This window comes from Gavia stellata, chromosome 13, assembly GCF_030936135.1.
Source record: "Gavia stellata isolate bGavSte3 chromosome 13, bGavSte3.hap2, whole genome shotgun sequence".
In the NCBI taxonomy this organism is placed as follows: domain Eukaryota; kingdom Metazoa; phylum Chordata; class Aves; order Gaviiformes; family Gaviidae; genus Gavia; species Gavia stellata.
The window spans coordinates 12,395,613-12,457,044 of NC_082606.1; the positions used below are offsets into that span (position 1 = coordinate 12,395,613).

General features: G+C 40.6%; 3 protein-coding genes across 3 annotated transcripts; 2 read left to right on the top strand and 1 right to left on the bottom strand.

The window, feature by feature from the left end:
* Positions 1–18,245: 18,245 nt before the first annotated feature.
* Positions 18,246–26,936, top strand: SLC24A5 (solute carrier family 24 member 5). Its single transcript, XM_059824196.1, has 9 exons — positions 18,246–18,354; positions 18,704–18,883; positions 20,282–20,365; positions 20,457–20,560; positions 20,882–20,982; positions 21,799–22,082; positions 22,802–23,008; positions 25,955–26,056; positions 26,609–26,936. Exons 1-9 carry the CDS (start codon positions 18,246–18,248, stop codon positions 26,929–26,931), a joined length of 1,494 nt encoding a protein of 497 aa, XP_059680179.1. The 3' UTR covers positions 26,932–26,936.
* A 703-nt stretch (positions 26,937–27,639) lies between these two features.
* Positions 27,640–45,535, bottom strand: MYEF2 (myelin expression factor 2). The gene is made up of 17 exons (XM_059824195.1): positions 45,315–45,535; positions 40,482–40,711; positions 39,216–39,268; positions 37,943–37,950; positions 37,753–37,846; positions 36,705–36,896; positions 35,879–36,032; positions 35,408–35,457; positions 35,258–35,321; positions 35,003–35,104; positions 34,760–34,810; positions 34,617–34,685; positions 34,233–34,331; positions 31,211–31,282; positions 29,796–30,004; positions 29,634–29,685; positions 27,640–27,813 (listed from the first exon to the last, which is right to left on the bottom strand). The coding sequence occupies exons 1-17, from the start codon at positions 45,533–45,535 to the stop codon at positions 27,650–27,652; spliced, it is 1,884 nt and encodes a 627-aa protein (XP_059680178.1). The 3' UTR covers positions 27,640–27,649.
* A 13,662-nt stretch (positions 45,536–59,197) lies between these two features.
* On the top strand, positions 59,198–59,446 carry CTXN2 (cortexin 2). Its single transcript, XM_009808509.1, has one exon. The coding sequence runs from the start codon at positions 59,198–59,200 to the stop codon at positions 59,444–59,446; it is 249 nt and encodes an 82-aa protein (XP_009806811.1).
* Positions 59,447–61,432: the final 1,986 nt, after the last annotated feature.

Below are 61,432 nucleotides of genomic sequence, written 5' to 3' on the forward strand. Positions count from 1 at the left end.
TTGACAGTTGACCGAATGCTCTAGTAGTTTTTAGCCAAATTATTGCAAGGTTTCCATTTTCATCTTAAACCCTGCAGACAGATACGTAATCATATTATGCTAATAAATAACCAGTGCTTTCAAGGTCAACAGAGGAAAAGGATCAAAAAATTGTACAAATGAGAAGTATAAAGAAAAGTCTTAAGCAGACACAAGTTCTGATTTATTTCACATTGATGTCCAACACTGTTGGTCGAATAAATGCCATTTTGCTTTCATTTCTGCCATTCATTTTGATATCCTGAAGTATTGTCACCAGTAGGAGGAGAACGTTAGTTGTGACGGAACATTTGCTTTCTGAGAGCTCTTAAATTCCCCAAATGTCCTCACTGCGTATTTGGGTATGCAATGGTAGAGATATACCTGGAGCAAACAGAAACCTCAGAAAAACATCATCTGTTTTACATCCACAACCTTACTCTCTATTCAAACAAGCTAGTTACCTGAGATTAAAATATTTAAGAGTATCTGGCTGTGATTGTTTCTCTTTCAAACAGAGTACTATGGTAGTAAGTATTATTTACACACCTAGATAAATTGCTAGATCCACAATGACCTAGAAACTTAAGTATTTTATTAACAGAGTAGATTATGTCCCTTCAGAAATTGATACAACATCAGAGCATGGTTCTTTCTGCTGCAAACGCACAGGACCTATCACTTCAGTTACAGGTGTATGTTCTCATAATGTCAGAGTCTGATATATGCATGTAGTATAAGATTCCATGCAACAGAGGATAGCAGTATTCCCACACTGGTCAGCTTATAAATCATATTGTTGCCCAAACTCAAGAAAATATGCTTTGCTATCTCTATTAATCCAATGTGGTTAAAAAGGCTGATTTTTTTACTACTTAGGGGAAAAAATGGAATAACTACAAATGTTCATAAGCACAGCTGCTGATTAATAACCACTCTGCTTGCACCTGAGATTTGTCTGCAGTTGGATACAGCTCCCAAACATCTGGATGTCTATTGGCAGCTTTGAGATTAGGAACAAAAGGTTGCCAGGATTTGGTTTATAAAATTTTCTCTCATGAAATATTTTAATTATATAGCATATCAATTTCACTGCAGGAGAAGAAAACCAAAGGTACCTGAATGTACGAATCTGATCATCTTTTTTATTCACCATGTAGATTTTATCTCTATAAAAATATACATGTATAAGTGTGTGTATCTATATAGGTGTCTCTATCATCAACATTGGTATGGAACTGAGAACTTAATTTTTTCCTTAAAACTGTTAATAATAATTAAATATTATTTGCACACTGCACTTGTATGCACTCCAGTAGGGAACGCAGAATGAGGCAGCACGTGACAGCAGCAAGGTCTAGAGAGACAGTGTTATTCCACTAATAAATCCACCTGGACTTCAACAGATGCCATCTCCTGTCAAAGCTATTAGAAAATACTTGATCATTTGCTCCTGTTTTGTTTGCCATGTACAGCATAATCAAGAAAATGACTTCTCAAGTAACACTTATCTTTAGACATCACAATTTTTTACCCCTACACAGAACATTGACACTGTCCTCGTTCTAAAGGCCACGGATATGGGAGGGAATTGCTAAACTCATCCAGCCAGGCATTAGCAGAGCCAGCTAACTGTGCTCCTGGGTCCCATCCAGCAACGGTGCATTTGTTTATCATGCTGATCTTTGGGCTTTGCATGGTCAGTCTCCAGATAGCTGTGATGTATCTATCCACCTGCACACATGTACAGACTCACACAGCACATACCTGTGTAACAGCTGTATAACAAAACACACAAGGAAACAGTGGGGTGAGCTGCCAAAAGGTAAGGAGAAAACACATCTGCTCATGAATAAACAAGGTAATGTGCCTGGAGCAAACACCAAACAGCTACTACACAGTGCCGCTTCAGAGACCTGCTTCCCACCATTCATCTGCCAAGTGAAGGCTGCTAATAGCACAAACCCTAAAAGTCACAGTGGATGTAGAAGAGTCACAAAGAATAGTATGAATTATTTTTTGCCCTCCTCCAAGTCATCACAAATCTACAATACAGAAAACTCTTCCCATCTTATGAAAGTCAAAGTACACTAATTACAGTTACAGAAACATTCACCATACTCCGTTGCTTTACCTGTTGTGTCTACTCCCACCACTGGATTTTAAAGACATGCTTGGCATGGCTGCTCAACAAGATCTGGCTGATGATCTCATTCTGCATGAGTACCAGCTGAACAGAAATTTCAGCCACAGCACTCAGCCAAGCATGAGTCGTCCCCATCACACTGAGAGCTTGCTGCATTGAAAAAGACAAGACTGCAATAACCTTGGGCCTTTAAGACAACAAATACTAATCACCAGCTGACACCAGCAAGACCTGCTTTCTAGCAAAGTGATTTCATTTTTGTACATGTCATCTCATGAATTATCACATTTTTAATTGTTTCGTACATTGCAATGATGGTGCCCAGGACCCTTATCTTGAACATGTAAATCACTGGTCTTGCTATGCAGTAACATCATGAGGAGACTTTGCTAAGCATGGCTAAACACTACCCACAGTACACCTGTCAGACAGAAAAATAATTTCAATTTTTTATATGAAGCAAGAACAAATTTATTGAGAAAAAAGGAAACTGTAGAACTTTATTGCTTCCATAATCATTTTCCATTATCTGATCCTTTCCTTTTTGACTGCACACACAACTGCCTATAAACATCAACGGGAAGTACATGATAATGACCTGGGGAGAGGGGGAAACAACCTTTGTTAATTTCCCAACAGCTTTTACAATATCCCTTTTTTCCCTTAGTTTTGGATAATCTATGTGGACATAAGTTATCTGAAAATAGCTGTAGCCTTTAAACTCTCAAAATATAAGCTGGTATGTATTTCCTTCTAGCAAAGGATACTACCTCATTTAACTAGTTTTTAGACCAAATACACTGATGCCAGCAAATATTACAAAGAGGGCAGATGATGCAGGCAGTGACATTAATGGGCAATAGGGAATTGTACAGCATAAGGAAAGCATATGTGCTCTATGAGCAACAGTTTGCACCTAACCACAAACACCTGGATAAGAGATTCTCTCAACCCTGGGAAAAAAGATGATTAAAAAAAAAAAAAAACCCAAACAAAAAAAAACCAGCAAAGAACAGGTCAGCTGTCCTACATATGTACTAGACTCAGCTTGATCTATCACAAGACATCAGAGGAAGCTGGCATCAAAAATGTGTAAAAACATAGTCAGAAATGGAAAAGGGTGTTTGGCCTGTGTTGCACAGATGCACAAGGTGTCATGCACTAGTTGTGCAAGATAAAAACATGCACAGGACACTCTGAAAGAGTATGCAGCTCACAGATGATACAGTAAGGGCATCCACAACACTGGGAAAATTATTCCCCAGTAGGTACCATTTCAGATTGATAACACAGCCAGCTATAAACCTCTCTCAGAATGAGATCTATCTTGTACTTCTTAATACTAATACATATAGAAATTACAGTGTTTTCTATCCCTATGACTGATATGGGTTTCACGTGGGTCCAACGGTCTACAAGACATGACAAAGTGGGAAATATCTGTATCACTTTACGAATATTTTGCATAGCTCTGCTTGACTGTTTGAGACAGATAGCTTGCTGTAGGTAAGATCAAAGACGAGTGTAGGAGGAACCTGACAGGAAAGAAAAACTATGACTTAGATAAGGAGCATCCCAACAAACATTCAAACTACAACAGACAGGCTATTAGCTGTGAAGAAACAACCTGCCTGCAGCCAGCAGCTACATGGCTGCTTTTCCAAAGCTAGAGGAAGAGATACAAGATAAACAAACAAACAAACATAACAAAATATCTGTCCATTAAAGGAAGCGACAAGCAAGGCCAACACACTGACACTTTCAGAGCATGCAGCAGTCAGCAACCAATCCAACCTGCAAGGGCTGGAGTCAGCTGGCACGCAAACACCACAAAGAAAGGTTGTGGTTTAACCCCAGCCGGCAACTAAGCACCACACAGCCACTCGCTCACTCCCCCCAGGTGGGGTGGAGGAGAGAATTGGAAGGGTAAAAGTGAGAAAACTCGTGGGTTGAGATAAAGACAATTTAATAGGTAAAGCAAAAGCCATGCACACAAGCAAAGCAAAACAAGGAATTCATTCACTACTTCCCATCGGCAGGCAAGTGTTCAGCCATCTCCAAGAAAGCAGGGGTCCATGGCATGTAATGATTACTTGGGAAGACAAAGCGCCATCACTCCGAATGTTCCCCCCTTCCTTCTTCTTCCAGCTTTATATGCTGAGCATGACGTCATATGGTATGGAATATCCCTTTGGTCAGTTGGGGTCAGCTGTCCCGGCTGTGTCCCCTCCCAACTCCTTGTGCACCCCCAGCCTGCTCGCTGCTGGGGCGGTGTGAGAAGCAGAAAAGGCCTTGACACTGTGTAAGCACTGCTCAGCAGTAACTACAACATCCCTGTATTACCAACACTGTTTCCAGCACAAATCCAAAACATAGCCCCATACTAGCTACCATGAAGAAAATTAACTCTATCCCAGCCAAAACCAGCACAAAAGTCAAAGATGCAGTAAATGCAGAGAGGCCCTTCCTTTGGTTACTTTTTACTATTGGGTGAAGAAATAAATTAATAGTTTAGGCTTTGCATGGATAAATCACTTTGCTTACTCTACTGGGAACAACTGCTCTAGCAACAGATGGCAATGCACCTAGGCAGATGAGAAAGGTAGTCTTTGATACAATGCAAGAGCATATTAGCACTACAGACAGCATCATAACAGAACTTCAGCAATCAGGCTTGAGACCCAGAGGCAGTCCAGCGATGCAGAGCAGATCTCAGCCACAGCCAGCTAATGTGAAATACTGCCCTTATACACACCAAGGCTAGACTGTGCAAGGCAGTCCAACCCATAGCATGTCTCATGAGCCAGTCAGGAACCAAACCACTGTTGTAGGCACCCAGTTGAGTCCTTGTAACTCTCTCCATATGAGCTCTCACAGAAAGGAGAGAGCAACATTAATCTCATTTCTTACCCATTTCCAAGGAGGTGCAAGAAGCATACAGGTAGTAACTGCTCTCTTCCCTCCCTGCTTGCCTTCTGCAATGAAAAAGACTTTATGCCATGACCACTTCATGCCTGCCTTGGCACAGAAGCAACATGATGACTGTTATTTGACCAACAGGATCAGTCAAACGCATCCTAGAAACATCTATAGCCCTTGTCAATGCAGTGCAGATTGATGCTGCCCAGGACAATCAAATGTTTAGCCAATTTTGTTTGCATGCAAGCTTGCATAATACAAATTTTATAAAACAAAGTGTTCTTTTTCCCAAAAATATATATGTATATGAATTTCTATTGGAATGTGCTTCCTTGTCATGTACCTCCCTTACCATGCTCTTTGCTGCTGGGCCCAGGGCCAGAATGGTTCTGCTTTCCAGATTCCAATCTTGTTTTTCTCTGGATGAATATCGGAGTGAGCAGATTGACAAAGGACAACGCAGTGAAACCCTGTCTAGGAGGAATGAAGGACAAAGCATTGCATGGCAGCAAGTTTTCTGCTCTGCCAGCAGTAGTAGAAACACTATGACATGTTCTGCATAGATAATGATTGCAGTTTATATTCACATACTCCCATTTGCAAACACTGTCCTGGTAATATGATGAACAACACATGCGGTTCCTCTCAATGAACTATGCTTTGAAAGTTGTCTTCTCTGAACAGCTGGAGGAATGCTGGTCTCCCAGTCCTCAGGCAGGCCATAAAACATAAGACTTACTGACAGGGTAAAAAAAGCTCTGTTGTGGTACTACGCAACAGAGACAGCTTCTTACAAGCCATTGCCAGCCCCATGTTGCAGGGAGATTTTTATGCTATCAACTTACTAATGCAATAAAAGGCAGAGGAGAGCTTTAGTTACAAGTATCAAAATACAAAATTCTACCACAGATAGTGCTGGGAAGATAAAGTCTCTTCTCACAGACTAGAAGTGACAACTTTGCATTAGAAAGTGGCAGCAGATATTCAAAAGCTCCAGGAAAACCTGTAGTAAAGGCACCAAAAATCAAAGTGCAGCTGCTCTTTTTACTGTTTAAATCATTATATATTAGCAACAAATCTTGTTGTTGGCCAACACTCAGAAATGGCATATGGCCAATAAAAGGTTCAGTGGAGTTTTCCATCTGTCACTGAAATCAGCTATGGCTCCAGCTCATACATAGTAAGTTTAGTGTCATAATTATTTGTGTACTAGACATCAACCATTCAGTCTAACATAATCATTTGACTACGCAATTTGCTAAATATACTGCCCAAGCAAAGCACTACATAACCACATAACTGAAATGCATGAGATGCATTTATAGTATATAACACCAGCACTAAGAGGTAAGCATGTGAAGAGAGGGTGCTGTCTTGCCACAATAGATTATGCAAATAGAAACGCACTAAAGTATCCTCTTGATCTGTAACAAAGACAGTAAGAGGCAACCGTGCTCTTATTAAAATCAAAGTCAAATGCATGCAAGATAGCAAGTCAGTGAGTGGTCACTATATCTTTTTTTGTACCCCTGCTTGTTCATTACAAATACTAAGCATACAGATTTACTTTGCTGTCCTCACTGTCCTGCCGGCACAAGAAGGCTGACAGACTAAGCTTTAAACTATTTTGTTTCACTATAGATTCAGGAAATTCCTTAGTAAGGGCATTGCCTGAGATTTTTTAAAATTCTTTCTACAGCATTTTCCATTAGTTTTTAGCAGCTATGGAAACAATAATGATACTTTTTTTCTCCCTCCCCCCACAGCACTCTGGTGCTATGAATCCTGCACTGATAGGTCTTTAGGGCTGTATTTAGATCTGGATTTTCCAGACACCGGGATTTATATTTCAATCAGCCAAGAGTCACAGTCTGCTTGGCCCTAGATTTGGGTGCAGGCACAAGCATATTTCTATTTTCTAGTTCAGTCAGAAAAATGTGTAACATTCCCAAATGCAGAACTTTAACAAAGGGGGGGGGGGGGGGGGGTGAAGTGTTCTAAACTGTGCTGGAAGTCAAAAGCAAGAACATTTTTGTTTGTGCAAGTTTGCAACAGTACTCTTTCTCTTCCCTAAGCCTCACTGCTCTGTATCTGCTCCAAGGGAACTGTCAAAGTAGTTTAGAGCTACTGTATCCAACCTGTGGCTGGCTTTTAACTTTTAGAACCTGGGAAGCTGGGAGCACAGTAAAGAGGGATGCAGGAATTCACTAAAACTTTTTATAATATTTAATAATCCCTTTGTGGCTTGGTCAGAGCTGGCACAACTTCACAGCAATAAGCTGATTTGCACAGAAATGGGCTCATGGCTCCGACGGATGATAGCAGTTCACAAGAACAATTTTTTACTGCGAACAAAGTCCTATCCATAGTGCTGTTTTGCTCATCAGAACAGGGAGGAGACTAAAAACAGATTGTCTTAAAAAAACCCAACAAAATAACCCCCTCAAATAATGACAATAACTTAAGTGCTCAACTCAGGTGCCTAAACATTAGTTATCTTGATTAGCAGTGGATCCTTAGAGTACCCAAGACACTCACGTAAGGCTAGCAGACATAGCAGGACCTATTTCAGGGCAGCAGATGGAAAGCAGGTAGGATACCCTCGAGTATCCAAACGTCAAACACCCACAGTTATAGAACTGGACTGGAGTCTGTAACAAATTCAAATTCTTGGACAGCAGATACCCCATTAAGCAGATCCAGTATTCAATATCTCAAGGACAATTAAATTGAACATTTTTCAAGCCTGTTTAAATTTGCATAATTTTCTTTATTGCTTCTGTAAAATTGAATGAAACATTTAAATCAGAAAGCATATGAAAAAAGCATTTCCAAGCAGAGCTTTTAAAAGCCTTGAGTCTTATATTGCCGATTGTTTGTCCTAGCTTGAAGGTTAGGGATTGTGCAAGGTAACTTACCAAGAGCAGCAACTCATTAGACAGGCAGGAGATTAAACAAGAAAAAAGTTCAAGTCCTTCAGGAGGAAACAGCTTTAAACAGATCCCAGAAAGGAACCAAAGAATATATTCATGCTGTAAGGACAGTGTCCGTCACCTTGAATTAGAGGGGTCTTCAAAACTAGGAACTGTTAAACTGAGTAGAAGAATCAGAGCGGGCACACTCAGTGGTCACTCCAAGAGAAAAGGGAGGGGGGGGGGGGGGGGGGAGACATACATAAATACACCACTCCCCCACAGAATCAAAATAACCGTAGTAGGGAATTAAAAAAAAAAAAAGAAAAAAGTAGCAGTTTCTACTACCTAGAAAATGACCAGTTCTGGGACAGCTGAATATTGCCAAGTACTCTTCTACACTTCATTCATTAGCAGAATTCAGATCAGTGTCCCTAAATTCCAAGGCAGCACAGATGTACACATTCAACTCTTCTCTAGGAGACACTGCTTCCTCCTTCATGTTGACCAGAGGATTGTATTTGATCTCTCAAAGTTTTCACAGGAAAACGCAAGAACCCACCTAAAGACACTCCTTGATTCCAAGTGATTTTGCCTTGGCTTGAGTGGGCGTAAACACCAGAAAAATCACAATGAGAGGCTCCACACAGTCTTAGCCCTGCCCAAGCTCTTCAAACAGTAACAAATAAAAATGTATTTCCAGCTAATGGAAATTATGTAGTTGGGGAAAGCGTGGAGATAGTTCACAAAGCTGAAGCTGTCACCACTGCTTTTCCTCAAACAGATGGGAAAATATGGTGAAAAAAACCTGTCCATTTAGCTACAAATTTCTCAGTGTGGCAGACGAAATTCAGCAGCAACAGACTTGAGAATGGAAAATACTAGCTTAACATTTATAAATGACCTCTGAACCAGCTATTCTTATTCAAGTTGAGAGTGCAGAGGGTCAGGAGTGGACGTAACAGATTAGACCCAAAGCATCTGAAAGCAAATCCACTGGATTCACCAGCGGTCATCAACAGAGTATCTATTCCATTTCTAGCTGACCAGCTTCCTTATTTCCCCACCATTTTTTTAATCCCTGCTGGTGGCTTCCAGCCTGTTATGCTGAATCAGCTATTCATTCAGGCAAGCTCTAGCTCAGAAATCTTTGGCAATGGATGGGAATGTCTAAAAATGATCCAGGAAAAGGTAAGCCAGGAATTGTTTGTAAAAAATGTTTATCAGTAAACCAGTCAGTACTGAAACAGCTTTCTCAGAAAACAGGAACAGGGCAGCAGCCGCAGACCTGGCTGCCATTTCCATCCTCTACTTACAAGGAGTATGGTCCATGGAAGAAGTTGTGTAAACTTGCATATACTGTGCGCACTGTCTCTGTGGTTGCCAATTATGTTTATTTGTGACAAGTGATCAAAATGAAATGATGCTTCTAGTGTCCAGGGAACAGATGCATAAGCTATAAGCTTTTAAAAATGGATGAGAAAATCCTAAATCATAGAGAGTTCATGATATGTGAGAATATGAGAAACAAGTTTTAGTGACATAAGGATATAATAGTTGTTCTATCCTGAGGGGAAAAAGTTTCAGCTCTATCACATCAGTTCCTCTCTCAGCACAACATGCTTCTTATGAAAGATACAGTTTTATCTATATATTCTGTGCTAGCAATTAAGACATCAATATGTTCATTTTTTAAGGTCTGATAAAAACTTAAAAGTTGCCTTAGAATATTAAAAACGTTGTGTTCCAGCATATACAGCAATGACAGAATTACTATTAAATGTGTGAGGTTTTAAATATTCTCCATTTCACGGTAGAGCTTTTTAAAGTTAGCATTGTGAAGGAATAACCAGTAGTAACTCACCAGCAGTTTATGCGAGCTTGGGAGAAGCTAAGTCCTCTGACAATACACAAACTGCATTTCTGGTGATGAGATATCTCATGAGGAAGCAATGGGAGACTGCACCAAAGCTCTCTAAAGAGACACATTCTTAGAGTTTGCAGGAATTTTATGCTTCAGTTGTCTGCACTGCTCAGTTTGAGCAGTAATAGTTCTGTCATCTCCTCAACAGAAGCACAGAATTGATTTTGTTCCTTCATCCTCACGTAAAGCTTACAGTGTTTCCAGAGGAAAGGCAGGTGTCTGCACACATGTATAACTTGCATATTAGTCTGGATATAATTTACATGAACTCTACCCAAAGTATAAACTGGGAGAATCAATTTGTCAAGACGTTCCAGCTGAATTTCAGCCAGTTTTTATAAACTGTAGGTTCACAGAGCTATCTATCTAGACTATATTTTTGGCATGCAGCCGCTCAGCTGTGTTTTACCAGAAGTTTCTGCTCTTCAATTTGTTGCCCCCCTGCCCCGCCCTTCATTGAAGAAGCCGCAACAGGCTTATGCTTCACTGTCCAGCCAGGCTGCCAGAAAGGCCCCCGCTCCAGCTCCTGAGAAAACTGTTCTCCACTCCCCTCTTTTCCCCTCCTCAGCAAAAGCACAGCCAAAAAGCAACCAAGCTATTTTTTTCCCTGCTGGCCTCACCCCAAAAGGCTGCACAGGGATGAGAGGAGGAAAAGAGAACTTCCAGGAGCATATCACAACATGCACCAAGTAACAAAAGGTTAGCATCACAGATACTGCACCAAAACCTGAAGGTACTTTAAAATGCAAGGAGTCTGCTCTAGACTGATGCACACTAACATAACCCAACATACACAAGTAGTATTTTGCAACACACTGTCTTTTAGCAATCAATTTCTGAAACAGAGAAACATCCTCAAATCAACAACACCTATTACATTGTAAATAACACTAGTACACGCTGATGTTATCTGGTGAAACAACTTGGCAGCCTATAAGATAGAATTAAATGTGTCTCTTCTCTAGTATATCAATAATAATTATTTTTCTAATGCTTGTACAGTTATCGGAATACATGAAAAGAAGCAAATGCATTGGAGAAAACATGATTTGATGTTGTTTATATACAGACACTTATGTACTGAGAGTTTGTTTTATCTCCTGAGATATCACTGAGGTTAGAGAACTTGCAGGCAATAACCATAAGAATAATATTATAATCATAAGAATAATAATTTCTGTCTTATTTATGTAGAATGTAAATTCCTAAGTACTTGCAAACTCAAGGTCAGCTGAAAGTTGCCAGAGCAGCTAGACTGTGTCATTAGCAACACAATGAAAAACAACAGCAAAACTTTAACAAACCCAGCAGACTCACTGAAACCACAGAGGCTGTGACACACAGCCTTCAGCACACATCTTGATCTCCAAAATGGTTCAGGAGAAGTACACCAAAAGGATGGCAGGCAGCGGATGAAGCCAAGCCTCAAGACAGCCAGAGTGAGAGCTAAAGTAAGAAAGTCATAGAAAATACAGACTTGAAAGAGTGGGGGAAAAAAGCGTATACTCCAGCGTAAGTACAAGCACAAGTGTTTGTTGAAGTGTCTGTGTCAACAGGAAGAGGAAAGAAAACAAGTGGAAGCAAAAGTCACTGAGAGGGACCAGAACTCCTTGGTGCACAAAACTGGCAGGAAAAGACAAACTTAGAAATTGCAGGCAAGGAAGCAGTTTTCTGCTCTTTGGTTCTCCTTTGTCCACAGAAACAAGACCTTGCATAGTTGAGAGGGGAAAAAAACCAAACCAAAACAAAAAACTTTTATCAAAGAAATATGTGACTCACTCATTGCCAGTATCTACTCTCCCATATGTTTTTTGGTGTATTTACCTGCCCCACTGACATAACAGTGTATTAGAAATAGAAGAGGTGGATGTGTATTTGGTCTATACACAAACTGCTGGAGGGATGGAACAAAGCAACCTCGAGTGACCGTGGTGCAACATTACTATTATCCACAGGACTCCCCTCACAAATGTTAACATTTTGCTTCATTCTTTGGCTATCCTGCGTGCAAACACCTGACTTACGTGATTGAAGCATGCTGGCTCTATTTGCAGAGCATCCACAATTTTCTATCCTTTTTAGACTACATGCAGCCTTCTGAGTTTCACAGCCTTAAGATGTTCTAAAGGCACCAAGTATATTGAGATACAAAATAAGAACTATACAAAGAAGCTTCTCTACAGCATTATTACTGGCTAGCAACAGCCCTGCTCTCCTGGTAAATATAGGTGTATTTATATATAGGCAGTATGTATAGGTGTATCTAGCCTTTGTGGCAAGATTTTCTGATGTGATCAGACTAGATAGTCAACCACCATCAGACATTCAGTTTTGTGATACCACAAGCCCTGACATTTACGATACATTCCAATTGTCTTAATGAGGACTTTTAATCAAAGGAAAGCAGTTAACATGGAGGAGCATTCAAATACTACTGGAGAAGTTCTTACTGACTTAAATCTTTAAAACATTTTATCTGGGACTTGTTTCATTTTCAGTTTGAGAGATTCCGCCGATGTCCTGAACAGATGATCAAACCACCCAGTGAGCAAGCTAAGACCATGAGAACTAGTGTAGAGCTTCACCAAAGAGGCAGCAGATGAAGTGAAAGAGGTCTTTGGGCCCGAAGATGGGAGGCGCAATTTTGTACGATTGAATTACTGGGAAAATAGAAATCTCCAGGCACCAAAATGAACAGATTCAATCTTCTCCAACTAAATATAGTACACTCTCCTTTCAGCAGGCATTCACAGAATCACAGAATGATAGGGGTTGGAAGGGACCTCTGGAGATCATCTAGTCCAACCCCCCTGCCAGAGCAGGGCCACCTAGAGCAGATTGCACAGGAATGCGTCCAGGCGAGTTTTGAATATCTCCAGAGAAGGAGACTCCACAACCTCTCTGGGCAGCTTGTTCCAGTGCTCTGCCACCCTCAAAGTAAAGAGGTTCCTCCTCATGGTTAGATGGAACTTCCTATGGCCAAGTTTGTGCCCGTTACCTCTCGTCCTGTCACTGGGCACCACTGAAAAAAGACTGGCCCCATCCTCCTGGCACCCACCCCTGAAGTATTTAGAAGCACTAGCAAGATCCCCCTTCAGTCTTCTCTTCTCCAGACTAAAAAGACCCAAGTCCCTCAGCCTTTCCTCACAAGAAAGATGTTCCAGTCCCCTAATCTTCTTCGTAGCCCTTTGCCGTACCCTCTCCAGCAGCTCCCTGTCCTTCTTGAACCGGGGAGCCCAGAACTGGACACAGTCCTCCAGATGCGGCCTCACCAGGGCAGAGTAGAGGGGGAGGATAACCTCCCTTGCCCTGCTAGCCACACTCTTCTGGATGCACCCCAGGATGCCATTGGCCTTCTTGGCCACAAGGGCACATTGCTGGCTCGTGGCCATCCTGTTGTCCCCCAGGGCTCCCAGGTCCCTTTCCACAGAGCTGCTCTCCAGCAGCTCAGCCCCTCACCTGTACTGAGAACAGTGAGAACAAGCAAGCAAAAAATCCTGCCAAGGAGTTTCTAATTTTCTGACATTGCAGGTAGCCCTAAGTCAAGCTATGCCTTTGTCAGGCTACAATCCACACTATCACAGGGAGTGACTTTACTCCAGAGCTTGCATGAAAAATATTCCACAACTGCAATCCCCACAGAAGACAGCAGCCTCAAACAACTCCCCACTCTCACCTACCTCCCCTTGAGTATGTAACCTGAATGCTTCCATGGTCTGCCTGCCAAAAATAACCTCATCGCTCACTCTTAGCGACTGAAATATAGCTGGAGGCAGCCAGACAGCACAACTGAAAAGCTGGAAGCTTCCTGCATTTAACTCACAGATGCATTAACACTGAAGTCTAATTATGGGCCACCTAAAAACATACACTGTTCACAACTTCACAGCTTAGGGTCAGTAAAAACCATTCACCATACGTGCAAGGTCAGAACATGGAGCCCAAGAGTCCTAGGATAAATTTGACTCACACAGGCTTGTGCTGGCTACCACAAGCCATTCCTTCACAGCTCAGCAGCTTTCCTGGTTGTCACCAGGGATTGCAGTTGAGTTGCACCTTCCAGTGATCGTCAGAGGTATTCACAGCAAGAGAATTTGGCTCTTGTGTACTTCAGGGAACTAAGGGTCAGAAATCAAATCCTTCCCTTTGACATTGTTCTAAAGCCACGAATCAACCTATCACCCTTTCCTCAATTCATGAGATTAGCTTGAAAATAGTATTGTTGTGTTTATTTGCCTCCAGCGTTAGATGTTCAGATTTCCATTTTCAAGCTTTCTCTACAACTATGTATCTGAAAGAAAGAGAAAGCAAGCTAGGATTCTCGTGTGGCTAATGTACATCAAGCTGATGCTTTAAGAAAAACAGCAGCCATCATGAGAGTTGGCAACTCTCAAATCGCTGGTTATGGAGGAAAGAATATTAAACAGCTATCATCAATCTATCTAGATCCAGGAAGTGAGCCATGAAATGCTGACAAAGGGGAATATCTGGTCTGACAATGACGGTATATTTATCTTTTAAATGAAGAATAATGGAGTTACACTGAAGAGTCTCATTTTAACTTTGCAACAGTAAAGTATCTATCTCATCACCTTAGGGTGCTATCTGAGCACCTCAGAGTAAGAGAATTTATTCTACCAGCTCTTTTAGAGACCACCATTTTACACAGATAGTTACTCCAGCCTCCAAAGAAGCCACACGAGCAGCACAAACAGAAGAAAGGGAGTGTGGAAACTGACCTTCTGAACAGGGGTAACACAGCCTCCCGTTGCAGCAGTAGGCCAGGTACTCAGTTCCCTTTTCACCCTCACCTTCTTTTCTGCTAAACAGGGATAACATCAGATTATCACAAGAATGTTGGGGTTTGGATTTTGGGGTTTTTTGAGAATGAAAACTTCTTCACTTATTTTGTTTCCCAGCACATTAGGCCTTGTGAGTGGGCGCATTGATGGTGTATACATGCACAGACCATCCCATGAAAAAAGCACAGTTGTGCACAGACTCACATACTGGGACAGGAGCCATAACAGTAGGGTACAGCTAACACCAAGCTGCACTCCTATCAGCCCTGGGGATGTCCGAGCGCACTTATCCAAACCCAGACTGGGCTAATTTTCTACAGACCACTACCAAAAAAAAAAACCAACCCACACCCCCAAACAAACAAATAAACAAATCCCAAAAAACAAAACCACAAGGAAAGGATGACACAAAAACTGAACTGTGATTGAAACAGTAGGTCGCAGCTTGAGTTAGACGAGAAAGTGCAAGTGCATTTATAATTAAGGAAGCCAGGGAAACTCAGCATTCCTGTACAGGTACACCTATACCTGTACACCTATACACCTATACCTAAGCTAGCTGCAGATCCCTTGCTAAGATCCCTACCTTCTTTTTCTTCCCCAGCAAGACTGAAGCCCAGCCTGCAGAAAAATTTTTTGTTGTTGTTGTTTTAAGCTAGTCATGGATTCATCATGCCATCCCCATATCTTTTCTGTCTGAGGACCGGATCCTACCCACAAGGACTCACACTCCCCTTAAGTTCTGATAAACTCACCTGCTTTTTTCCTCACTATCCATGTCCTGTCTGCTGACATTATGAAGAAAATACAAGAGAAAACCCTCGAACAACACTAAGCAAATTCACTGCTTATAGAAAAACTCCTTCTTGGACTTGTACAGAAATACTGAAGTCTTATCCCACTCACAAGAAAATGAGTACCTGCTGTGTGAAGACGCAACAGCTGGTCCCAATGCACGTTTTCTCCCACCCACCCCCTAAACAGCACCCAGCTGGTATCAGACCTCTAGACAGCCCAACCTCCTTTTGCTTTAAGGGGCAGCAAAACAGCTCCCTGTCCTCAATTGAATGGGGCATTCAGATGTACAGTAGTCAGTTCACACCAGAATATGGTCACTGGGAAAGGAGCTACAGCTGCTGTAGTTTGATGCTATCTCAACCTTTAAGTGGTTTGTGCTTAGGCAGCCATAGGAGCCTTCCAGCACATCCCCGAGGGTGGCAGAGCATTAGAGTTAGCAACCTGACTAGCAAACAGCCACCCTTCTCTCTCCTTCAGAAGCGCTGAAAAATTTATTTATTTATTTATTATTTTTACTACTAAGGAGAGTGAGGCTTTATTTTAACATCAGCCAAAAAATGCAGCAGCACACATTAAATCTGCACTATTAGTTGACCCACCTCAGCTTTGCAGAATGCTCTCTTAAGACTGGAACAGCCCAGACCAGGCAGTCAGCCACGCTGAGGCCAAAACACACTCTGGCTGTCAGTACTTTTGCACTGGGTTAAGCATGCAGATACGTAGCACGTGGTTCCTCGTGCTGGGAGACTATGGGGTTTTTTTCTGTTTGTTGCTCTCTCCAGGGGTGTGCTTGGCAAGGAGGGCATGAGAACAGCAACCTCACTCACAACTTCTCAGCAAACTAAGCGGGCTTCAGTCTTCAGTAAAATCAAAGCTCTGGGTTTGCTTTAGCTATGCATGGAGAGGGGATGCCTATGGAAAGGAATTAAGAGCTTGAGCACAGAGCAAAACCAGACCATAGTGAAACCTCCAAATCCTGAAATCATACGACTGCGCTTTCCTAACTACACAGCAAGCGTGTTGCTGTATCGGAGAACTCATTCCCATCAGAAGAGGAGGCTTGTAAGTAATTTAAAGCAATAAAAAAAGAGCATGCCATCAAAACATATTTAAATTGAAATGAAGCAGCTGATATTAGAGAACTCTGGTGAGGTTTTAAGAGTAGGCAAATGATAAGCTGTAAGGAAGAGAGGCAGTGGCAAGGAAGCCGCTTACCTTGATAACAAAACCCTTTCGGTTGAAGGAAAGAGCCACGAGTAATTTAGACAGGAAAATTCATACTGTTTTACTGTGATGGAAAGTGGGATTCAGAAGAAAATCCTTAAATCTTTCAAGACCAGATAGATTTATTTTCTCCAGTAAAGCAGAGGAAGCAGCAGCTGCCATAACTCTGCTGCAGTCTGCTTTTCAGAGAGCATGGAGAATTCATTTCTGAAAGTTGTCACCCCTAAAAATCTTGACCATTAAAATCATTTTTGCTCCAGTAAAAAGCATTCTGGGCTGCAGAGGGGTCAGAAATAGGCAACAGCATTTGCTGCATAATTCATTGTTCCAGAATTTTTTTCTCTGAGAGACAGTGTTCATATTCTAATGGTGGTTGTACGATCCTGTTTGATTCAATCCAGGAGAAAGATATCCACTTTTTCACCTTATCTCATCTCCTGCATCCTAGAGAGGAGGCTGATCACACATTAGCCAAACACCACAGATGCCGGGAACAAGAAGAGTTGAGAGGGATTAGACGCAACGAAGCGAAACACTATTTCCCAGTTTGCACTTCTATCTCACAAATGTAAGCATAGTAAGAAACGATTAGTAATAACACAGGCACCTCAAAATGTCATTTGGCATAACAGGTTTAAAATGTTTATGGAGACATGTCTGTAAGTGATTCGATGGAAACACAACTCTCTGTCTCTCTGAGAAACCAGTGACTGGGGAGGAGCAGGGGGAACGACTCTACAAAACCATCTTGCTAAAAGACTGTATTTTACTATTTAATCCTCGGTTATACACATGACTTCACTGTGGAAAGGTCACCAGACAAAGAAGTTCAGTGAACTGGGTCTGAGGGGCGGGACTGTGGGGAAGGTCTCAGCCTTGCTCTCCTTCACCTGAACAGCACCAACACCTCCCGCCCCAGCGGAGGACGAGCCCGGTGCTCGCACAGCCCAGCACGGGAATTTTGGTACCTCAGTGCCAATAACCAGAAACTGTCACAGCAGAAAACAGATACAGGCGAGTAAGCTTAAATTCACCTTCTACCCCTCCAAACACTCGCACAGCATCTAGGTAACGCGGTCGGCAGCTTGCACCAAAAGCGCGCTCGCGATAGCCAAAACCTTGCGCTCTCCCCACAAAGACGAAGCAGGAGACGGCGACAGCCGGAGCGCGGCAGCCTGCCCGGCTCCTCGGGCACGGCCCGGCCACGGGAGGTGCTGCCCGCAGCCCCCAGAGCCTGCGGTGAAAACTCCCCTCCCAGGCCCCTCGCGCTGCCCGCGGAGCTCAGCTCGGCGGCGGGGCTGGCGGGACGCCCGGGGCGGGGGGCGGAGAGCTGACCCCGCCGGATCCCCCTGAGGGGGAGCAGCAGGTCCCCCGCGGGAGGCCGGCCGGCGCCTACGGGGGGGCGGGGGGGTGGGGGTGGGCACGGGCGCGGCCCTCACGTGACCCTCCGGCCGCAGCGCCCGCTGCCTCCCGCCCGCGCTCAGAGCCGCGCCGGGACCGAGATGCGGGCGGGCGCGCGGCGGCGGGCGGCGATGCTGCTGCTGCTGTCGCTGTCGGCCTGGCAGCCGCCGCCGCGGGGAGCGCGGGCCCAGCGCCTCGCCGCAGACGCAGGTAGGGACCCGTCCGGCCGGGCGGCGGGTCGGGGGGGCCGCGGCGGGGCCGCTCGCGCGCTGCACTGCGCTGCCGTCCCGCGGGCGGCTCTGCCCCGGCTCCTGCGGTCGGTCAGCGGCTCCGCGAGCCCTCTTACCCCCCTCCCCAGGTGTGCAACCGTTGGAGGGCATTGCTGCAGCTTTATCGGTGTTGCTGCAGCTGTCCTTGTTCTACGTGAAAACCGGATCGATTGGAACGACAGAAATCCCCTGAAGCCATCCTCCATTTATAGTTCTAATCCACAGAACTCCTACAGCCTGAAGAATGGAGAGGGATGAGGATGTGTAACACCTTTCTACTCAATTTTCAGAAAACAGGACGGGTTGCGTCCTTTCTTCTTCATCGGAGTTTCCTGAAGGATTTTTTACACCGCAGGAGAGAAAGGATGGGGGAATCGTTATCTATTTCATAATTATACTTTACATGTTTTTGGCCGTGTCCATTGTGTGTGACAATTACTTCCTACCTTCTCTAGAGATCATCAGTGAATGTAAGTGAACATCCTGATCTTTTTCCTGGAAAACCAAGCAGCTTGGTGTAGAACAGACTCTCTTAAAAAGTTTCAAAGTCAGAGTGCTCTGGAGACAAAACTAAACAAAGTTCAGAGTCTCTGTGCATAAGTAGACTTATCAATACAATAATTAATTTGATACAATGTATCAATATTATATTGAAAAAACATACTCTGCGCAGGTATTTGTTTAAGATTTGCTTTGCTTGTGCCTGGAGGAAAATCTTAAAAACTTCCTCAGTATGAACGAAACTGACGCTGTAACTCTGGGGTAAGCAGCAGTATGACCAGGTTACTAGTAAAAGGAAAAAAAAAGGGGGCAGGGGACAACACACCAAACCGAGAAACCAAAACTCTCCCTATATTAAAACATGGCAGTTAAGTACCTTGCTCAAATTTCTGTATTTCTCTCGAAGCAGTGAACAAGTATCAGGATGAGCTACCGTTTACATACTAAAGGTATGACACGGGAGCAAAAGGTATACCACGGTTACAGTCGTTCTCTGAAATCTAATCGACCTGTAATAATTCCCCTGGCTTCAGCAGACCACTGAATTAAAGAGATGGTCTTGGCTGAGAGTTCAGCTTTTCATTGCCAAGAATTTAAAAAAATCCCGAGGGAAACTCATCCCTGAACACTGGAAAACATTCTCCAGACCAGAACACTTACAGAAAATGTAAGCTTAAACATCGCTGTAGAGCTGATATTTTTTTTATTGATGATAAATAAGCATTTATCAGACTTTTTCCATAGTTAGCCATACGTCCCTCTTCTTAGAGTGCAGAACTTGATTCACGAGTGAGTTACATTCCAGAAATAGTCAACTTACCAGAACAAAAATCTCATTTCATTCAAGCAAGACACAGGCTCTTACACTGTCCATACGAAGTGAAAATTTGATCTTAAGATTGCAGCACTGATTTGAATTTAACTAGCATTTCTGGTATGTGAAGACACAGTAGCATGGATTTCCCTGGAAGATAGATAGACTTGACATGGATCATGTAGCAGTATCACACTAGAGTCCAAGGAATTTCCCCACAATTATTACCCCTATGAAAGAGAATTAAAGCCCGCATATGCATGCCCATTTTACATTTTAAGGTCACGCTCAAATCTCTTGTATTATGAGTACTTCTTTTCTGGTATTTAAACTCATTTCTGTAATAAAGTTAGAAATACATTAGCCCAATAAATGAGGCTGTTTTCAATGTATTATTTTATCAATTTCAAATAAATGCATTAACTGTATGAAAGTAAGCAAAGTTCATTCTATTAAAGTGTAGTAGCTTCTAACGTTATATACTAATGCAAGTAATGGGTACAGACTACTGAAGTATTTATTTTCTTAAGCAATTCTTTTGCTCTATCCTCAGGCCTTGGCCTCTCTCAGGATGTTGCTGGAGCAACTTTTATGGCTGCTGGAAGCTCTGCTCCAGAGCTTGTCACCGCTTTTCTAGGTAAGAGACACATGTTTTGACCCCTTAGAATCTAGAATTCTTTTTCTTGCATGCCAAACTGAAACGTACCAGAGAGTAATTTTCCTTATAGGAGTCTTCGTGACAAAGGGAGATATCGGTGTCAGCACCATCCTTGGATCAGCAATTTATAATCTTCTTGGTATTTCTGCAGCTTGTGGGCTGTTTTCCAGCGTGGTATGTATCAACTTTGATAGTTCTGCTCCTAGGAGCCAAATGGTTATCCTTTCTGATTTGCCAACAAAAGCCAAGAGAGACTTACTATGACAACTGTCAAGTTTATTATTTAGTAGCAAAACCAGCATGTAATCAGTTTTAAGATAACTTGCTATGAAAGTTTTTAAAAACACTAACTTATTATATATCATACTTAAGTCATTCCTAAGAATCTTAAATTTTTACATAATATAGAAACAACATATTGATGCAGCATTTACAGCACTTAGTGAAAGTATTACAGACAAGTTTAAGAAAAGTAAATGAATCTGTGATCTGCAGGTTTCGAGGCTATCCTGTTGGCCGCTGTTTAGAGACTGTCTGGCATATACAATTAGTGTAGCGGCGGTCCTTGCGATGATATCTGACAACAGAATTTACTGGTAAGAGCACAAGTAGCATTGAATTCATGTTGACTGGAGATTAGTGAGACAGTGTTTTGACAAACAAACAAAAAACCCAAAATAACCCAAAACTTCAAGTAGCCTGAACTGCCATTCACTAACAGAAATAAACATCCTGCTGGCTTTAAAAAAATATAGAAAGTCACAATGCTTGTAAAGATTATTACCTAAATATCCAAACCCTGCATATTTATAAAGTTTGATCTGCATAGGTTTGTCTGTACAGACTTCACAATTTCGATCATAACTGTTTTGGCATAACAATTAGTCTTCATAGTTTACTTCTTTTAAGCCTTTCCTTCGATAGCATCATTGTTACAAAAAACATTTGTCTGCCAGAGGCAGATCATGAGCTTCTGATGTTTTAACTCTCTTCCGTCAACACTGAAACTCCTGTTGCCTCAACAAGTCAGTCAGGTCCAGCACTAAATCTCTGAAGTTTCTAACTCTATACAGCACATACTATCCCTCTCTTTAACCATCAGATGAAGACTCAATTTTGCAAACAATCAGTAAGATGTTCAATCAGTAAGATCCCCTGGAAAACATGCAGCTATACAATACACAAACAAGATTCTGCAGGGGAGGAGAACTAATCAAACTTCTAGAAGACATGGAGACACTCATGAACTTCCACGACGCTGGCCATACAACTCCAAATGGATGCTTTTCTGTGTTTTCCTTTTGCTGCTTATGCAATTTCTCTCTCTCTCTCCTTACACCATTCATTTTAACGAGTTAAAGAGTTGGGGTTTTTTAGATTACATGTTATGTAAAATCTGTTTTTCATTCTAGGTATGAAAGTGCATCCTTATTACTGATATATGGGTGTTATATTCTGGTACTATGTTTTGACATTAAAATCAACCAGTACCTCATGAAAAAGTTCAGTCCCTGCTGTACGTGTTTTACAAAAGCTATGGAAGAGAATGCTGAGCAGCAGCCACTGGTTGGATGGAGAGAAGAGAGTGGACCCCTAATTCGTCAACAGTCAAGAACAGATAGCGGAATTTTTCAGGACGAGCTGGACTACTCTCAACTTTCAACAAGCTTGCATGGGCTTGATGAAATCTCTGAAGGTATAAGTATTATTACAGTTCTCTCTAGCACTCTGCATGCCTGCCTGCATCAGTTTTAATAAAGAGTAGATTCTGAGATACTATTAAGATTTTGTTCACAAAAAGAACTCCAGCATAGCATTTAACTAAATCATTATTCTTCCCTGGAATATAACATCAAGCAAGATCAGAGTGGTGGTATTTATAAGTTAGTTCCTAGGACAGTTGCTCATTTGTGTCATATTAGAACAGCAGACTTACACCAGTCTTTGCTGTGCAGATTTGAAACTTCCCAGCAACACTGCTTGTAAAATGCAGTTATCAGCCGAAAGACACACTGGTACTGTACTAATAGATACTGTTTTCTTATGACAATGGCAGGTTCATAGCCCAAAACATGCACTATATCAGAAGGAAAGGAATAGCTACAATGTGGCCACAGATCATCAGTTTCCTCTTCACTTAGTCAAAAAACAGCAGTGGGTACTTAACTCTTGGTAAACATTTTGTGTAAACATTTATAGAAAAGTTCATTTTTCATCCACCTTAGTTCTCTCCTAGTGACACGGTAATAGAGAACATTTGATTTCAGAGTTTTGTCCAGTATGATGTAGGTACTGGGTAAGACTACAGCTAGAACTTGAGGAACTATTTTTTATCTTTATTCAATATTCTCACAAGTATTCAAGTATGGATTCAAACTTAATGCTACAATTTAAAAGTTACTTTTACTTCAACAGATCATCCAAGTGTCTTCACCATGCCTGAAGCAGATATGAAGAGAATTTTGTGGGCGTTATCCCTTCCTATTATTACGCTACTCTATTTGACTATACCAGATTGCAGAAGACAGTTTTGGAGGAACTGGTTCATGGTGACATTTTTAATTTCAGCAGCATGGATTTCTGCAATAACTTACATTCTTGTATGGATGATAACAATAGCAGGTAAGTACCTACAGTCCTGCTGCTATACAGAATCAACCAATCGAGAATCACTGAAAAAACGGTCTTCTCCCTGTGAAGAGTTTTCCTTTCCACAATGAACAGTCAGTTTAGCAACGCTTACTTTGCTGTAAAAAAAAAAAAAAACCAAAACAAACAAAAAACAACAAACAAAACCAACAAAAATTTGTTTGATTTCTTAGTTTGCCACCATCTTCCATCTAATGAAAACTAGTTCAGCTGCTTCAGACTGCCTACCATCACGTGAATGAGAATTTGTTTACATAGCTACAAAAAACAGCCTATATTTAAAGAGATAGTTTCATTAAACTGCTTCATGAAGTGAAACAATTAGATACACAGCAATAAACTTGTCAAGCTGAAGTCTGACAAACATGGAATCCACTAAGACTGGAATCAGAAATTCAGGGTTCTGTAAAAGATCCATTATTTCTATACCTATATTTTTCTTGAACACTATAGTAAGAGATTTGGCATTAACTGCCAAAAAAAACCTCCCAAATTTTTGTACTATTTTATTCCAACTATAGCATCATATAGAATTAAACATTGTTGGGGTGGGTGTGTGTATGTACACCTCTTACAAATCTGCATCATAAATGCAATTCTTTTACTGCTTCACTTTAAGTGAGAAGGGGTGTGAACGTGTGTGTGAAAACATCCCCTTAAAAATATCTTAAGGTATTAAAGGTCTCCTTATTTCACTGTTTCTCCAGTCAGCTTGAAAAAAATCCAGCTTTTAAGAACAAGCAGAAAACAAATCTCTAAAGAATAAAGAAATGTTACAAAGCTTGCCATTTCCACATTATAGCTCACTAATCCTACCCAAGTATTCTGCTAGTTCAGCATCCTAAACTTGTTTTCAACTTAAGTTCAATGAATAACTCCTTGTTCAGTGCAGAAACAGACTTACACATTTGGTAAACCTTTGAGAAATTACTAGTAGATCTCTGGATATAACACCCACCAGGTTCACTCCTTGGTCAAATAATTTTCCACTTGTATCTAAATAGCAAGGGTTTTCTGTCTGAGTGCTAGAAGCCTTTCAAACAGGATTCAAATGAAAGTTATTGCTGTTCTAACTAGACAAAGCACTAATTCATATGAAAGCAAGTACACTGGAGATTCAAATAGTGTATTAGTGTTAGTCCACTTTGAAGAGTCACCACAAACAGTATTGGGGTCTTTGGCCCACTACTTCTAGGTCAAATATGTTCTGTTTACACATTAAAGCACTAAAAATTACACACACATTAGATTCAAGTCCAGGTTCTTTCATGAGGGGTGGATCAAAGATTCTATCACTGCATAAACAGCCTATCAGAATATCACAAAGGTATTATAGCTGGGGACTAAATTTTGATGGTCAAGAACAAATCTAACTTAGTCAACCTTTTTGTTGCTAACAAAGAAAATTTGACCAATTACAGCAAGATATTCCTACTGACACACAAAATTAACTAAAGGCTAGAAAAATAAACCCATTCTCTCTTTATGGTCAGTTGCCAAAAAAAAAAAAAAACCCAACACATTAAATAGAAGATATCTCTTACCTAATAAAAAGGAAAATTAGATTCACCTGAGTTTAAATTCTATCTTATAACCTTCAAAAAGCTAGAAACTACTGTTGGGTACATAAGGCTGGTTTATTCATATTTCACCTTGGTTTGCTTGGCATGAACCATTACTTTCCAGCCTGGATGGTTTATAAAAGCTGTTGGTCCCTCATCCTACAAATCTCTTGCATTAGGAGTGATGGAAGAATAAATACCAGCACAAATTCTGCAACAGGATCACGTCAGTCCCTCTCAACCAACAAATAAGTTTCAAACATAAATTTACTGGGCTGATCTAGACTAAGCTGGTATGTACTAGGCAAGCGTTGCTGACCTAGCTTATGGAGTACTGCCTCTTATATTAGGAAAACTGTTCTTGTTAGTGTCCAAATATTGGAAGTAAGAATTCAGGTTTCAACCAAAAGAAAATGAAGATACTTTTTAGCGAACAAAAATGTTTAAGAAAAACTACTTACTTAATAGTTTGAATAGAGGTATCAAGTACTTCCGCATATTGATGCTTGTGAATGGTACAACTACTAAAACAGTTTTGAAGATCTGAATCCCCATATTTTAAGTGAGAAATTAATACGCTTACAGGACATGTGGGGCTAAAAAAAAAAAAGTGGGGAAAAATAAGCTGCTGTTTTAATAACAATTTAAAATTTTTCTTAATTTAAACCAGTATTTACCTAAAGAAACTCACACTTCTAAAGGATTACTTGCACTTACAAGTCATGTAAAAATTCTGCATTTTGATTTTTCCAAATCCAACAAAAGAACTAACTGGAGTGAAATGGCAAAGCCATGTACTTGAGACAGTATTGTAGTAATGATCTTAATGACCCTCCTCCCCAAGAAAATTCATGTGCTTTTTTTCCTCCCCCTTTAAAGAGTGGGTGATTGTAAGAGTTATTGCTTCATGAGACTTTTGAGCACTAATGATGAGATGCCCAAAAACATCCAAGACTATTATATTTTCCAGAAATTGAGGAAAAAAGAAAGGAGTAAATTGTTAGATATTTAAACTTCTGCTGCATCTGAAAGAAAAAATTCATAATTGGTATTGTCTTGACCACTGGAGACATTCCACTGAGGTTTTTGAGAAACCTGTTAAGATGGTTACTATACTACAATTCCTTTTTTATTTGACCGAAGAACAAGGACAGGATATTTCTTTGTTATTGTTCTTAGTTTTAACTCTTCATGGTTCAATCATTTCATATTTAAGTCAAGTTAGCTGACAAATTCCTTCTGAAATTACTGTACGATTACTACTCCTTTCTCCAGCAAACAAAGTCTAAAGCAGTTTCTTTGGATGAAACAAACTAAAAACATACTTGCATTTTCTACCATTATTTATCAACTGCAGGTGAAACACTGGGAATTCCAGAGTCAGTAATGGGTCTCACGTTACTAGCAGCAGGAACAAGTGTACCAGATACAGTCGCAAGTGTGCTGGTGGCTCGAAAAGGTAAAGATTTTAGTATTCAGGCCCATTCCAACGAATGTGTTTAAGAGGTACTATGAAAAAAAGAATTCTAGTCAACATTTCCAGAAATTCAAGGAGTAACTTCAAAATTTTTGCTCCAGATTCTAGAGCTTAAGTTTACTAATAATAAATACTTACCTGAAGAAGCTGCGGCTCAGACATTTAAAAACCTCTCAGAGTATCTCAGAGAAGTATTCTAGATTGGTTTGATTTGTTGTTGATCAAGTGTTACAGTTTTACTGCAAAACACAACTGTAGGTCTTGGTATTTTAAACATGACCGGATTTTATAATAGCCTGTCTAGCTTATTTTAAGTGCAACTGTGCAGATGCTGGTGATTTAGGGAGACTTTTTTTTTATGCTTGTGTTACCCAAAACCATGTTCTGTAGAATCATGACTATAGTTCTTTCAATGAAAAGTCTGAAAAGGGTCCTCTGTGAGAAATTGAGGGCTGACAGTCTGTTCCTCCAAAACAGTTTGGCAATTTCATACAATACAATTAAGTGGACTTATTTGTATTTCTTCTTTTACAGGAAATGGAGATATGGCTATGTCTAACATTGTAGGATCCAACGTATTTGATATGCTCTGTTTGGGAATACCCTGGTTTATAAAAACTGCCTTCATAAATACATCAGGACCCATAGAAGTGAACAGCAGTGGTTTGACATACACAGCCATTTCTCTTATTTGTTCTGTTGTTTTTATTTTTCTGGCAGTTCACCTGAATGGCTGGAAAATAGATAAAAAATTGGGAGCAATTTGTCTTGTACTGTACTTAGTATTTACTATATTATCAATTTTATATGAACTTGGCATCATAGGGAACAATCCTACAAGGGTCTGTGGTAACTAGTTTTAATCAGTGATTATACTGATGAAAAAAATAAAAGCAGGAGAGAAAGATCAGTTTCTTCATTTAGTCAAAATAAAAAAAAAAATTTCAAAATTCCCATTGGGCTCTAAATCTTATTTACAGAACTAAGTCATGTCATTAAAGTAATATTAAGTAGAACGAAAACATCACAGCCTAATTGGAGCCCTTTCTTTTAGAGTCAAGAATTACAGTATGACTACAACACACATAGAAAACCAAAATTCTGAAAAAAAGACATCTAGTTTTTACATTACAATGTTGATACACGCTGGGGGAGGGATAAAAATCAGAAAACACTAAACAAATCCCACTATACAATCTTGAGATTAACAGAGAAAATGGCTTATTTTATTAAAAACAGTATAACCATTCATTTAAACTGAATGACTAGAGACACTTGGCCTAATTTTCCAAAGGCGCTGAGCATCCAAAGCTTCCACGGTCTACAGGGACCTGCAGGTGCTCAGTGCCTCTAAAAAAAAACAACAAAAATCAGGCAAATTGTCTTTAAAAACTAAACATAGTAAGATTCAGTTAACAAGTATCACAGTATATTAAACACTATACTGTTAAAGGCTGGTGGGATTTAAAAGTTCGTTTTTACAGCTTTTGTAAGCATACAATGTTACTAAAAATGACTTACTAGGATAGAGAAGCTAAACAGACATAGGAATGTTCCTGAACACACAGTTTTAAATTATGCATTGCGATCCAAGCGTACATCAATTTCTCTGCCACTGATTTTTATGCCGTTCATTATCCTACAGGCCTTTTCAGCAGATTCTGGTGAGTCAAATCTGACTGTTCCACAGCCCTTTGATTTTCCATTCTCCATTTTTATTTCTGCAAACATTACATGACCTGAATAAATAAGTTAAACAGCAGTTATTTCAAGTCTTCGGTGCACTAACAACTTAAAGACTCATCAGAAGTGATAAAAAAGCATTTTTAAATATAATCTTGGGGGACATATGAAATTAGCACTTTCAGACTGATGGTATATTCACTCAGAGAAGGTGACACAGGTCAAAACAGCAGTGGAGAATCCAAATTAAGATCCACTGTTTCAGATCTTTCCTTCACACTAGCGTAAGATGAAGTATGCCTCTATTTGACCTCAAGTTTGAAACAAAGTGCCCTGTAAGGCTAAGGGAAAGTTGCGTTTCGTTTATTGACACTGCCAGAAATGTGACTACTGACAGGCGTTAACTGAATTATAGTTCAATCCAGTCTACCATGTTCCTCACAGCAACATATCAAGCAATCACAACAGTCAAGCAATTTTGTAAAGAAGCTGCAGAGCAAAATTAGACCTTTAAAACAGTAAAGTTACCAGGTTAGGAGTGGTGGAAAAGCAGCATGCAGTGTTTTCTTGAGGTTGGACACTCAACTCATGAGGCAACATTTTTATGTAGATGTCTTGGTACCCCAGAGAATGTTCAGTGCCTGGAGCTAATCAGGTTTTGCTTATGGTATGTTGTAGCACACCACTCCCGAGCCCCCAAATGCCACTAGGAACAAGAAACTTTTCCCTAAAATACATAGCTTTTTATTTTTAAATATCATACAATAGAAGACTGGCCTTTCACTGAAAGAAATTGAACATATGGAGACACGGTCTTTATATTTCCTTACGGTACCGGAGTGAATACAATCTGTTACTTATATTTGTGCTTATAATTCTTAAAAACAATTCAACATAATTACTACATCTGTTACTTGCCAAGGAGATAATGAAAAAAAAAAATTCTGAACTATTTGAAAGTTGCCCCAGCAGTTAAGACTTAAAAAAAGAGAGAACCTGTTTTGCTATCTCCTCCAATTACAAAAAAAAATTGAACACCTGAAAATTTTTCATAGTTCAACTGCAAGTTCTAATTTATATCAAATCTGCAAATAGCTGTATGAAGACTGTCTTAGGTATCAGCAGTATGTTTTAAATTATTTGTCTTTTCCATCTCTCCAAAATAAGCCATCTGTAATTCAGTTAAAGCTTTCCATTCTGAAAGTGCATTTTCAAAACAAAACAATCATATATTTCTACACCCAAGCTTCATTTTTCATTCACTTCTGTGAAAAGACAACTCTTCTGAATTAGATAAAAAGAATTATTCAATATTTGTAGCAATCCTTTATCTTACATAAAAAGGGTCTTTATTTCTTAACATAAAAAGGAAGCATTACAGCCTGCAAACATGCTAATCAGGATCATCTATTTGCATAAAAAACAATCTGCCACTTTGGCAAAATTACTAACTCTGATTTGATGAAGCACCATTTCTGGAAGTAATGCATAACCTGGATAGGCCCAGGCTCCTGCATGCATTTGTCTCAAAATAAATGCGACATTATATACTCTGTGTTGGCCAGAGGATACATAATACCTGCGTCAAAAAAGAAAAAGCTCAAAGAGTAATTTTATTAATGGAATGAGTTAAAGTTTATAGCAGATGAGCACTCAGAACCAATATAGCCCATACTGTACCTTGGTCTCCCGTGTTATGTCGTGCCTAAAAATTATTTATGTAACTCAGGAAAAGTGGGGGAAGTAAGAAAGATTAGGCTAGCCAGACTCTTCTTCAGGATAAGGCAACAACCTTGTCTTCCTGTCCTTATCTAACGAACACCATAGAAAACATGAAGTTGATGGAGCTGAGCAGGGATAAGATTCGTATACATACCACATTGACTGAATTTCTCCTTTAGCTTCTGCCAGGTCAAATCAAAAGGAAGCTAGAATAAAAAAGCATTATTAGTAACAAAACATTACAAAGAGAAAAAGAGCATGTAACCAAACATGCACACAAAATAAGCTCATGGTTTCTATGTATTCAAATGCTTACATTTCTCACAAATATCTGGTTGCCTTTAGAGCCTAATCTCTCTCTCATGCCACTTCCCATTGGGCCAGGCACAAATCCTCGATCAATATCGATGTTCCTGTCCAGGCCTCCACCCATAGCTGGTCCCATTCGATCAAAACCAGAACTCATCCGATCCATCCCCATTCCCATTCCTCCAGCCATACTGTTCATACCACCCATTCCACCACCTACACAGAGAAAGAAAAGGAGGATAAAATAAAAATCTCGTTTTAGTAATAAATGCACAAGTATTTTCTTAAAAAAAAAAAAATTCTTTTGTGTCAGGGAAAAATAACTTTAGTAAAACTGCTGTAATACAAAACATAACTTCATATCTACACAGTGATTTATCTAGTAGCATGGCAAATATTTTAAGTCCAAGTATTAGAAGATACAAAGTGTCAGTTCTAAAATAAAAGTAAAAAACAAACAGCACCAAGCTATTAGTCACACCATCTGATGTAGTAAAGAATTAAGATTTAAAGGCTGTTCTGTTTAATTAATAAAGATCTGATACCCTGTACCAAACAGAGATCAAGTAAATAACTGTGACAATGTTAAGATACAGATAATTTGACCATATACACTATTGTTTATTTTGCTTCCTGCATTTACATTCAGCTTTATTTAATGCAGCCAAACTTAATGACACAATCTTCTAGAGAAACCATATTTTGCAGAGAACAGACGTTACTGCAAGTACTGTGAAGAGCATGGACTTTCCTATGATACATGCAATGAACTGTATTAATGTATATTATATAAAGAATTAAGATCAATGGCATTCAAATATCCTATTATAATCTTTTTGGATTTAGAACTAAAAATTAAGTTAAAGCTAAACGATCAAGAGCATTCATGAGGGACCTTCTCTTTAAGCCTTATGCCTCTCAAGCTTGCCACTAGCAAGATTTTAGTTTCTCATCTGCTCTGGCCTGAGGAACTCAGACATTTGCTGTAATACAAACTCAGTATTGGAGCTTTGCACAAAATTAAACTGAGCGATAATCTGAAATTCAAGGCTGATTTTTTATTTCAATGATGAGAAATTACTGAAGTTCAGCTTCACGAAGTTCACACAAATACCTCTGCCTATTTGTCTTTTTTCTGGAACACAAGTTTACTTGAATCATTTCTCCCTCCAAACCAGAAGTTAAAACGATTTCAAAACTAAGATTAAGGGAAAGACTGTGTTAGCAAGTTTTCCTCTGAACTTTTATCTCAACAAAACAGCTTTAAAAACTATTAGACTTGCAGTCACGTGCAACAGAATTCCACTTCTTGCAACACTGGCAATACACTATACTACAACAAAATCCTCTGATACAATTACATGTACACCATAGCATTACATTGCCTATGCGTTTACATTCTATTGAAACAAGTTAACCTACTCATTCCAGATCTTACTGGGCCCATGCTAGGCGCTCCCATTCCTCCTGCAAAAACACCAATCATTGCACCACCTAAACAGAAAAAAAATAATGAAGTGACATACACTGAAACCACCAGTTAGTGACAACAACAAAGCACATGCTGATCTCAATGTCACCTGGCAATTCTTTTCTACAGAACACTTTAACCTGTGTCTTTATTATTCAAACTAAATAGAAAACATCTAATAAGTAACGTTAGTTCCTCTTTCTCTATTATGGGATTTAAGCCACTCTTATTTCATTCTAGCTTTTCTCCCCTCTGACAGTCTGCCAGCAGCACAAACATCTTAAAACTAAATGTACCATTTCCCACATTGGGAAGAACAGCCTCAAAACTGAAGGGTTCATCTTATTTGAACTTCATAGTACAGAAATGCCCTAGTTTCTCCCATTTTTAAGAAACCTATGCAAAAGCTCAGAGCAGCTCTCCCAATGTCTTTCTTTACTGCATATAAAGGGCGAATTGATGGAATTTGGTGGGAAAAAGAAAGGGAATTGATACTTAATAAAAGCTATTTGGCAGAACCATGGAATCTCCAGAATGCTATCAGAGACTGATTCTAGAGTGAGGTAAAAATAATTCTTTTCATTGAAGTGCTAATATTCAGGAAGGTAATCCCAAGGGAGCTTCTAGAATTGTAGAAACTCAAAAGAACTACATTCCTGTCACTGCAGAACACAGTGAAACTATCAGCTGCATTTTTCTTGCTTGATTTTCATACCTAAAAGAAACAGCTCAGTTTCTACTCATGGCAAAATAGATCAGTAACTCTCATCTTCAGGCTAGACACCATTGTTTCAATATCTAAAAAAGGTCACTACTGAGTCTTCCATTAGATTGGTTTTCTCCACACAGTTCAAAACAACAATTGTTCCCTGCCAGTCTGTTGTGGGAAATATTTGTCTCCTCTCAAACAACATGCTGTCATAGCCATACCAAGACCTCAAAAAATACAGACTAGCCTCTTTAAAAAAACACTACCAATTTTCAACACCAGCAGGATTACTCCCAGTACTTCAGCCAACAGTTTGCATACAAGGAAGATCTTAATACTTATTCATTAGGCCAGAAAAGGTCTTGCAATGAAACACCAAGTAAAATTTTGAGATTGCTGTCAACATGACTTTTTTTGCCCTTAAAAAGAATTGTGAAGAAAAGAAAATCCCCACTTCTCCAGAGCTAGAAAACCTTAGTTGTTTGAGAGTGCATCCCAGTTACACCCACTCTCTTTTAAAAGGAAAAAAAAAAAGTCTCCCCAACAGTCTAAGATGTATTTAAAAAGAAAAAAATAAAAAAGCAAAAAACAAAAAAAATGCCCCCACACAACCTGAAAGCTCAAATGATCCTAATAAGCCATATTTCAGCTGTTTCTGACCTTAGAAATATCCTTTACTTGTACTTTTTCCCCCACTGGCTTTTCACCAACAAAAAATTATATGCTTGGAGATGCTCTATGACACAACCTTTGATTTTTTGGATACTTAAAAAATTTTGGCAATTTAAATGGCAACTCCAACAATTCTGCTGCAAATCAAACATCCTCATTTTCATTAATTGATGCCATAGACCAATCGAAGACTGTCCTAAGTTGTCCTCCTTGAAACTGGCAGGGTACTAAAGCCAAATGCACTCACAGCATTTCCTTTTAAGATACCATTAACCTAAATATTGTAACAGGAGTACACTAGGGTCTTCCCTGACTAAACACGGTATCTATTAATCACTATATTTGTAAATCCCTACAATTTCCTTCCATTACTTAAGGGTAAGTTGTGAAACTCTTGTCTTGTTTCTCAGAACAGTATTTAAATGGGCAGATTGCAGAGAGGTTGTAGTTGATGCTTGCTGGATTTACTGAATTAATGACTCCCACATCAGTTTCTCAGTGGCCATGTTCACGCATTTCAAAACCAATGTGTGTTACCAGAAGACTCGGAAGTCTATTACTTGCATCAACATTTATAACTGAAGTGGCTTTGGATTTTCACTCAGGAAACAGATGTTTATCCTATGTTGCAAGTAGACAGAATTAAAGCATACACTTGATTTCTAAGACATTAATTCCAAGACATTAAGACTAACTCAACTGACAAGCTTATTACATTCTTATCACTTCTACACAACTACCAGTGCTCAGAGAAGCACACGAGAGTAACCTTTTGTTATGACTTGCCCAAATTAAAAAAAAAAAAAGGGGGGGGAGAAAAGAAAAAAAAACAAAACCAAAAAACACACCTCAGCTTTTAGACCACATGAACCTTACACTCTTAGCAGCTCTTCTCTTTCACAGTGGAGAATTAAGGGAGGGGGAAAGTGAGAAAAACAGGGAGGAGGAGGAAGAAAACCTGTCTCCTGTAGTGCATTCATCCAGGTATCAGTATAGGAACAAAGCTTAAGAAGGTTCTACTGTTAAGCACTTCCAGGCCTCTTAAGATAGAAAAGTATCTCATTTGAGGGAACCCAAAAGTAACAAAATGAACTCTGTCAACAAAGTATCATCTATAAACAAAACAAAGCTGTCTCAGTTACAAAAGAGGCCAATAAATCCCATTCTGAGCTGCTTGAGCTCAGAAGGCAGGAAGAAATTAGAGGGCACCAAAATTCACCGTTCCTATCCAGTGCTACCTGATTTGCAGTAAAAACAATCTTCCAGCATACATTTGCAAAAGCAGGCTCCTGGAAGTTACAAAGGTGGTACATGGGCAGCTTGTTCAGGATTACCAGAAGCATATACTTTAATACCCAAAAGACTTAATATCTCACTAAGTTAACAGTATGAAGCTAAATGCTTTCCTCAGACCACTAATGTCCACTCTAAGCGATGGCTATAATAAACACTCAGATTACATCCTTATAGTAATGACTGGGGGGAGGGGACAGACCATGACCAAGTGAAACCAGGTCTCTTCTTGATTTTTCTTCTAGTAAAACTCTTCCAATACTATGTTGCAATTTGCCACAGGAAAACAGTTACCATACCCATCCTTCCAAAAGAATCTCCAAAACCACGGTTCAATGCCATGTCACTACGACCAAAATCTCTGTCCATGTTTCCTCCCATTCCACCACGGAACATTTCTGTAGAGAACAAAGCAAAAAACCAGAAATATTCTGTTGTATACATCTAAGCTGATGTTCATACACCACTTGTTTCACAGTTGCTTGTTTAAATAGAAGTGGGTTTAATGCACAAGTCAGAGGCACCTATTAAATATTTAACTCCCACACCAGTTCCTATGCCTCCACTCATAGCACTGACTTTATTTCCTTTGAACTCATCTACATTACCCATCCCTAAAGGAAGGGCTTTTAATAAATAAATATTAGCAAACTCGTAAGTGCATGGGAACAGTGTTCACCTACCTCCCATTCGGTTGACGCCAAATCCTCCCATATTAGGCATTCCTTCCATTCCACGAAATGCAGCAAGTCCTGTAAAATAAGGAAGACTGTTTTCTATACAATATTAAAAAAATACTGAATGCAAAGAACTTCACTGTACGTACCGCCTCCCATTCTATTCATTCCGCCAAATCCTGGACCGTCTATTCCCATACCTTTAAACCAAAAAGACAAACACCATTTAGAAGACAGGTAAGATCCTAACGGTTTTAAAAAATGCAGAGACAGTTAACGTCTCAAAAGCACACTACACCAGGCTTGCTTTGTCAAGAATACAGACAAACACAGAAATTACAATTTTAAACTTAAAGGTCTGTAAAACTTAAAAATGAAGAACACAGATTTACCTCCTGGACCCAGACTCCCCATTCCTCCACTCATGTTCAATTGTGTTGCACTGATGGGCTGTCCACCTGGTCCAAGTCCCATACCAATGCCACCAAGACCACCTTGAAAACAAAAATAAGTATCACCAGAAGAAAGATTTTCTTCTGTATCATAAAGAGAGCACAGTAAGCAAAAGTACTACTAAACTGTTCCAAGACTCTATATCAACATATACTAAGCACAAGGAGTAGAAAACAAGAAGAGTGTGCACTCACGAGGTAATTGTGAAGTTTTGCTGTCTGCAACACGGAAATCTTCATGAGGAACTGATTTGTCATCCTGGCAAAAAACAAGGATGTTACACTATGATCCTTTCAATGCTTTGGCAGAGACATGTAAGGTAGAAAGAAATGTAAGCAACTTACCATTTTTACATGCATGGGTCTATCGAACAGGAATTGTCCATTGAACATAGCTGAAGAATTGCATGTCAAGGAATCTAACCACAGAAAACAATTTAACTATTTCAGAAGAATCCCTGTGAAATCTTATTTTATTTCTGCACGATTTTTAGGAGTCTTATCTTTCCTTACCTAATCTTCAGAATGCCAATTCAAAGGCCAGAAGAGACTATACAAGTTGTTAGTTATATAAAAGTTAGTTTCACACATGTCACATTCCCACATATTTTAAGCTTGTTCAACGTTATCAGGAACACCTTTTTAGACTCTAGCAGTAAACTCAGTCACTATTAAAAATTTAATCCACACAGTATTACACTCTAGTCCCTATATACTAGCTACAAGGCAAATAAGCACCATTTGCAAAACTATGCTATCAGAGGCCACTAAAGACTAATCCATATTTGAACAATTATTTTTCAAAACCAAGGATACATATTGCTTGAACAGCTTCAATTGCTTGTTCGAAGGTAACTGTTCCCATTCCTCGACTCTTGCCATCTTTATCTTCTTTGATGTCTGCACGCTTTACAGTTCCAGCAATGCTGAACACCTCCTTCAGTTTCTTCCAGCCAACTTTAAAGTCAAGCTTACACACAGAAATACATTGGTGATTTCAGGGCACATTTCTGTTCTGCCATTACGTTTAGAAGAGATTTTCTGCATTGTTGTTAACTCTTCAACTTCACAAAATGCTTGATATATGTAAATAGCCAGGATTTTGTAATATACACACACTGCAAGTCAAAAAATGTCAACTAAAAGCAACAATTTATACTACATATACGTATTTTACTTTAATTAACATACTAACATTGAGAAATGGATGGGTTCTTGTCAAGAGCAACTGTACTCCCACAAATCCCCTTGCAGACACAGTAGTCTTATGCAAATAAAGAACTTATGAAGGAAGCACCTCCAACAAATGTAACAGTTTAAGTTAGTCTAAAGTAATTAGTAAGATAAACTGAAGTGTATATTTAATTAAAAAGAAATGCAATTGTAGCTAGCAAAAAGATGTATAAAGTATTTTTTCATTAACAGATGACTGTGCAATAATTAAAAGTGCACATCAGCCTTAAGAGTTTAATGTATCTTTCATGCCCAAAATCTGAATACATAGCCAGCATTTTTAGTTGAATGTACTAATTGTAACTAACATTTCAAATTTGCTCTTTATAGTAAAACTGAATTATGCAGGAATACAAGATGTTTTACAAAGATCAAATATTATAGTTATAAAACACAGGTTTAAACTTACATTAGCAACAAAAATAGTGGACCCAAGCCTGCCTGCCTGCAAGTTACTGATAACCTCAGGTGGAATGTTTGGATTATTGAGAATAGAAGGTGGTAAATTCATTAATCCAGGTGCCACATCAGGTCCATGTCCTCCTGGAAACTGTCCTCCTACACGCTGTAATGCCCTACGAGCATGTTCACCTTCAGGATCCTGAAACATGGGCAAAAATAAAGCCAACTTAATCATCAAGAGGATTAGCAACAAACAAAAAGGTACTATTTGAAATTCTACATAACCCCATCAAAATTATCAACTAATATCCTTGTCCATGTCAGAGGGATCAAGAACTGAATTAGCATGGAGACCTAATTCCCTCACCTCTAGAGGTGGGTCCTTTCAGATGAGGGTTGAGGCATATTGGCAAAGCACTTGTTGAGGAAGCGTGCACTGCCACTTCACATGCTGTACCTAGCCTATGGACAAGTAGAAAAGATTTCAATCTAAAGGACTGTCAGTCTAGCACCTTCTTCCAAGAACTGAATTAATGTAATTAGGTTTTTTTTATTAATACCACGATTAAAGTTGTAACAGGACAAAAAGAACTGCATCAGACACCGTCATATACTACAACACTACAGTAGAAATGTTGACATTAATTTCACTTTCCAGTCAGCACAAGTTCTCTACTTCCAGCCCCATTTTTGCATATATGTAGTAGTCTGATACTCAGCTCGTTCTGTGTCATATTTTGAAGCAGGTAGGCAATGTAAACATAGAATCATTTAGGTTGGAAAAGACCTGATGACACTAAGGTAAGAATATGAAGTTAAAGTTGTTTTAAAGAAAAACAGTGTTAGATTATTTTGACTTTAGGACACACTTTTTGTCACTTGGCATAGTATCAAGACCTTCTGCAAGCCAACAGGCACTTTAGCCCATTAAGAAAGTGTCATTAAAAAATTAAACTGGAAATTACAGAGTTAAGATGCTCAAAACACTGCATTGTCATCTCAGTAGTTACAGTATCTTCACTATTTCAAATTAAAAACAGCAGCAATAACCATACCTCTTTAATATTCAGGGGTCTTCCACTAAGATCGTATTTGTTCATAGTTTCTAATGCTTTCTTAACAAATTCTTCATCTTTGAATTCAACCACACTTAGAGGGAACAAAACAAATAAGGTTTAAAATGTTAAAATTAACAGAATGGTTGGATAGTAGTGTGTTTCTACACACATAGAAAAAGAAACTTACCCACAACCCTACATCCATGATGATTTGTCATCATATGTAAAGAGAAAAAAAAAAAAAAGCCAGTCAGCACATATGATAGAGCATTTAAGATTCCAGTTAAAGATCCCAGCTCACTGTTAAATAACTATTCAAGTTATTTTCAGCTTCAAAATCCATAATGCATGCTCTTTACTGGTAGCCAAGCTGAATTTCTCCTACTTTCTTAACATACATACCTTTCAAATGCAAGAGAATACATTATCTTTTATTCTCTTTGAGCCAAACCAGAATTGGAAAAATGCCACACAGATCCATGTAAGGACAACTGGGGAGAGGAGGTGGGGGGAAAAGGGTGGAAAGAAAAAAAACCCAAAAACATAACCAAAAACCAATCAAGACACTCACTGTGTCATTAAAAGCTGCCCACTGACTACAAAATTCATATCTACCTACATCAAGTATACCAGTACGATGAACAAGGAGTCTGCATACCTCTTCAGTATTACTAGCATAATTGAGAAATTACTTCGTAAGAAAATAACCTTATTGACTGCACCAGAATCCTTCTAATAAAGCAAAGAGTTGAGGATTGCTTTAAGTAAAGCAAAGCTGACAGCATGTTTTAGTTTTAACAAGCTTTAAAGTCATTTACAACAATTGATACAACCTCAGTTAAGACTCAAACCTGCATTTCTCATGTTCTCACTGCAGGTTCAGAGCTACTATTGTCCAAACTTTTGACTATTTTTAAGAAGACAAAGGAGCTTTAACACTCTTCACTCCTAGTGCCCCATTGCTGGCACGCTGTTGGCTACCAAACATCTCCATCCAGTTAGTTTTAAGAAAGCAAATACATTAATCCAGTGTTTAGAGTACCAACCCTGCAAAGCTGTCAAATCAGGCACTTCAAACAGTATATTCTTAGCTAACATTTTATACTCGTTGGCCCCAAAAAGAGAATACTACACTAACAAAATTTAAATAAAATCAGTGGTTTACTGAACAACCTTTATATGAAACAGATTTGTACCAAAACAAAGATGCTGGCTAAAAAGAAGAATTAAGTAAATGCCATTTGTTAACATTTACAGAAGTATTTTGTCCTTTGCAGCCAGCTAGTTTGAGTTGCATGAAAGTGTCAGACTACTTCTAATACAAAATCCTCAAGGCTACCTTAATGAAAATCAGTGTGAAAATGAAACTTACTTTCCAATAACTGGTACAGATATTATACAAAAATAAAACTGCTGAGGAACTTTTAAACCTCTAGCAGATTGTTGCCCACGGCACTTACCCTTGATTTTCCTTCAGCATCCTTAAACAGCTCCACGTATGTAACCTCACCAACTACATAAGACATACAAAGGGAAAATACCAAGAGACAATGCATTTAAACACCAGTATCTTTCTTTACTGTGCCCCTGTGCACAACTCTACAGTGAAGCACCTATTATTCACCAACAATCAAAACCAGACCAACATACCTCCTGTCAATGGCTATATAATTTAGCTAATTTTCAGAAATATGCAGCAGCCACATTCTCAAAAGCTAAAAACAAACAACTATATTTAACCTAATTCATACTACAGATCATATTTTGGCCAGTATGATATAGTTGGTGAACAAATTCAGATATACACAGTCCCTTAACCTAACAAATGAAACATCAACGTTCACTGGAAAGTGTTACATTTATCATCCTACTCACAACACCTGTTTTAAGGTGACTTTCTACCTGAATGTCTTCAATCATAAGTTTGCCTTCAATAATAACCAAATTTACACATCAAATATTTCACAGCAAGCCACTCTCTTTCTAAAGTAGGAAGTTTCAGTAAATAAACCAATCAAATAGTCACGTCACCTTACAACAGATAAACCAGCAGTTACAGAAGGGGGGGTTGGCATTTTTCACAGCCTAAAAGCCAAGTGTGCTTTGCATTACTTTTGAAGAATCAAATTTTTTCAAGGAAAACACAGAACTAACTTTTTAAAGAATTCATATATTAGCATTATGTTACCCCAAACTTAAAATAAAATGTTTGGGCTAGTAAGATTACTCTATCATAACTGCAACAATAGTAACAAGCTTTTAATACAAATCTCCAGACAAACAGTCATGGCAGTAGTGACAATGCAGACAAAGTTAATTCCACAGCCAGATTCCACCAAAGAAATACAAAACAACTTTTGAAAGACATCCTTTATTATTCATGTTAACACACTAAATGTGTTGCTTAAATACAATAGCCCTTAAAAAAAGATCTACTAAGACTACAACTAGACGAAACACAATCTCTTTAAGAAGTCATGAGGTCATGCATATACTCTCTACTGTCAAACTAGAATGGCAGAAGATTGTAAGCACTTCATTTACCCATCCTACCCTGCAATGCAATTGTCTCAGATGAAAGAGGGGGAAGGGAGATAGATGTACCAAGTAAAGGCCAAAAAAAATAAAAAAATAAGTCAAATCAAATCTGTGTGGCTCAAAGGACATATACATTGCATTTACGTTCTACCCCTTTCTAGTGAAGTGTATTATAAGGAATAAGTTACCTTTCTCTCTCATAAGATCTTTAATAGCTTGCCATTTCATGTCATAGGGGATGTTGCTAATAAAAACTCTATTACGATTAATAGTCATCTTCTCTCCAGTGCCTGCATTCTTGTCCTTTGAATAGGGGTGGAATCTATTCTTGTTTCCAAGCGAAGGAATTGCCTTTGGTTTTGCAACGTACTTCTCTTTCACAGGTGCTTTCTCTTCTTTTGCTGTCTCATCATTATCCCTACATTAACAAAAACCCAAAAAACAAAAAAATATTAGTCTTTTGTTGGATCATTAGACTATCATACCTCCTATATATATAGCTGTCTATCTCCTATGCTATTAGAACTCCCAGGATGTCAAATGCTGCTTTTCAAATTAGGAAAAATAAATTCATGTTACCAGTATAATTCCAAAATACGTTGCTTTCTCTACAACAAAAAATAATGTTATAACAGATTTATTCACTACTGTAAGTAAAGAAAGCACATCTTGCTACTTCAGTTACGTTCCATTTCCATTATGTCTGTCAAGACTCAGCAAGATGGTACTATGAAACTACTACAAATATCAAAATATGATGACTCAGCTGAAAAATAAGTTACAGCATCCATGCTTTGGTGCTTCAGTAATTTTCCCATCAGACTTGGCTAAGTTACACTATGTTCACCACAGAAGTGAGAGCTGAAACGGTCTAACTTATGGAACAGCTTGGTATACTTCATTCAATGTAGTAATAATATATAAAAATCAACTCTAATAGGTTGTAAATCAAATTACATTTACCACATAAATAATTTATTCACAATTTGTGCCAGACTGCTTTTATACAGAAATTAAAATTCAAGTAAGAACAACAAATGCTCTTTCATTTTCATTGCTTAACACTACTAGAATATGAAAACTTGCTAAATGCATAGGAAATAGGTATATTAAAACATGCTCTCCATCTAAAACTACTTAACTCACCAGGTATTATTCACTAGAAATAACAACAAAACAGACTTCTGGCCCACGGTCTTTCAAAAATTTAGCAACAGCAGCTGCTCTCCTTTTAAAATCTTTTTATTTTTAGATGGAAATGCAGGAAAATTTGTTTCCTCTCTTTTAAAGCAGCCCAAATCTCAATTTCGATAAAACTATACACTTTCAACAGAATTACGTTAAATATCCAAAACTCTTTAGCACTCTTGATAGTGTTACTATTATGAGGTGATTTAGCATGCTAACAGAGGATCAAGGCACCTGAATCGTTACTTTAAAAAAGGTGAACCGCTGAACTGAAAGAACCCAGTGATAAAGCCACACAAGTGTGATCCACTAAACAGATGCTACTTGGAGACATACATCAATGCCTAGCTCGAATCTCACTGCAGTTAACAGAAACCTAAAAAATACTTTTACATCAACATTTATTTTAAAAAGCCAGCATTGACCACTCAAGTTAGAACAATTACAGGGGAATGTCCTACAGGACTGTCAAAAGTGATTGATTGTGAACCCTCCTTCTTAAATTACATCACTATCTTTACAATTCTTCCCACATTTCAGAAGGCTTAGTTTTTATCTCATTTTGACACTTTGGAAGGTTTCTCGTGTAAAATTAGCCAAAACAGGCATTTCAGTTTTACAACGACAACGTATGGCAAGATCACTGATTTTGATTAATTGAAATGAGTATGTTCAGCTCTCTGCATAGTTATTAACAAAACAGTGAGTAACTGGCAGTCTTGCACGCAAAAGCATATGCAAGTAGCCTTTCATGAAGCTAAACGTATTATCTACTCAAGCTTGGGCACTTTTCAGGGAGGAATAAATTCAAGTACATCCATATTTCTCCCATGACTTTTCCCCAAATTTTGAAGTACTCATGATATGAACGTCACAGTCCTTATGTTTACAAGTGGATTAAAAGAGGATTAGCAACCAAGAAATGCATGGACCCTCCTCTGGGCTAAGTATTTGTAAAATTTAAAACATTCCAAGTCAACAACACATTAACTGGTTCAAGCATCGCCAGTTTCCCTCTGCATCATCCCTCCTCCACACCATCCTGTCTGTTGTGGCAATATAATTCTTGTGTGGCTGTGTAATGAAGTGAAATGGGGGGAACAATGCAAGGAACTGGAGGGTGAGAGCAGAGTTATCAGGCTTTCCAGTCAGATCAGTTCCTTCCAATCCAGTCCCATTTGCAAATGCAAAACTCAAGCCCAATGAAACCCCTAGTAAAATCTGAGTTCTTCCTTAAGTTTTAGGATTAGAGCAATGGATTCTCTTTAGCCTTTTAAGCTCTTTCCTGCTTAAAGGATTATGAAAAAGCCCCCAGGCACTCAGGAAGAGTCAGGTCTCCAAATATGGAATCCACAAGCTCTACAAGACCTGGCTGTACAAACCAGTAGAGAGCCCAGAGGATATGAGTCTGACATAAACTCTTAAATCTGGGAAACAAGAAGACACTTCACTTAGCCTGGGGATCACAGCCAGTATCCTGAAGAGGATTTATTAAAAAGCAATCCTTCTTGCAAAACTCATCTGCCAAAACCAACAGGGCAGAGAACAAACTGGAGGCAGAGATCCTTCTGAGGATGTAGCTCCTACCCTCCTCCTTGAACACTAAAAATAATTTCAATCAAATAATACATTCAAAGCAATGTCATGTTAGTCACCTATATACCACAGAAAAGACAGTCTTAGAAACTATGGAATGACATTTTCTCGGGGGAAAAACAATAGTAATTTCTACTCTTTACCTTTTGTATGAACTAATCATTTTATACATTTAATTAATATTTGCCTGTGAAATCACTAGCAGATTTCTAGGGTTGAAAAAGAGATGTCTACATTAATTTCTTAAAAACAAAAAAAAAGCACATACTCATTGATTAAAAAAAGCAATTTTTACCTTTTGAAAAATAATGCCTTTGAACTTCCGTAAAGTTTTGGAAACAAAAGACAAGGTTTCTGTATATAAATACAAAACTAGAAGCCTAAAAAAGTAATAAGCACAAGATAAATCAACATGAAAGCCTTAAAAGCTCTTTTGGTTTTTTTTAAACAAACTTCTACTTCTCTGCTCATAAGTGTCCATACAAGTAAGATCAGCAGAGACAGAAATGCAAGAAGTCCACAACATGTGATTCTAAAGCACATAGATCAGTTTAGCTTTGTGGCACTGAACAGTTCCACTGCTCAATACAATAAACTTAGGGAAATGTGCAAGTTGAGATCAGGATTCCTCTCCAATTTAATCTGAGTGCTAAGTAAACCTGGTTACTGAAATACTTTAAGTAGTACATTTCACCTGCACACTGACAGCTTAATCCTTTGTACACAAGTTTTGTGGAAGACTGGAAACTGTATGTGAAAGAAAAAGATTTGAAACTCTGTTACCAAGAACTCTGCATTATTTTCAAACGTAAAGTTGTGATTTCTATCACGCAGAATGACTGGGATTTTTCATTTGCTTGTGGTTAGTTTTGGAGATAAAAGAAGAAAATTGCTGATAGAAGGAGGGATACAAAGAAATTAAGTCATTATTTTAACAGTAGCAACCCCAAAAGGCAATAAAATGTTATATGCCTCAAAGGTGCAAAAGGGTCACAATCTTCCTGTGAATATTCAATCATAATTTGTGTAGCTTGGAAGCTGAGGGCCAGGCTCAGGAAAAAAAATAAACTACTGTTTTATGGAAATGTGATATTTATAACTTGTAAACTATTTGAATTTCACAGGGAGACAAGTAAAAGCATGAAGTATGCCTTTACTCCTCCAGCTTTATATTGAACTTTATCCCATGTGAATTTTTTAAACACAACAGTATCAGATCTGGGCTGCTTAGAACATGTCAAAACTTCACATATCTCAACAGCTTTGATGCACTGCAGCAGTAGGTCTACTGTAAATGTATTTTCCCTCCAAGATGTGAACGAGATTAGAAGAGATGTTGAAATTCCAATGATATGAGGCCAAAGTCTAGATCACGTAAAGAATGAGGACCCTTGAAGCCTGACATCGAGAACAACCAAACCCATAAAAGGTATTGTTCTGGAGAGCTGGTACCTTCTGGCTCCCTTACACTATGTTCCTTTTAGACCTACTATATAAAGCACAGTTATAAATTCCATATAGGATAACGTTACTATTTACAAGAAAACTTTGTGCATGTATGTGGGGTTTTTTGTTTGTTTGTTTGTTTTTAAAGAGTAAATCACTACAGGGCTGTCCTACCATTCTCACGTAAACAAAGATTAGTTCGAAGGCTTTACAAAACATACCACTTACGGTTAGAGAAATGGAAACGTGAACAAAACCAGAAACGATCCAGAACACTTCTGGAAACGGATCCTGTGAGAGCTGGCCAGACCAGAGCCCGTTACAGCAGGCTGGAAGCTCACACCAGCGAAGCGGTTAGAGCTCAGCCCGCCGGTGCGGTTCCAGGCCGCCACCACCCGCGGCTCCCCGAGCAGACGCCCAGCCCTCAGCGACTGCGAGTTCACCGAGAAACTTCACCTTCCCCCACACCCAGGCCACGGCCTCCTCCGCCCACCCTGCAGGAGCTTGCCTAACTACTGCCTAGGCTGCAGGAGATGCCCGGGGCCGGCGCACACCGGGGCCGGCGCACACCGGGGCCGGCGCACACCGGGGCCGGCGCACACCGGGGCCTCCGCGCTCGGGCCCCGCAGCGCCGGAAAGACTCCGTCCCCCAGCGGGGGAGGAGCCCAGCGGGGCGTGGGGGAGGAGGGGGCCGGCCGCCTTCCCCCCGCTGCGGCCTAGACGAGCCCGCCGCACCCCCACGCCTTCCCGGCCGCGCTGCCCTGCTCCGCCCGCCCCGACCCGGCACACACATTTTGACGCCATTAGCGCTGCCCCCGCCGCTCTCGGTTGCTGCCGCTGCCTCCTCATCCTGCCGTGGCTGTTGCGGCGGCTGTTGTTGCGGCGGCTGTTGTTGCTGCTGCTGCTGCTGTTGTTGTTGTGGTGGTGGCGGCGGCGGCTGGCTGGTGGCGGCGTCCTCCGCTGCGCGCTGCGGCGCGGCGACCGCAGCCTCCGGCTTGTCGCTCTCCGCCATTTCGTGGCCGGGCCACGGCCCCGCTACCGCTGCGTTTGAAAAGGGCCCGGAGCGCCTCGGCCTCGCCGCGCCGGGCCGGCCAAGTCTCGCGAGAACGGGGCTTGCGGCGGGGGGAGGGGACGCGCCAGGAGGCTTTACGGGTTGCCATGGCGACGCCGGTGGGCTGCTAGGCCCGCGGTCGCCACGGCCGCGGCTGCGCCGCTCGGGTGTGTGACCCGGCGGCCCCGGCTCCGGGTGGGCGGCCCCGGCTCCGGGTGGGCAGCCCCCGCCCCGAGCGGTGACTAAGCCTCAAGTGCTGCTGCCCACCGCTGGGCAGCTCTGCCCGCAGCGCCGGCCTACCCCTGAGCATTTAGCAATTCCCGCCCCAGGCAGGCTGTCTCCCTAAAGGGCCCAACCTGCCGCGGGCAAACTCCCCTCATTTTAAACCAGCCACCCCTCGCGGTGGCCAGTGGCCCCTGCCCAGAATAACCGCAGGCTAACTGAGACCCGAGACAAGTGGCTGGTGGGAGCACAGGCTCCTCACAAAAGCCAGTGGGCCTAGCACTGAAGGCGGAGCGCCATTTTCGTAAGCTTAGGAATATCTGCAAAGCTGTAGGGTGCTGACAATAAATAAGCTATAGCACATTTTCAGCTCTTCACCTTTATGTTTCTAGTAATACCGTCGACCCCAGCAAATGGCTGCTTGACCCTTAATTTAATTGAAGAGCATCTCGCCTGTTGTTTGGGGACCATTTGCATTCCAAAGCAAGTCACCACCGGTCACTGCTTTCACTCTACTTCAGAAAATAGACTGTAACTTATTATTCAAATTTTATGCTAGGAATACTCAATGAATTGAAGTCATGATCTCTTAAAACAAAATTTGCCTTGCATTTTTCCTACATTTATAGTCTCCTTGTTCCTTCAAAAATCAGTGTCGTCACAAGTAAAGTACTCCTCCTGCCTATAAGACATTGTATGTTCTTTTTTCAAACATTGCAGTACCTACAGCATTAAGAAGATCCCCACATTCATGAGGAAATGAAGGCTCCTGAATTCTGTGGACCCAAATCACTCCCTAACCTTGTCGAGACAGCTTGCAGACCACATACAGGGACAACCCTTATACCTAGCCTGCTTAGGGGTGCTGGGACACTCTTCTAGTACTGGCTAAAAAGCTACCAGCTTGCACCTGAATTCTCCTCCAACTGCAGATGTCTGATTATTTATAAACATATAAAGCTACTGGGCAGGTTAAGCTGCAAGTTCAATTATAGTTAGAGCATTGGAAGCTTCTAGATGAACATTTCATTTATTCTTAGATATGAATAACAACATACGAATAGTTGCAATTCTGCTATAAAATTTCAAAACTACATAGGTCCATGCCACATACATGCTACTAAACATTTCGCATTCTCTATCACTCATCCTGGAAGATATTCATTTACTTACCAGGTAGAACCTGCAACATATTCCTTCAGCTTCCCTTGGCTTCTTCAATCCCAATTTCTGTCTATCACTTGGGGGAAAAAATAGGTTTTAAGCAATATTTTTAAAGAAAAAAATAATTTCTATCGTTTGGACAAAGTTTAATCATTTCATTAACCACAAGTACCAAAGTATTTCTAAAGGGGTCACCAAATGATATATCAACATCTATTATTTAAGGAAAACCATTCAGTTCTCTGCAGTGAATTTAGATCAGTGGCTTCTGGTTGCTGACCCACAGGAATCCATGCACTTCTTTTAAGAAAACCATAAATTAAGTTTAAGAAAAGCTGAGCAGTACAGAGGCTCCACATCTCTATTGGAGTGTGTTTCTGGCAAGAGACAGTTAAGAATCACCGACCTGGACAAACATGGGTTTTGGAAGTAAATGCTTTATGAGCTGCTGGGACTCTTTTGTCTGTCTGTCCTCATGACTGTCACACCAGGTTTTGGTAACACCTGAAATTTTGGAGAAGGTTCAAAGATACTATGAAACACTCTAATAACCTACATCCCAGATGAAGGTAGAAAGGCATGTCTAGAGGTCTGATAAGAGGTGTAATTCTGTTCACATATTAACCATAATTAGATAAATAACTTGGTATTTGTGATAATAACCATCACTGAAATAGTTAATGTTTACTTGAAATTGCTGTCATTATGTTTTACAGCTCTCACTTCTACAGGATGAAAGGAAGTAATTCCCATGTTCAGGTTACTAAAGCCCATTACCAGACCTCTGTTCGACTGTTCTTTGCACAGAGCATCTCAAGTGTTGGAATCCTGTACTCCCTAACCCCATGTTATGGCACCAAGCAGCTGACACTGAATTCCCATGCCCATGGGCCCGTGGATGCTAGTAACAGCAAGAATTACTTACTTTCTTACACACAGTTTGCCTACTTGTTCCAAATAATCTACTGGCTATTTCAACTGCTAACTTCTCAAGTGTGTATGCCTTTCTGGCCCAGCATACACACAGTTTGGTATCAGCTCAATGAGTTTTGTAATAACCGGTAACTGTACAATCAATACAGTGATATACATCTATAAATGTAGAGGTGTTTTGTACTAGAGTTGCATAGGGGCGTAGCTTAGCTTAAAGCCTGGAGGAGTGCTACTAGCTTTGCCCTCGCCTGTCCCCCTCGCACCACAACTCCTATGTATATAATTCAGTTGCCTGTTTCAGGATTTTTATGGGAGTCTTGCATCCTTTTCTAGAAGTCCTACACATAATCACTCAGTATTTCTGTCTTCAAAGAACGATAATAAAAATGGGAGAACAATGCCACAAAGAGCTGTTAGGGAGCTGACAGGGGTGAATTGAAATTAAAAACTGGGATTTCTTTAGTCTACAAAACCGTGTTTAAAAAAGTTTAAGTTTTTCCCTAGGAAGATTTCTGCGTATAAAACGATTGAAATAAAAATAAAAAAAATCTACTTGGCATAGTAAGTGAAAAAGGAAAAACAGTACCTTTCTATGCCTGTATTTGTGCTGAGAAAGTCTCCTTTGTAACACACTACGGATCCCTCCTGAGAACATTTTAAAATTATCTTTTGATACACGGGCTTCCAACATCTCTTCTGCCTCTGTTCATGTCCTTACAGGAGACAGACATGGTCTCTGAGCAATGTTCCTGTTACAAGGGAATCTCTCATTTAGTACAAAACTGTTAAAAGTATTCTTGATCTGCTGTCCTAACAAATGCCTCTCGTCATCCCCTAATGTAAATAGGGGGACGCTCAGTTATGGGTAGGGTGTATGGCATTATGGCTGTATATTCTTGGCAAGCAGAGAACTGACAGCACTAATTTACACAGGGAGTTGAAGATAATGGAATATTATTAGTGTTCTTGCATATATATGTAAATATAAGCAATGTAAAGGAACTACTTTTGGAAGTCTCTTATACAAGTAATAGTTACAGAGTTAAAATAATTACACGTGTTCTAAGTATCAGCATTCTTTTCAATACAGTAACTCTCCAGTAAATTCAAGTCTCAAGTCCTCACTGACAAACAACTCATTGCTCTTAACTTGCTAATGACAAAATATGTATCACCACCCTTTTAGACAGGATCTTTTTAATTGGTCTTTGATTTATCTCAATATTGTTTTTCATTTTGTTTCCAGTTATGTCATTATCAAAAGCAGTCAATCAACTCTTTCATCAGGTGGCACCTGTGAAAAAGTTGTGTCTTCTGGAAAGTTAGTTTGCATGGAACTCGAGAGAATGGGACTTCTGAGCCTCGCACTTTTTAAGTCCATTGACTTTTTTTTGTAAATTACTGGTTTTAGTCAGATATTGTTCTCACCTATATGATGGCTGCACGGTGAATGTGCTGCACGTATTTTTTCTTGTGTTTGCTATGGCACCTAAACGTGCTTAGCATTTTATAGACCCTGGCCCTTCTTCAGAAAGCACTGAGTAGAGCTGGGGAAGGGTTGCTTTAACAACAGATTTGCTTTGTAAATAATTTGATTTTTGCAGTTTATTTAAAGATACCTTTTTGCACAGCCACAAGTATTTCCAAACCAGTCTGTTTGCACCGAACCTACACTGCTTTACTTTGTGCTCAAAAACATTAACCTTACTCTGCAACTGACACGCTCTTTTGCATAGCTGTAATAGACCTAAAGTAAAGCAAATACTATCTTCCCCAAACGCTCTCTTTGCAATCAAACATTATCTTTCCAGTCTGAGAAAAGTGTTGTGGTTTTTTTAACTTTGGAAAACAAAACATTTTACACTTCAAAAGGGCAAACTATTAAACGCAACAGCCTGTCTGCCGGCAGGCATCTTCCAGACTCACTGCAGCAGAGCACAGCCATTTCGCGACTCGAGCCCACCCAGTGCACAGACCTTCACACCTGCAGCTGCGCTGCTGATCGCTTCTTCCAGCGATCGCTGGATGTCCGTTCGACATCTTTCCGGTTTGCCTTCTGTCTTTCATGTTCTCCCTCCCCCATCCCGAATAAGTTTCCAACAGTACTCACTGATTCAGACACGTCGTCCCCCCCAGATAAAAGATTGTACAGATGCCTGCTACAGCAGTGAAACTGTGTGTTGAGGCTTTTGTTCGGCATGTTGTATATTTATAACCTGAAAAACTGTGCAGCATCCTATGCCCACAACGTGGGATCAGTCACACCGGAGACCTGCTCTACTTGATCTGCTGGGATCTAACCTCTTTTCCCCCCACTGAAGGCTTAATTCTCCATAATTCTCGTCAAGATATTTTTTTTTCTCCAGTGTTATGCAACCCTTGACCACAGCTTAAAAGCCTTAAAACTTAATCATGTATTTTTTATACCCCTAAAAGGCTGCGTAACACCAGACTTTTGGTAGCACTTTTACTGGTCCTATACTGAAACAAATCACATTACCCTCTCTTCCCCAAATCAATACTCTAGCGGCTGAAGTTACAAAAGAAAGAAACTGAGCAACCTGCTTGCATTTTGGTCCTTCCCTCCACAACATATGTGGTCCTTAATGACAGGCTGAGTGCCCCTAACATACCCACCACCACCCCTTTTCACAGTGAGGCAGTAAACACCTAACCTCCTGCAGGTTTAAAGAGAACCCATCCTGCCCAAGGCCTTAGAAGCCCTTTGCCCCCTCACCACTGGCCAGGGCTTGCCCCAACCCCACGGTGGAGAAGCTGGGGACACACCTGGGGACATCTGCCCTCCTCATGGACCAACTCTCCTGTCCCACTCACACCAGGTGGCACTGTTGGTTTTCACAGTATGCATGCACTCTTCCACCTTCCCCAACACTAACACTCGTGCATGCTGGACTTAAAAGCCATGATTTTCAACCTTCTTCAGTTTCTGAATCCCTAAACAACTTCTATTTGAAGAGTGGGCCTATTCAGATATTTAACATGGGGAGGCTGCTTTGTAGAACTTGGTTTTCCGCCCCATTCCTGGCAGTCACCAGAGGAGTGCCCTGTGGACCCCCAGGGCTGTAGACCACACGTTCAAGCTGCTGGTGAAGTCAGTACCTAGTAAAAGCATGGCCTTTGCACAAAGAGAGATTTAGATCTTTTAAGACTCCAGAAAAAAAACATGGTAGAACAGAGGTGTTTATCCTTTTTAAAAAGTTAAATACCCTGAATTAAATTACATAAAATAATTCCTACCTGCAACTCTGATCAATACATAAATTAATAGATAATGCTCCTTCTTTCACTGTGCTCCTCTATTACTGCTTTCATCTCCCCCATATACTATTGCGTTCTGATGATGCATATTGTCATAAACTTGCTTAGACTTGCTTAAATTTGCTTAGGAGGGGAGTTTCAACTTGATGTTTCTTCTGTGCACAATATTCTTCACTGACTCTACCCTCATCAGCCAATTTTAAATTTCTAGCAACTGAAAGGAGAGTTTGTTTGTGAAGAACACTCCAAGAACTGTTCAAAGCTAAACTGAAAAGCAAGTTACAATGGAGTTAGTTACCCCTCAAAATAGTTAAATTTTCTTGATACTTACACCAATCAAATGATCCTTAAACATCAAAAAGTATTAACCAGCGAATAGCTCTAAGAGTTCCCTATTGCCTTTCACTCGTTGGCACCCACTTGGCTGTAAGTGTCTTGCCCAACCTTAAATTAGGCCAGTTGAATTTGCAAGGTCAACATACCAAATTACTAGATGATTATAAAATCTCTATTTCTGTTCAAGGGTTCTCCTTTGAGGACACACTTAACACTCCCTAAAATAAGGATCAAATCAATGGCAAATATGATTGAAGTCAGATGGAAGTAATTGTTATTGCTGTTGTCAGATGGAAGTAATTGTTACTGTTCTGTTGAATACAAAGAAGATGGAGCCTGATAAAGAAATGAAATGTGAAGAGTAGTGAAGGCTCTATTTGTCTATATATGCAGAATGGCCACACATACACTGCTATCCCATTTGCCTTACAAAAAATCACTGTTCCTGTGCAAGAGCAAAACTAGTGACTTTCAAGTGAAAAAGCAAAAGATTAAGTCATTCCATCACTTTTCCATTTTAAAATAAAGCATACTGAACAGAAACAAACACTGTTATTTGCCTGCTGACAACAAGCAGCTGAAGAAGGAGACTCATTCCCTGTTGCTGGCTGCCAGTTTCTTTTCCAGTTTCATTTCAATGAAAAGTGGATCTCCAACACATAAAAGTAAAATCTTTAAAATAGAATACGAGTGTCAGATTCCTGAAAATAATCACATGATTTCAGCAAGCTCTGCCATGCCATTAGTACAAGAGGGGCAATTATTTCACGGTTAAAAAAAAAAAAAAAAATCTCTTAACAGTCACTTCTACAAAAATAACAAGAGAAAAGGATAATATCATATCTATAGGGAGGAGGATCCCACAAGTAAACCTTTTCCAGGAAAAACAGTAGTGAAAGACCCAGCTTCCATGCCCAAAATCTGACAGAAGAGGCAAGACGCGCCCACTCAGAGGTTATGTATTTCTGCTGTCAATATTGCCCCTCATTCCCAGCCAGAGCAAACATAGTAGTCCTGGCTACTCCCAAGACCTACTTACAGTAAGGTTCTCCAAGTATAGCAATGCTCAACAATTATTGGAAAATCCTGGATCTATGTCACTCTCCCAAAACAGTTGTGCAAGGTTGGGGGAGGCACCGTGAAATTCTGAGCCCTTGTGTGTTTGCTAATCCCAAACCATAGCTGTTTCCCTCTAGCGAGAGGCCTTCGTGGGGCCCCAAGTAAATCAGGGACAGGGCTAAAAAAGAAAAATAGAGCTCTTCAGGAACAGAAGAGGCTCCTTATAGACATATTCTGAAAGCACAATCTTACACTATTTAAAACAATCTATTTATAAAGTCTTCATGGATCTTTAAATATGAGAGACACTTCAAAAATTAGCTTGACTTACAATTTCAGCAAGAGACATTGTTTACCACATGACTGACACTGCAACATTAGAAGATCAGACTAATAACCATTAGCAGGCGCATAGTTAACCATTAGTTCTACTAGCAGGAGAAGGCATTTTTTTGAGACTACCCAGTGGGCTCAGTGAAGCCCATTGTAAACACAGGAGAATCAGGCATTAAAATGGCAGGCAATGCAAAACCCTTTTCCCAGCTCATATTAGGAAGAAAAAGGTTTAACCTATCCTAGTGTTATTGCATGTAGCAAGAAACGTGGAGTTTTTAAATTATTTCCAGAACAAATTCTGCTAGTAGCTCTACAGTAGCCTTCAAAAATCTGATGATGCATGGCACTATGATACAGTCCCGTTCCGCTGACCCATGTGCATCTCTGCAGGGGTGTATTCACCAAGGTGGCATACAAATACGGAATCACTATCATTTAAAACAGATTTGCTCTTTATTAGTGCAATATACAGATCTCGCTTTGGGAAAAGAAATCCTCTTTCCTTATCCACCTTAAACACCTGCTGTTGTGGCAAATTGAAGCCTCTCTAATATACAACCAGCATCAGCTAAACATAGCTAATGAAAGGATATAAAGTGATGTAAAGTGATGTCTAGGCTACCGCACCAACAGTGGCTCCCAGCCATATGTTGCCACATGTTCTATGCTTTAATCGTTATTACTATTAAAGCTACTGGGAGGACCTGAGGCCACACTGCAGGTGCAGCCTAAGCGGCTTTTAGCTCACCACGCAAAGCAACTCTGCATCGGTGTGTAAAACCCTGCTCGCTGATTGCACCGTGGCTGTTCCACGGCGAGCAGAATGGTCCCGCTGCACTTAGCGCGGCTCTACAGGTCCTGCTCCGCACCGGCGGCCGGGCTGCGCTGCTCGGCAACGGCGCCCCGCCGCCGCCCGGTAGCGGGGCTCACGGCTCCGGGAGGGCGGCAGCCCCCCTCCTGCGGGTACCGCAGCCCGGTCCTCCATCACTGCGGGGACCACCCAGCCTCTGAGGCCCCAATACCCGGCCTGAGCGGCAGGGGAGCGGAGAGGAGGAGGGCCGCTCCCGCACGGCTCCGCAGCGGCCCGGGGCCGGGCCCTTACCGATGCGCCGCACGTAATGTGTTGCAGGAAGTTTCCACGCTCTCCCGTTTAATCCGTGCAAAGGGGGGTTGGAGAGGAGCGCGGCTGAATAGCGATGGCAGGGGGCGGGCGGGGAGAAGAAGGAGGCGGTAGCAGCAGCGGCCGTGTTTAATTTTTTAATTAGGGCGGTTTGAGCATCTCCCGGCGGGGCCGCATCGCCGGGTGGCGAGGGGAGCCCGGGCGAGCCGCGCCCGCCGCCCGGGACCAGTCCCCCGGGGCCGGAGCTGTGCGAGCCGTCGGGGCTCCAGCCGGGGCTTTCGACAGCTGGCGAAGCGGGCCCGAAGCCGCGGAAAGCTCCGCGGAGAGCTCCGCCGCCATGGGCAGCGCGGGCGCGGAGGAGAAGGGTTCGTAGCGCGGGCGGCGCGGCGGGCCGGGGCGGGCGGGGAGGCGCGGCGGGGCCGACCTTGCGGCACCGCCCGGCCCGGCCCGCACCTCCCTGCGGGCGAGAGGCACCCCTTGGGGGACGGGGGGGCGGTCGGCCGGGCGAGAGGCACCCCTTGGGGGACGGGGGGGCGGTCGGCCGGGCGAGAGGCACCCCTTGGGGGACGGGGGGGCGGTCGGCCGGCCGAGGGAGGGTAAACGCGTAAATCTGCCCTCCCAGGGAAGCGGGGCCGATGAAAGTGAAGGCTGTGCGTGCAATCCTACAGCAACAATTGCTTTGCAGGTGCTCGGTCTCTCGGAGCCTCCATCCCCGGGAAAGCAGGCGACACTTTTCCACGGTCACAAGCTAAGGATAATGCTAGTGAACGTTTTGTTTTCCTGCCTCTTTATACTATCCAAATCTAGACCACATATATGAATTCACAGCACAGGAGCTCTTGTCCAATGGAGACTCCAGGCCTGTGTATTTACTAAGAATAAAAATCTCATTTCTGCAATTCTGAAGGCTGGAAATGTCACTGCCTGGCTGCTGCTTCTTTGCAGCGGAATGTCATTTATGTGAAAAAGTGTTGCCTGCACCCTGAGTTATTGTGCTGCAAAAACAGTGCCTGTTTTTGTGGGGCTTCGCTATCCTTGCAGAACAGTTAGCCATGCCTTCATTTGCGTCATGGGCGTCCATGCCCTGGCCTTCCTACTTTGCACCTCCCTGTATGCTGTCTTAGAAACCTTACCCTGAAGAGACAGTCTTCTTCCCAGCAATTCAGAGAATACAGGCATGCAATGTGCACATGAGCATGACAGGTTGGCTGTGTGGTCACAGAGCTGTTTTTGCAGCATTTCTGACCATGTGTTGTTAACTCAGATAGCTCAGACCCCTTGGAGAATTCCAAATTCGTGCTGATTTCTATTTCATTAGGTCTTCATTGCTAATCCTTTTACCCTACCACCTCCTATGCCCAATTCCTGTAATACCATTCCTTGACTACAGTTCAGTTTCTTTGACCAGATAGTTAAGTGCAAATGAGGTGCTTCTGAACTCCCAGAGGATGCCTGTTTATGTCCTTAACCACACCAACACTTTTTCAAGTCAGGTTTGCTGTCACTCAAATACAAGCCAGGGACTGAGGCTATTTGAAGTACCTTCAGAATGACCAGATCCATGAACCAGCAGCTGGGCTACAGACATCCAAGGGGAGAACAGATGGCAACTGATTTAGTCCATTTTGTTAACACACTATCATTTATGAAGTGAGTTTTCAGGCACCTGAGGCTTAATCATGCCAAGAGGATGAATGCTCCCAGCTTGAGCAGACATTAAAGGTACTCATTTCCAGTACTAAGCCATTAAAATAAAAAAACCCCAAACCTATAGGGGGTTCTATGACGGAAGGACTGAAGCCAAAATACAAGGAAGATTATTGAGGTAGTCTTTATTTAACACATACTAGCTACTTTCTTAATCTTCTCAGTATCTCTGAAAACATGAGGGTAAAGGCTACGTCTGAAAAACGTGACACCTAAACCACCAAAGAGCTAGGCCTAGGATCTTCAATCCACACCAAACATTGGCAGAGTTGGGCTGGTGATGCTGCTAGAATAAGAATTTTAACATCTTTCTTTCAGCTGCCTCACAATACTTAGTGCGCATGGTGTTCCCCTTCATCTTCCATAGGTGCAGCCAGTACCCCCCAGCGCATACCTCTGTTTTCCTTACCTCAGTGGTCTATCTGCTAAGCTATTTTCCTCGTTCCTATTTTCTCTAGGACTCCAGTTGTTTCTTCTGGCCTCACGAGGTCCTCCAACGGCCTTTTATTTCACAGCAGGATGTTAAGGAGCCAGTGTTTTTGTATGGGCAATGAATCAAAGGATGAGTAGAGTCTTGACCTATAAAAGTCATCAAGAGACATCAGTCTGAGGCCAGCCCCTACAAAATGACTCTACAGATTCTAACTGATACAATGCCTGCCCCCATCATACAGCCCTAAAGGTTATCTTCAAGGATTTTTGGATCCAGGCCATGTTAGTCAGCATTCACAGTCTTCTGACTCACAACTTGACACATACACTGCAGCAAAGAAAGGATATCTGACTAACTGGGAGAGCACATTGAACCTGTATACAGCACTAAAATGTGAAAACAATAAAAGGGCACTCAAGGTCAGTCTTGGTACCACAGTTTTGGGGATACCTAATTAGAGCAAAATGTTCTGTGAACTTTTAAGGCTTCAATTACAATTTCTGAAATTCAGGACAAGGAAGAAAACACAAAGCTGCATATTAGAGTTTTCCAGAACTAATCCCCCCACAAGCAAAATGCCCACTGTTTTTTCATGCCACTGTTTCAGCCAAACTCTTGCCAAATAAGACTAAGATATCCATTTCTTACCACTCCATGTTTCAGCGTCAGTCAAGCTTTGCAGAGATCTGTCCCATAACATCTCCTGACAAGCACATAATGTACGAACAAATCCCACTAATTCCAGTGTGTAACCTGCAAAATTAGTAAGACAAAGTCATATTCTTGGAATATGACGCTATGGTGAAGAAATGTCACCTCAAACACATATGTATTTCTCTGGACTCAGCTTAAATGCAGGGCTCTCCATGGCCAGCCTATCCCTAAGATTTTTCTCCATGTCTTTCAAGATAGCAATCAGGTTTTTTGGGTCTGGCTTTCCCAGGTAGTGGCTACATATAATTTTCCCATATAAGCCTTTAATTTAATTTTTATAACCCAGTGTCCTAGGACTTCTGGAAGGTAATTTTTTTTCCTTGACTGTCACAAATCAACTGATTTGTGACAAATTTGTGATGTTAACTTTCTGTGATTTTTTTTTCCCTACATAAGGTCAAACTTAATAGAAAAATTGGAAGTATGCCCAATGAAAAGCCATACAGCAGGTGGGCTTTATCTATGATATATTTTCAGAAAATAAATATTGATTGTTGTTGACATTATTTCTAATTCCCATAGGCTATATCTGGATCTTTTCTCCAACTTAACAGGAATTAAAACAGCATGGCCCAAAGAGCAGAGTATCATTCAGAACAAGGAAGGATCTCATACACAGCTGTATAGAATAAACAGATCGTTGGTTGTTACGCTCTGGCAAGTGTGTAAATACTGTAACAGGAAACCGTATTATTTAATACCTACTATATTGAGGGTTACCGCAAAAAGAAAAAGACTTGTGCCTTGCCCTTTTAATTCTTGTTTTAAAATTTTCATTCTTTAGGATAATATTCAAAAATCCCACAGATTTTGATGTGAGAAAGGAGACACCAAACAAGATAAAAGTTCCGTCCACTTTTTTCTTCTCAGGAATACCAAATCTTATTTTTACTTTTTCTGTTGTTGTTAATTGTAGGCTGACTCAGGGTATGGCTACTTTCAGCCATGACTACGGTACAGAGTAGAGATACTGGAGCTCCCGTTAAACTGGCTAGCAGCGCAGGTACCTGAAGCAGCGTAGCCATGGCAGCACAGAGTACTGAGTGGCCTAATTACTCTGCCATGAAATAAAAGGATACTGGGAATTCCCTGGGGGAAAAGACAGTTGAATTGTTAACAAAAAGAGTTTTCCCCTGAGGCGTGTTAGTTAAATAGGTGTTAACAAGAGCCAAAAAACCTCAAGCTCCAAACTTAGAATAAAAATGCCTTTGTCCTGTGGCACCTCTGATGTCCCAGTCCTTCCAATTCTCCTGCTGTCTATACAGACAAAAGAAAGATGCGATTTCAGTATCTGATGGGAAACCTAAAATAAAGCAAAACGATTCCCACCCCCAACTAAAATCTATACATAAGATCTCCTTAAAAAGACAAACACAGAAGTCTCTCCTGGCTGGAAACACACAGAGCTCTCCTGGTGGCAATGGCAGGGTGGAGATGCTCGAGCATCCTGCCTCCACAGGGTCAGTCCCCTGAGTGCCATGAGGAGCATGTTCAGACCTGGTGTTTACTATGCCTGTAAAAATGGCTGGATATGTATGTATTTAATGGTGGAGAAGAAACAAATGAGAGCAAGATTTAGGGGAAGGGAATTTTACTTCTGTTATCTCTTCTCCCACCAGTCTTTCCTCATACACAAGAGTGGACATGTATAGAGGAAAGTGAAGGAGCAGTTTTACCAATATGCTCACTTACTTACAATCTCAAAATGCACTCAGCGTATTTCTGAAAATGGAGCCCAAGATTTTACTAAAATTGCACACACAATGTTTTATTTTACAAGTTGGATCTATTTATTTAGATTTGTAAGCTAAATTACATGAGCAAAATCCACATTATTTGGCTGAAACTCCCTTTGAGGTCAATGCCAGTTTAACTAGTTTAAAGACTAAGGTGTAAAGCCATTTCAGAAAACATACTGGTTTCTCCAGGTGGAGACCTTGGTGAGTATTGCCCAATCAGAATCTGTAGGCTTGTGCTCAATCTGACAAAACACTGTTTGCAACAGCCATGTGCTGAAATTGCTCTGTTTTGCAGAGATAGAAAAGCCAGAAAATTGTGAGTTTGCTGTCTCGTAACAGAGGCCAATAAGTGGATGGTGTGTAGAGGCTAAAAGTTGCAATTTAATCACATTAATTTAAATGTGGAAAAAAACCCAGGACACTACTAAAATCCAAGCTGGTTTTCATTTCCAAATGTTCATATGCTACAGCTCAGATATACACACCCCATTTAGACCTAACCAAACCAATTCTACTTTTCTATGCAGGCAAAGAAGCAAAAGAGGTGAAAAACCCATGGAGTCACCAGGATGTGATGCCCAATGATGAGCAGTAATTACTGCAGCAACGCTTCAGCCAGCATGAGTGTCAATGAAATGTCTGCCTTCCCTCTGACTTTAGAGCAAAAAACTGGCTTTGCCTTTGTGGGTATTTTGTGTGTTTTTTTGGGACTTCTAATTATCAGATGCTTCAAAATCTTGCTAGACCCCTACAGCAGTATGCCTTCTTCTACGTGGGAAGATGAAGTTGAGGGGTTGGATAAAGGAACATTTGAATATGCTCTTGCATGAAAACTCACAGAATATCCTGCCTTAAATTTGATGTTGATTTCATTTTGGAAACCAATTGTTACATTTGTTATACATACCTGCATTTTGGAGATAGGTTGGTGGCATCCATTTTGTTAAATAAATATTTGTTGCAAACTCAGAAGGCACTTCATGTTGCTTTTATTTGAGGAACAGTGGAATGGTAGATAAGAAATGGTTAACAGCAAAGAAATACTACAATAAACAATTCACTAGAAAGTTACCATGGCCAAAAGGTATTTTAAGAATCAGATGATATCTGTCCCTTCAGAGGAGGATCTCATTTCTATTGTGTCTTATGATAGGCTGGAGAGAAAGGTGAAGGACAAAGGACAGGCTCATGAATGGTGAATGTTTAAGTGGTAACTTGGTAACTCCCTCCCCTCCTCATTTGACACAATTTTCTGAAGCTCAGAGACTGTGCTTGTACACTGAGAATACAAAAGTGGAGGACAACAAATGGTTTTGGCTCAGAGGAGGTGCCTGCAAGAGGTTAGTGTCCATGTTGCTGAGGTGAGAGGAACTAGGGTTGGTCCATGCATTACCAATAATAAGGAACTAACGGGAAAGCTAAAGATCACATCAATTGCTAACTCACCTCTCACCTTCCAAGAAGAGCAGGTACTATACCACTGACTGTGTTTATAAGGAAAGTGTATGTTGCTTCTCCTGTGTGATGCTTTATGTAGTCCTCTGCAAACAGTGCGTAGTTTTATTTCTTCCTGCTCATATGAGAGTATTTTTTTGATAGGCCTCCTTTATCCTACTCTACAGTAGCAGGAAGTCAAACAGAATTAGTGGAAGGGAAACAAACATCATTAAGGAAATTTTTGATTCTACAAACATTCAGCAATACAAAATATATTAGCTGCTCGGAACTCCAGTCGGAACTAACACCACCACCGTCCCAGTTCACCAGTGTCTCCCTGTCATTAAAAGTTTTAGGTGAACGAGAAAAAGTAAACATTAAAAGTAACCAATCTTACAATCTAGCTGAATTGGTCAAGGCATGCCAATTTTTTACTCCACTTGGTTACAGAAAATGATTCCATTTAAACTGGAACTTAAACCGTCTGGTTAACAGCTCCCAGCAGTAATTACACCAGCTTGGCAAGGCCAAAGCAGAGACGGTCATGCCGCATACCCATTTGTACCCAGCCCCCGAACGGGACAGGAGTCCAAAGCTGACTGGAGATCTCTGTACTCTCCAGCCCCTCTCCACAGCTGGTTCTTCTGTCTGTGCTTCTACAACTGTGCACAGTGTATGATCTGGACTGTCAAACTGAAGAATTGGTCATAGGAGATCCTATCAAAGCAGAAGAACTAATAGTGAAAGCAGAGACCCAGAGAATCTGAGTATTCAAGGTCACCCTCATATAAACAGCTGTTTAGCAAGTGTGACAGTAGTTGACAGAAATTCAATTCCATTTTTAAGAAGGTTGGCATCAGAATTTTAAGCACTGTCACTTTCGCTAAACAGCTCTGTTTGTAACGAGGAGCAAAGACAAGGAGATCAGTTACAGCAGTTTGTTTCTTTTGCATGTATTCCGAGAAATAAGTTTTGTCCCTTTTGCCCTATATACTAGGCAGAGGCAGCCAGTGGAACAGCAGACCTCAAGTGCCATTTGGAACATGAAATACTTGATTGTATAGGGAAGGACATGAATCTCCTGTCCGAAGACTATGAGAGGAATGGCCAACACTAATCTACACTGGCTACTTGAATTATAAAACATAAACAATTTTGTGAATGTAAGAGCTTTTAAACTGCTGCAGATTCTGCGTAAGAAAAAATTCCAGACCTTCAGAGATTCAGTATATTGCATTTACCCTCATTAATTTAATCACAAAATCAAAGGTAGGTATCAATACAGTGATTCACATGATCTGTTGTTGCTGGATAAGATCATCCAGTGCAGAGACCTGACACTGTCATTCTTTTTACATACACCTAATCAGCACAGCTGG

What these genes read in the sequence shown, in the direction of transcription:
- SLC24A5 (XM_059824196.1), top strand. Translation starts at nt 18,246, where the DNA reads ATGCGGGCGGGCGCGCGGCGGCGGGCGGCGATGCTGCTGCTGCTGTCG. An exon ending in ATGGATGATAACAATAGCAG is followed by an intron (nt 23,009 to 25,954) that starts GTAAGTACCTAC and finishes TATCAACTGCAG; the next exon opens with GTGAAACACTGGGAATTCCA. An exon ending in TGTGCTGGTGGCTCGAAAAG is followed by an intron (nt 26,057 to 26,608) that starts GTAAAGATTTTA and finishes CTTCTTTTACAG; the next exon opens with GAAATGGAGATATGGCTATG.
- MYEF2 (XM_059824195.1), bottom strand. Translation starts at nt 45,535, where the DNA reads ATGGCGGAGAGCGACAAGCCGGAGGCTGCGGTCGCCGCGCCGCAGCGC. An exon ending in AGCGCTAATGGCGTCAAAAT is followed by an intron (nt 40,712 to 45,314) that starts GTGTGTGCCGGG and finishes TTGTTAATGTAG; the next exon opens with GGATAATGATGAGACAGCAA. An exon ending in AGATCTTATGAGAGAGAAAG is followed by an intron (nt 39,269 to 40,481) that starts GTAACTTATTCC and finishes TGTCTTATGTAG; the next exon opens with TTGGTGAGGTTACATACGTG.
- CTXN2 (XM_009808509.1), top strand. Translation starts at nt 59,198, where the DNA reads ATGATGAGCAGTAATTACTGCAGCAACGCTTCAGCCAGCATGAGTGTC.